Here is a 72,089-nt window from a genome sequence, read left to right on the forward strand (position 1 = left end):
TTTGTATGTTATAATGACTTTGTATGTTATAATGACTTTGTATGTTATAATGACTTTGTATGTTATAATGATTTTGTATGTTATAATGACTTTGTATGTTATAATGACTTTGTATGTTTTAATGATTTTGTATGTTTTAATGACTTTGTATGTTTTAATGACTTTGTATATTTGACTGACCTTGGATATTTTAATCCATAACCAGGATATTTGTCATCCGCCTCAAGACACAAACTTTAAGATTAAAAAGTTAAAACTGAATTATCAAAAGAGAATTAAAAATAAGTATATTAAAATATTTAATGAATTCTATATAAAAAATGAATTATTGACCATATACGGTTACATTCCCTTATACAAAATTATTTACCGTTGTTTTTTATTTGCACTGTTTCTAAAATCACCATATGAATTAAATTAATAAAAATTGATATATGGAAATAAGAAGATGTAGCATGATTGTCAATAAGACAACTCTCTACCAGAGACCACATGACGACGAAGTTAACAGCTACAGGTCACCGCCGTACGCCTTCATCAATGAGCAACGCGCATACTTATAAATAAGGATCTAGATGGGGGTTTACGGAATAGATAATGATAGATAATTGGCAAACATATGTATGTAAAAGAAGAGACCCCCCACCCCACCCCACAAAAAAAAAGAATAGAGAATGAAATGGTTCTAAAATTTAAAGAACAGAGAATAATATGATTCTAAAAGGAGTAGGTCCGGTAAGGGCCGATTTTGGCCTCAAATTTCAGGTTCATCTAACGAAAGATTTTGGACACTTTTTTAAATTTAATATTCCTCGGAGTTCAGTATTTTTGTGTTTTTACTTTTTAAGTGTCTATTTCAATTGATTTGATTAGTTTTTGTGAAAGATTTTAACTGATTTAGGCATTGACAACGCTCTGATTCAAGCTTAAATATAAAAAATCTATCAAATATGGCAAAAAACGTCACTTTTCAGATGGTTTTTGTCAAAAATGAAATCCGTGTTCATCCTCAACCTTTATATATGTTATGTATTATCATCATATACAACTTACATTTCAATATTATGAATGAACACGAATGCGGCCACTTTCATTTAAGACGGAAACCGTCTAAAATTTAACTAAAATGCTTAAATTGTGAAGATTTCAGTTATTTAGCATGACTTAATGCTAGTACTCGATATATGTACATTGTTTTGACAAAAACAGCCTATATGTATGTAGCAGAAGCATTCTACTTTCCAATAAATAGCTAAAAGATTACAATTTCCCAATTTTGTAAAACTGCTATATTTTGGGGCCAAAAAGGGGTCTTACTGAACCTACTCCTTTAAAGAATAGAGAATAATGGACAAAAAGTATAAATAATATAGGTAAATGGCCTAACAGAAATGTTTATCCTCCTATCAAGACCATCATGAAGGAAACAGACAGACCAATATCCTCAATTTATCTTATACACAAACATATCTATCTACCTTAACCTAACTTTCAGGTATAAAGATAAGATTATTTTCTTAGTCTAGCGCCTGTGACTATCCACCAATCATGCGATGATCAGAACTTCAGTACTTTGATTTTTAATGAGTTATAGGACTCAACGAATTAGACCAGTCTTTATCGTGTTGTGTTTCAAATTTTTAACTGAATACACACAATCTTTATATTTCAAGATACAGCGATCAAGCTGCACTTCAAACTTTACAAGCCTCGCAACTACACTAAATCCAATTACTATCCTCATGCATCTATACTATTAAACGAGAAGACCTCATTTTGGGTGTCGCTTCTCTTCCTTCCACAATAAATCAATCATCATGCCTCTGTGTCCTATAGGTAACATGCATAGTCGCATTTGTCATCCATTCTTATGATTATTCAGATTGAGTTATTTTGGGAGAAAAACGACAAAAAAGGAGTCCGGATATGATTCCGTCATCGGACTGACTTTTAGTCATAGATAAAACTTCCGGTTTTAAAGATGCACAAATTCAACCAATCGTATGATAGATAACAAAAATGAAAAATAAATAAGCCAATACGAGCGTTCTCCATATCATGGTGTTTAGATCGCAAGAACCACAACTATTATACCTCCTTATAGAGGACAATTATTTTTCGCGTTTATCTACATGTAAACTACGTTTATACTACTTTAATATATAGAGACTCTCTGTATTCTGTCTACTGTTTTCTTTGAAATGTTTACTATTTAAGGGGTCATACAAGTTGTATATATATATTAAAATAAGTAAAACATTTGACACAAGTACAACCAATCGTATGATGGATAACAAAAATTGAAAAAAAATAAGCCATTCAGAGCGTTCTCAATATCATGGTGTTTAGATCGTAAGAATCACAACTATTATATCTCCTTAGAGAGGACAATTATTTTTCGCGTTTCATATCATGGTGTTTTGATCGCAAGAACCACAACTATTATACCTCCTTAGAGAAGACAATTATTTTTCGCGTTTATCTACATGTAAACTACGATTATACTACTTTAATATATAGAGACTGTTTTGTATTCTGTCAGGGACTTTCTATGTTAGTATGTTAGTATAGAAAGTCGGCCCTGATTCTGTTTTCTTTGAAATTTTTACTATTTAAGGGGTCATACCACTTGCATATGTATCAAAATAAGTAAAACATGCTCAACTTCATCTAAAACTACCTCGACCAAAAACTTTAACCTGAAGCGGGACAGACACGGACGGACGAACGAACGAACGAACGAACGGATGTACAGACTAGAAAACATAATGCCCATAAATGGGGCATAACAATTTACTGTTGAAAGGGAAAATAGTGATTTGGCAAAAATGAAAGTAAGGTAGAGATAAGAAGTAGGCAGGACCTTTTTCGGGGCGTCGGGATCGGGTGTTTTTAAGCTCGGGATTTGGGGATTGATCCTTACGGGATCCGGGAATATATTTTTCGATTTCGGGATATGCAATTCTTTAAATTCTGCATCTCGGGATTTCATGGTTTTAAGCCCGGGATTTCGGGATCAGGACCCGTCCGACCACCCCTCAAATTAGCCTTAAAAGTTAGTCATTTATACATGATTCATATCCTACCATTGGCATGTTAATATGGCTCTCAAACGAAAAAGAAAACACTGATGGATTGTCCTAGAAGCATATTTTATTAGACTAATAATGGTCTATATATAAGCAGTTACATTTATTTCATGTTTGAAACGGTGCAAATTGTTAATTTGATTTGACTTTTACCAAAAGAAGCATTGTAGCAAAGGAGAAGAATAATTGTGGTCTGAGGCCAGACACACGAAAATAATTGAATTTAAAAGAAAGGAAACAAATATCGGACTTTGGAAAAAGGGAGAGGGCTTTTGATACCTTTTATGAAATTCTCCATACATAATATCTTTTACAAAAAATCATCCTACAACAGTCTACAAGCTGTATATGCCCGCGATTTCGCGGGTTTGTTCTAGTTTTATTTATTCATTGTAAACTAATGAGTTACATTGTGTGAGACAGTTCCGGTGACAAAAATACTAAAAATAGGAATGCAACAAAACTTTAGGAACAACTAAAGGAAGGAAATGAGTTTGTGTCATGAATAGATACCCCCATCCTTTGTTTTTCCATTACAAATGGATGTATTATATCATAATACTTCGTCGGCCCCTGTTTAGTTTAAGTGACAATTCTCATCCACAATATGTAGTTACAACTTCGCTAAATGCAAATTATCAATAAAGGCTTAAAAGAGAAGCAAAAGATACAAAAGGGACATTGAAACTCATAAGTCGAAAAAAAACTGACACCGCCTAGGCAAAAAAAAATGGAACAAAAGAATGCCTACAGTACACATAACACATAACACCACTAAGACAACTAAAATCTAAGCAACACAAACGCCACCTAATACCGGAAAGCGGGGACAAATTCACCTCTCAATGTATAAAAATATGTCTCATAAAAGAGGAAATATTCATTTATCATTTCCATAAAAGAAAAAATACAACATTGTTACACATCATTTAATTAAATATTCCAATGTGTCAAATAAAAAGGTGGGGTATTTTTTTTTTATGCAGAACAAATACTAAAATGTTTCAAGGTTAATAATTATAGCCTTTCGTGTAAAAGACGCTATCTTCATTTAAAGTTCAATGTACTTCTATCAAACACACTAAACATGGACTTATCGTATAAACTACTTCAGGAACTAGTAACAGCTCTCGAACACACTGCACATGGAATATCGGCATTATCTGTGAACGTAGAACATGATAATGAACCACATTTAATTTCAGTTAAATAAAGCAGCCCTTGGTTGTTCGAAGTTGCCCCTGCATAACTGGCATCTTTGTCTAGACAAATGTAAGATTTGGATGTCGTACCGGCAGTTGAGTCAGAAGCTAAATAACCAGTGTACTCGGCAGCATAACCTGACGGACATGTGAGCAATCCGGCTACCATAAATACAGATTTACTCGAGATAACTTGGCAGACTGTGCAAGGTATTGTGCTCTCGTCATTACTAAGATCAATAACTGAGGTAGAGTCTGTGGTGTCTAATTTAAGCTCCATGCCGTATATATAGCCTCGTTCTGAGTTTACATTAGCATTTGTAGCGCCATATGTTGGACTTGACGTCAAGCATTGATAGTTACTACCTGATCCGCTGCCATCATGTTTAGCCCCAGCCATCGTACCTATAACAAAATATAATACTTTAACAACTAATTCGGAACTCGTAATTCAGTGTTTGTCGTTTGTTGCTGTGATACATATTTGTTTTTCGTTCAATTTTGAACATTATTAGGCCGTTAGTTTTCTCGTTTGAATTGTTTTACATTTTTGATTTGTGAGTCTTTAATAGCTGCCTATGCGGTATGGGACTTTCCTCATTGTTGAAGGCTGTACGGTGAACTATAGCTGTAAATTTCTGTGTCATTTTGGTCTCTTGTGGAGAGATGTCTCATTGGCAATCATACCACATCTTCTTTTTTGTAAATAAAGTGTGGTAGGATTTCTGTATGCTCATAAATTGGCCGTTTCAAATCCTAACGCTTTCTGTGAATATTTCCAAAGTGTACACCGAAACGTCGTGACTGATTCTTAACGTCAAAACCAAAAGAAATTCGTCCAATGACGTGAAGTTATTTATATTTGGAGGGGTGGTTCACCAACAGCGAACCTACCGAAAGTCATTTAGATTCTGAAACGGCAAATTGCATTATAAATACTTTTGAAAACTAGCAAGGATCAAATTAGAAATCATCGCATGTTAGAGAGATCGATTACGGAAAGGGACTGGATTATTTCGGTTTAGTCACACTGAGATTTATGATTTCGAATCCCGCACGTGTCAGTTTTCCTACTGTGCAGTCCGACTTGCTTTGCCAATAAAAAAAAACTACGCCACGAAGTAGCACAATAGTGTTGAAAGTATCATCAAACACCAATCAATCAATAAAAAAATAAATTTAGATTAAATCAATAATTTTAGATACGAACGTAAATCATAAAAAAGTAAACAAAAATTTGACCTTTGTAAACAACTGCTGCTGTGACCGAACAACCACTGGCTCCATAACGTGTGTAGACTGGTCCGGTTGCTGCAATTAAAAACAATAATTTACTAAAAATGTATAACGTATCGTATTGAGATCTTGTTCAATGAGTTAAACAATTGCTCTAGGACAGTGATGAATTGTAAAATATTATATTTGCTAGATAAAAAGGGTATTGAACACAAACAAAACCTAGCAAACTAACAACAAAATATCCAAATATAAACAATACTATAAACAATACATTATATTCTATATAATTTGAATTTATTTGCAGCATCAGCAAGCAAACACATTATTGAGATTAGTTAATTGGTCGACGAATATGTTACCCAAGATTGACTTTAGACATCATCAATTTGCTGGATTATTTCTATGTTCGCTATTAAAAAACTGAAGTGTTTGGCGTTATACTTCAAAAGCACTGAAATAACAAAACGTTGTAATTGGCTAACAAAATATTAAACTATGGAAATTTAACAAATTATGCGACATTAATTTTATTTTTGAGATACAGACGACAAATTACTTAGCCGTTAGATTCTTAAATGCCAAATAATAACATGCTTTCATAATCAGACCCAGAACAAATCAGTGTTACCCTAATATACGATAAAGTCTCTGACATACAATGAATTTTGACGTAACACATTGCTTTTCAACAAATGTCTCTTACATACAATTTAATTATTTTTTAATTACATTTTTAAGATGTTACTCCGGAACTTAGGTCTGTGTCATTTAATTTAACTTTTATTTCATCAAAAATGCAAACTATAGAATATAGTGACAAAACAACACAATAATTCAAAAAATGCGCGCAGTGTTTTAGTTAATTAACAGTGTTGTTCGGTTACGAGTCGAATATTTTTCGATATCATAATTCTTTGATAAGTTATTCCTTTAATAACATTAAAGTAGAGCTTTTAAACGGAAGAAATGCAGAAAATCAAGGAACTATAATTATCTTTTTCTATGCATTCACAATTTCGTTGTTGCGACGTCATCGACCACGTCACGGTTGACAAACACCTATAACTATAAAGATTATTATAAAGAGGAATAAAAATTTCGAGTTTATTTTACATTTAAAATTATCGGTTTTCATTTAATCACGGTAATTCACAGCAACTAAAGTAATAAAGTAATGTACTTACCAGAAGTGCATTTGTAGGAAATAGTCAATGTTTCTTCTTTGTTAGCTGCACAGTCACTATCAGGAAACACAGTATCAGTAGCTGCAACCGAACAGCTGCTTTCATCATCACACAAACCTTGTACTATTGACAGTGCATTAAGGTCAAGGCATGAACTTCCAGATTTGTATTCAGCATTTATTATTTTGATTTTTTCCCCATTGGAGCAAGATAAAGTTGCAGTATTTCCTTGGTTTTCAGTTTGTGTCAATAGATCTATAAATAAGTATAAGTTTCAACATGCGATAGACAATATAAAACTGAAAAAAAGATCATCTTGGAACACATCACGTCTCTTGTCCCCTGGATTAATGTAGTAGTTCGTTGTTGTTTGCTCAACGTCAATGGCAAAAAATGTCATGTAAGAATCTAAAAAGTTCTTTGTAATATTTTTTTGTAACAACGAACAGCAAAACGTTGTGATTGACAAAACGTTTTTTCACATTGAAAATTCAGCCAATTTCATTTGGAATACGGATAATGAAATTATTCATATTCCTTCGTATTCTGAAACGGTTGTTATGCCAAAGCGTTTTCGTCCTAACGGTAACGATTTGCATTTAAATCTTATAAAACAAATCTTTGTTTCCCCGTAGAAAGAATATTGATAGCACCTCTATTTCGATTAACACAGAAATCATTTCAATAATAAATTGCAGTGAGTTATTTCTAGATGATAATTAAATGACTTAAAATCCAAGAAATCGAAAACCAATTGCGAAACCACCAACCAATATTAGTTTAATTTCAACGTAGCTGATTCGAGGATTTAATACAGTCACTTCAAGCAGACTTTTAAAAAAAATGGACATGTAATTTGAAAATTAACTAAAGCACACAAACCGATACACAATGCAATTATAGTTTGATCATCGATCAAATCCCAACAAATCTGTTTAAAAATCTATTTAAGGATAAAAGCTTCATTTTCATAATTTCATTGCGGTGGGAAAACGTTATCCGAGGCACATTTTGTATGAAGCCCGGAACCATATTAACATTTTGTGCTACAACCATGAAATTAAGAGTCATATCAAGCTTTCCGTTTGTCAAGTTTTCAATGCATTATTTTAGCATTGTCGACGGAAAGCACGTTAAGTCACAGCTGTTGTAATATCAGCCAATCAAAATAATGGATTCAAATGAAATATTAATTATTCATACTTACTGCTAATACAGTTGAATTTTACAGTAAACGTTTGTTCTCTATCTACGCTACAATCTGAACTAAACGTGTCGCTATTCAACGTTACAACGTAAGTTTGTTTGCCACTTGTTAAAGCCTGTAAAGTAGTCAATGCGCTTGCGTCGCCACATGCTGGATCAACGTTATTTCCATAAAACGCAGATTTGATATCGATTGAAGTACCAGGATTACATTCAAGAGTAAGCACATCACCTTCAACTCCGTCAATTTTCGTTGCACCATCTACAATATAATATACCTATTATGACAGATAAGACATTTCCTTTAAAAAATTACTACCATTATGTTACAACAGTTATAATTATATGTCTTTCATTTAATAAATACTAGAACGCACCCGCGAAATCTCGGGCATATACAGCTTGTGAACTGTTGTAGGATGATTTTTTTGTAAAAGATATTATGTATGGAGAATTTCATAAAACGTATCAAAAGCCCTCTCCTTTTTTCCGAAGTCCGATATTTGTTTCCCTTCTGTTAAATTCAATAATTTTCGTGTTTCTGGCCTCAGACCACAATTATTCTTCTCCTTTGCTACAATGCATCTTTTGGTAAAAGTCAAATTAAATTAAAACTTTGCACCGCTTCAAACATGAAATAAATGTAACTGTTTATATATAGACCATTATAAGTCTAATAAAATATGCTTCTAGGACAATCAATCAGTCATTTTTCTTTTGAGAGCCTTATTAACATGCCAATGGTAGGAGATGAATTTTGTACATTAAAATGACTAAGACCGACTAAGGCTAACTTGAGGGTGGTCGGAGGGTTCCTGATCCCGAAATTTCGGGCTTAAAAACATGAAATCCCGAGATGCAGAATTTAAAGAAATTCATTTCCCGAAATACAGGATCCCATAATGATCAATCCCCAAATCCCCAGCTTAAAAACACCCGATCCCGACGTCCCGAAAAATGTCCTGCCTCCCTCTAATCTCCACCCTACTATCATTTTTGCCAAATCACTACTTTCACTTTCAACAATAAATGTGTATGCCCCATTCATTAGCATTATGTAGTCTGTGCATCCGTGCGTTCGTTCGTTCGTCCGACCGTCTGTCCCACTTCAGGTTAAAGTTTTTGGTCGAGGTAGTTTTTGATGAAGTTGAAGTCCAATCTATATACTAGTATCAAAGTAGTATAATCGTAGTTTACATGTAGATAAACGCGTAAAATAATTGTCCTCTCTAAGGAGATATAGTTGTGGTTCTTGCGATCTAAACACCTGATATGGAGAACGCTCTGATTGGCTTATTTATTTTTCATTTTTGTTATCTATCATACGATTGGTTGTACTTGTGCATGTTTCAAACCGGAAGTCTTATCTATGACTAAAAGTAGATCTGATGACGTAATCAATATCCGGACTCCTTTTTTGTCGTTTTTCTCCAAAAATAACTCAATCTGAATAATCATAAGAATGAATGACGAATGCGACTATGCATGTTACCTATAGAACACAGAGGCATGATGATTAATTTATCGTGGAAGGAAGAGAAGCGACATACAAAGTGAGGTCTTCTCGTTTAATAGTATACATACTAGTAATGGAAAAATTTAACAATTACTATCCACACTGATCTGTGTCCACAAAAATAAATATACTTATATACTAGTATAATGTTTAAAGACTAAATCTTTCCATATATTTTATTCAAGTAGTTCACATGAACGTGATGATATTATGTAATAATACTTTATCTATTTGATTGGTTAAAAAAATATTCAACTTCAGCAATTTTCCCGGAGAATTCTGGGGCATTTTTTTTTACAAACAATACTTACAAACTGCTGCTACGAAAATCGAAACTACGAATAAAATCTTGGTTAACATTTTTTTATCCTGCAAAAAAAACACGATTTCATTAAAACATGTATATTCTCAATTTTAAAAATATCAAACTAAATCTTTCATTCAGTGCCTTCAAGAATAAGAGACAAATTGGAATAAGAAAAAGAAAAGAATAAACATCCACAAAACACCAGTCAACATAATGTAACAAAACAACAGAATATAAATGTATAAAGCAGCATTCATCATGGTAAGACATGTATACAGTATACAATATCATGCAATCGCTTTTGAATTTATTGTTCTGATTGAAAAGCAGATTTAACCAGTAATGGCATGTATTCAGTTATGGCCATTTTTGGTATCATAACTTTGTTTCTCTATAATACATGTATTTATAAAGGTTTTGTTCCATAACATTGTGGTGATGTTTTATTAGACGACATTGTAGGCTTTTGAAAATTAATATCCTGGCCTGGTAAGAGCTGAAAATGTATAACCAGTAGGAAAACTCACAGTCCAAATCAATATAGATTGGAGTCGAATTCTCCTGACAGGTGACGGATTCAAACTCAAACCGCAGACAGGCTAAATATAGAGTAGTTCGACTATTTAGACTACTCGGTGTCAACTTCCTCTCCCTCCACAGAATATCAAATGGTCGGCCCTAACACACAAATATCACATCTGATTTTTTTTAAATCTCTTCTTCAAACCATAATTTCCCCTAATATGACTTTGGAAGGCAATTCTCTTATTTTTATTCTATCACTGCATATGTACTATGTTTTAGCACGTACATGTAAGAGACTCTTTACATTGAATTTCTTAACTTTCGATACGTATTGTGATGTGTTTGTAACACACAGTAGCATATGTTTAAATAAGAAGTACATGTATCTTTATCAACTTTAGCACAGATTCTTTCAAACAGCCCCGGTTACAACCAATAACTTGGACCAAATTGACAATTTAATATTTGACTTTTAGTGTTGTATTTTTATGATTATGATGGTGGGTTTTTTATCTTTAATACCTTTTTTAGTTATATCATGTGTATCATTTTTCTATGCTATGAATAAATTCATGTCGCTAAAATGGACATCGATAATATTGATGTTTTGCTAAAATGTGTAAAATAATTATGGCGCTGAAATGGACTTACGCTAAAACGCCCGATTATCTTTACTAAAATGTCCTATCAATGCGCTAAAATATCCTTCGCCGGTCTAAAATTTAGATTGATAAAGAAAAAAATCAAAGTCAAAATAATATACAAAAATGTTCTTTAGTGTAAAAGTAAACAATGTACTTACTCGAATAACAAAAAAAATGACTTACTTATTGTGGCCGGTCTGCGAGAGAGAAAAGCTTCAATAATTTTGAGATATTTATTCAATATAAATATATATCCTTAAGAATTACATAAGCTGATTTAGCTTAAAACTTTTAGTTCCTTTACCTTAGGAAGTATTATAATGCAGACTACGGGATATCTGTTATGGGGGTTGTTTTTAAAGGATGCGTGTTCGAGTCAATTATTTAAGATAATCTTTTAAACCTTTGTATTGAAAGGGCTTTATTTGACACAGACATTTTATATCTTGACTTTTAAATGTAAAAAAAAATAGAAGCAAAGAAAATATAGATTAAAAAAACGAAACAAAACATAATATACAACAAAACAACATCTAGTAATATATTTATCAATTCCTTTTACTATTTTATGACTATTTTATATTAAAGTACATTGATTGATTGATTGATTGATTGATTGTATATAGTGTTAAACACCACTTTCAACACTATTGAGCTATTTGTGACGATCAGTTTTTCATTGGTCATAGCGCTTCGAGAGAACCACGGACTTTCGGAGGAAAACTGACGATCATGATAGTCAATTAAGATTGGAGTCGAGTGTACCTGTCCCGTGTGGGATTCAAACTTACAACTCCGATGCTGACAGGCTATGTAAAAAAGGTTCTAATAAGCAGTTACATATTACAAAAGTTATTGTTTTTGTCTTAACTTAGAGAACCAGTTTATTTAGAATAAATGTTCATAGTCTTTGAACATACTGTATAGCATCACCACAGGATATAGGTACCACTGCAGCGTTGGAAAACAAACACATGTGAAGTCAGGTAAATCAAGACTTTTTGTTCGTTTATTTTCGATCTATGAGTTTGACTGTCCCTCCGGTATCTTTCGCCCATCTTTTAAGGTTAAATTCTTGTTATTTTCATAATATTTTACGTTTTGCTGACAATTAAAGTTTTTGTGAAACTGAAACAAATAATTGCAACGCCCCCATCCCTTCAAGCTAGATAAAGTTTAGAGTGGAATCGATAAAAAAAAAAGCTGGATTTAACTATAATCGTAGCTCCAGAAAGGGGGAACTAGGTACCTTGTCCATCTCTCAATCCGCCTCTGGGCTTTCTTTCTGAAAATTGGCAGATTCGGATAGTGGAGTTCCTGGTCAACGAAGCACGTGACGAGTTCAAACTTGTTTGCATAAACTTTCATACATGTATCTTGCATATACAATAATAATCCAGTTTGCTTCCATCAGAGAGACGAGAATTTTCTTATACTTTGCAAAAAATGAAGAATTTACTATGTTTTTTTCAATGATAACAATTATGGGTCACCATTATTATTTATTAAGGTACAGTAACTAGTCGTTCAAAATTGCAAAAACAACAAAAATTTTAGATTGTTCATGAAAAAAAACACATTTTTGTGCATAAAAAGAAATCTATGAACCAGATATGTCATCGAACTTGTTTTCTTGCTACAAGTAAAAATGAAAATTTCCCTATATGTCCAGTATAAGTTTTGTACTGGAAATTTATCTCCCCTTCAATAGCTGATTTGAAAAATTAATTCTAAAAGCACAAATATTTGGTATTTGTTTAAACATTTTTAATAAAGCAATAAATAACTAAGTCTTCTTTACATAAATAAACAGTGTAACCAATTTATTGCAAATCTGTCTCTAAATTTGCAGATTTTGGCAAAGAACTAGACCGATCATTTACTGTGATTGTACAATTCAAGATGAACTACCTTACAGGAATATCCCCTTTTAAAATAAATAACAGTCAGCAAGAAAGAATGATGATTCGTTTGATCTTGAGATAGTTTTATAAAATAATTGAAGAAATATAAAGAGAGCTGTCTGGTGTTTACATGTTAAACGTATAACCGCTGGGAAAATAGCAATCTCCGTACAGCGCTCGTTTCCTTTCAGTATACTTAGTACACTATAATACAATGTTTAGGGCTGGAATTCTGATTAGTTTTTGGTATATTTGTAGGACTCTAAAGTGCGATGGTACTCTAAAGTATGTTGGTCACGCTAAAGTGCGATGGTCTTCGCTAAAGTACGATGGTGTCTTACCCTAAAGTGCGATGGTTGTTTGTTTGCTAAAGTACGATGGTATATCACGCTAAAGTGCAATAGACCAAAAGGGTTAAGATTTTAGGGCTTAAAACGTGAAAGTACATGGATGTTAAAAAAATCGTCTTTTTGCAAAAGCTGGTATGCTAAGATATAAATATGTGATAGGCTTTATAAATATGTATGGCTTAAGTGATTGTTTCTAAATTTTGAAGACCGGCCACGTTTGTATTGATAAAAAGGTAAGTTAGGTCACAAAATACTATATTTCCTGGAGATGATTTTTTAACTATTCGGTCGTATCAAATATTTGGATCATTGGTGTAGCTTATCGTTCACACTGTCTGTCAATTATTTGAACACCTCCCTTATACATATATAGGCGTCATTGTAAATTACAAATAAAAAAATCGTTCATTGTTGGAATGTTTAACATTTATTTGTATAAGCTTTAATTCAAATGTGAGAGAAAAGAGATGTCCTAGTTTTCACCTTTTTCGTAGCGAGTACAAACACATGTTATATTTTCATACAATATACATTTGTACAAACTAGTGATTTAGATGAAAATCTATAATTTAAATTACGCATGAAAACATGTACCTTTATTTTACAGACGTTACTTCTCCATAAAATTCACAATGTTTTTAAAAACGGGGACTGAGCACCCGAAAAAAAACCAACACATAATTATGCTCCAGCCGACAAAGCACGGTTAGGACATTTGGTTTATAAGTTGTTAATTAAGGAATGACTAATATTTTTTCTGTCTATGAAGAAATGACATAAAAAATTTGGTGCACACAGAATAACGTGCGTAGCGGGTTATTTAACAGTGTGCACCACATTTTTTATGTTATTTCGAATAGACAGAAAAAATATTAGTCATTTCTTATAATTTAATTCTAGTAAATTTCATTTTCAACCGTAGAAAACCATGAAAACCCGTTGATGACGTCACGGTCACATGACTAAATTATGTCTATGGGCTGATAAAAAAATAACGTCAGCCAATCAGAAGACGCGCTACATCCAAAATTAAATTATTGAAATATATCTTCTAGCATGTTCATTTTTGGTTTGTATTTATAAACGACTGTTAACGTCATAATCCAACCACGTTTCATACGTTTATACTTTCGCGGACCATCGCACTTTAGCGTATGAAGGCATCGGACCAAGAGAACATATCTTGGAACCAGTAGGCTGCAAACCAAACTAAAGATCTATGAATATTATTTATCACCCACTAAAAAAGGCGTGGTGAGCCGTATCTACAAAGTGCAACCTTTATGAGGTTTGAGGAACAACCTCTGGGGAAAATCTATGGTTGAGTTGAAAAGTCTTGCTTTTGTAAGCAAACATATATTTATAGAGCGATAAGTTTTTGTCCCAGTTATGTTGCTAGAGTTTATCCCCCTCCCCACCCACAACTTAACCCTCCCAAACGTAGCGAAATGTCACATGTAGTATAATGAGAAACAAGTATGTGTGAGAATGTGTTACTGTGGTACGATAGTAAACACATATCTTAAAACTCCAGACCTGTCAAACGGTCTCGGTAGACTATGCTTTCATAATATGGAATTGTCACAAAACTGAAAATAATTTGTTCAAAGTCCGATAACTCCTGTCACGTAAAAATGCTAAACTATCTCATATATTTGATTAGTGTCTCAGATTCATTGTACAACTATCACCAAGTTTTAAAAAGTTATCATATTTAGGGGTTTTTTTTAATTGTTTTGTCGATTTTTTTTTAAATATCAACATTCTTGATAAGTCTAATTTAAATTTTTATTGACAATTTGAAAATTTCACCATATATTTAAAATTTAGACCATAAAGTACTAAAAAACTGATACGCAATCACGTTCCAAAAGAATAGAAATGTTTATTTATATTTTTTAATGTTGAGAAAAGCTTATTCTATCAACGATAAAAAAAAATCGACCCATCCTTTAAGCCTGTTGCAAGATTAAAATCTCCCAATATCTGTCATACTCTTATTTTCAAATGGCATTCAAAATGTTCAATCCTTTGTCTTTTTCAACTCACATTTTAGGGTTTTTAAAATTTACTATTAAAAACACTTTGTAATTTTCATCCTGAAATGAGTTTAGTATTTGCAACTTATTGTCAAGTTACAATGGTGTACCGATCATACATGAAATATTTGCACTGGACGTTAAGCAAAGAAATCATACAAATTTTGAATTTTCAAACTGCAACAAATTACAAGCTTCTCAGACGAAGGCAACAACGATGGAAGTTTGTAACAACTTTGGCTGGCAATACAGCCCTTGCACGGTTGGTGACAAAGGCATGGAAACAAGTATCAGCTTTATAAAAACCATGATAATTCATAAACAATACTTTTATTTGTTTTAAAGTCAGCCTGAATCAGAGCCTTATAACTAGTATAATTCAATAAGTAATTTGACAACAATAGAAATGTTGCATAGTATCTTAACCAAAGTGTTCAACACTACTGTCCTTTGTCAGCTTTGACTGTTTTGTCAACACTTGGGTCAAGAAAATCTTTCCCCGTGAAATCTATGTAATTTCTACATTCTTTGATTGCTGAGTTTGGCACCTGAAAATATGGAAAAACAATTGTTATTCGTGTAATTTAAATAATGATCATTTGGAGACCAATGTCACATGTAAAACAGGTTCTGCTTACCATATCGGAGCTTCTGAGATCACCTGCAGATTTTGATACTTTAGTTTCAATATTGTGTTTTGTTTACTGCATTTTGTCTTTAGTTTTGTCTTTTTCTTTTTTTGAAAGCTTTTTCTTTTTTTGAAAGGCTTCGACAAAATAATCATTTTCGTCTTATGTTCGCATGATTGAGTTGAAACTCGACATGTGAAGAAGGTTCTGTTCACCCTTTCCGCAGCACATGAGACCAACCCGGTTTCTTTATGGGTCTTGTTGCTGAGTCTTTAGTTTTGTATTCTATATATGTTTTATATACTGAAAAAAGTCTGTTTGTCTTTCGATCGTTTTTCAGTTTTTTCCTACGGCATTGGCAATATAAAAGAGATAATGTGGTATGATTGCTAATGATACAAATCTTCACATGAGACCAATTGACACAGACATTAATTGTCTATACGTCACCGTAAGGTCTTCAATAATTAGCAAAGCCATCAGCTAGTTTTTGTCTTATGAGTTTAAATATCCCTTTGGTATCTTTCACATCAATTTAACTAAAGACTATAATATTATTTATTTTATGAACTGGAATTTAGAAACAAAATGTTTCATTTCTATAATGGCAATATCATAGTACTGGCTACTGGACAACCAGTGCCATCTAGAAGTGGTAATTATTGGCAGGATCCAGTTTATCTATAACCCGGTGACTGAATCGCAATATCGGAAATTACAAACAAGATACACGTAACTTTCGAGGTTATAGTATTGGATACAGATATTTCCGTGTTCTAGAATACAGAATCAGCGAAAGTCAAAACGTAATATAACTTTTATAAAGAAATAAAGACATTCAGAAGTTACCTTTTCTAGTGGTGTATAATTCGGGTGATGGTGTTTAAATACAGGGTCGTTAGACCTCAGGTTATATGAGTATAATAGCGCCCAGCGCCTGTTTGGACTATTGTTCGGAGCACTGGTATGTATAACATTACTGTGGAAAATCAAAGCATCACCTTTAAACAGAATATACTAAATTTGTAAATGGTTATGGATAATCATAGTCTGAATTGAGTTAAAGTTAAACATGGCGCTAAAAATCATAAACTAGAAACGATAGTAAGGTTGCATGACTGCCCATATGTAATTGTGTAACAATTGATTATTACGATTATTTTTTTCGAATATAACTTCATATGTTATAACCCCTTTACATGTATGTTTATAAAATTGAAATAGGAACTAACTGTTTTGTTATAATTTCATAGCACTTCTGTACTTTAAATAGTTTTGTATGAAAAATGTGTTTATAGATACATGTACATATGTATACATTTATTGAGGAAATGAATTTGTAGTCTTGTGGTACATTCTTTGCATCGAGAGTGGGAGGTCGTAGATTCGAACCCCGGACTGGTTAAACCTAAGACTGTTAAATTAGCATGTGTTGCTTCTACACTTAGCACGCAGCATTAAGGAGTAAGAGCAAAACTGGTCTGTTCGGAGTCAGAATAATCTGTTCGGATAGGGTGTCATGTCTTTCTTCGGACTTTTACCTTATAAATTAGCACGTGGAAATTCATTATCATATCATCCTGAATATGTATTTGGGTGTTAAACAACCATCCAAACAATGAATTTCAGAATCTACAATTAACCTAAAGGAGTTGAAAAATTAGGTACCTGGATCCATTTCCACGTGCTTGATTGGATGTCTTTCGATGATCTGTTTGACTCTTTCTATATCGCACTGATTTTGGCCAGCAACAGGGAAGTGATCAATTCTACCGCATTTGTGGCTTCCAGGTAAAATCTTAAATTATAAGAGAATGTAAACCATATTAAATAAGATGTAATAAGATAAGATAAGAATTTTATTAATCTAATCAAGAACCCATAAAGGGCATCATTTTACAACAATATTATGCACAATATGATTGCAAATATTGTGCATAATATTATTTGGACTCTGTTGGATAGTCGTCTCATTTGCAATCATATATATATATATATGATTGCAAATGAGACGACTATCCAACAGAGTCCAAATAAAGTGGATTTGAGTATTATAGGTCACAATACAGACTTTCGCTAATTATTTTTCTATTTTGTATCAATATATGATTTTAATTATTATGTTCGTATTTTCTTCCGCGCTTTTTCAATATATGGTTTCTGTTCCATGATCATACGTGTTTCTTACCATTTCCGGAGCACCTGACATCACCTCCGGTTTTAGGTAGAGTCCTTGTCGCTCAGATATAAGCTTTCTAAGTTTGGTTTGTGTACTGTTGTTTGTCTATTCGTCGGTTTTTTTTTACCTGTTCCACTCGACCAAGTTAACTTCTCTCATCACTTGGCGTCATCGTCCTTTAACTTTTACAAAAACCTTCATATCTATAACTACAAGGCTAAATTCAACCAAACTTGCCAATAATCATCATTGGGGTATTTAGTTTTTACAATGTGTCCGATGACACTGGCCAACCAACCAAGATTGCCGACATGGCTAAAAATAGCGCATAAAAGGAAATGCAAGTTTTTGTCTGTTAGTTTGAAAACCGTTTTAAATAGGGACAGTAATGTTCAGAATGTTGAGCTCTATACGTCAAAACCGTCTGAATCTGACGACTTTTTATAAGAGTTATTGCCCTGAAGTAAAATAACTTTTACCATTTTTTATCATTTTTGCCCTGATAACTATAATAGATAGAAAGAAACTTTGAATGCTAAATTGATCAGCAAGTTCTACAAAGAAGTGTACATGGTCGATAACTCTTTATTAGAGTTTAAACTTATTGCCCTTTCATAACGATGTATACCAATATTTTGCTTTTTAACTGATATCTTAAAATCTATAAAAAATGATCAACAAGACAAGATCTACATTTAAGACCGATGGGGGAAATCGTGCGACACCTTATTGGAGTTATTGCCCTTAAAAATGACGATTTTATCAATTTTTTAATGTTTTGCCTTATATGGCACAAATTATAAAGTCATGATTGATAGACGCTTGAGATCACAAAAATGATTAGCAAAGCAAGATCTACTTAAATGTAAAATTTTGCCAATATTATTAGCAGACGGTCACACTTTATAGGAGTGTTTGCTCTTTTAAAAATGAGGATTTTAGTTACCTTCGTTTATGTTTTGCGCAAAATCTCAAGAAGATATAGAGAGAAACTGAACATGCAAATGGTCAGCAATGAAAGATCCAACAAAACAGATTTGTGTCATGAATTATATGCACGTCATGTCGGAGAGGATCCTGTGTTTAAATAATATGCACGTAGACCAAGGTGAGCGACACAGGCTTATTAGAGCCTCTAGGGTTTTTGGTGTTGTGTATTTTTTGCTATGACATTATTGTTTTTTCCCAACTTTATGTTGGTAATGCCGGCGTCACGCATTGGAGTATAGACCGGCGTGCACCAGACGTACAGAAAAAAGTCCGTATACATTATTTGCAAGCCAGAGGAACGATAAACAATCGTTAAACGCGCGTTGCATAAGTTTGAAGTACGTCGAAATGCAAAGGTATACGCTTGGCGAACGCTATAACTCCAGGAAATTTTTATGCAGTATAAAAATTTTCATCCAGCTCCAGCGTTTGCCAAATGTATACGCTGTGATCACGCACGTAATACATACGCTACGTGTGCGTTGAAAACGCTACAAATAAGTTTCAGATACGTTTAGGTCACGTTGTATACGCTTCAAGCTTGTTCGACTTGAACTAAAACATATGCGGGTCTGTATGTAATTGTACGAATAAATGTACGCCAATCAAAGTATGTCTCTTACAGTTTTAGGTTTTGAAATTCTTTCTGTCGTATTCAACTTTAAGTTTATCCACTTTACAACATCGAATATAAATGGTTGTAAAAAGTTTTAACACGTGTATACTTTTTTCTATTACCTGCAGGCATCCATTAGTTTGGTCGCTTATATCAACAGGAATGAATATGGTTAAGAGATCCGGGAACAGGTTTCCGTTTTTGTACCAGTACCTTTGAAATAAAATAATTCTATTTAAAAAAGATTGTTATAGAATACCAATTTTAATGTTTTAAAACAAACATTTCTTGCATTTTATTTTGCTACTTTCACTGCTTATTTATTCAGATGAATATATATACCGACTAAAAAAAACTGTATGGACCTTCTTTTTTAAAGACCAAAAGTTTCAAAAAGGGGTTATCATTATGATAATATAAGTTTCTTTGATCAACTCGGCAATTGTCTAGAGAGAAGACATTGAGAAAAGTCATACATGCAACAAAATCTCATAAAAAGTTATTCAGTAAGTATTTTTAAATTTATCTCAGCAGAAGAAATAAAAAGAAAGTTTACACTGCCAAACATAGATGGAATCCAGGGTCCCATACCCGAGCGAGTATTTAAATACTTTTATCCTTATTGAGTTTTACCCGTAATCTTGATGCCACAGAAAACTTCCTCCCGTATAAGCATCCTTTCTCACAAATTTTGCATGGTAGTGGTAAATTTCACCACCTCCAAGTAACTAAAAATTAAAACATTCAGTACTATAATTAAATTTACCAACATAAAATCTTTGTTCTTTAATAAAGTGTCATTAATTTAGATCACTAAACAGGTTCTAAAAGTATTTGTTTCGCTCATAGATCTTTAATTCTTGAAGATGAGAACACTATACTCTCTATTTCACTATAGAAAAAAATAAGAATAGAAAGATGTCAATTTGTACCTTTTAACAGTATTGTCTTGATTTCACCACAATTGTGTCTCTATTACGTTTACGGTTTCTGGTGAAGTCTTTATTTTGTAGCATTGTAAATAAACTAGCTGTTATTGAACAAAACTTTTTAGGGTTATCAGGGGTATGAAATTCATTTGTTCGTTCATGCTGTATAGGTATACATATATTTTTGAATATTTTAAATAATGACAAACAGATAAAAAAAATCAAAACGTTTTTAAATAATATTTTTGTTATCACTATTTAATGCATTAATTTTTTTGACATGAAAAACGTATTCTATTTGAATTTGTACTTTTTCTATATCTGTGTCGCTTAGGTAGGACACGCCAAGCTTACAAAATTTACAAAATACTATACATTAGTAAAAAGGTTTGAGCGGACTCGGTGGCCGAAGAAGTTCAACTACTGTATCCTATCCTGACGACACTAAATTGTGAGTTCGAACCCCGGACAAATCAGGTGTGTAGTAGTGCTCGATTCCAATCTTAATTGACTAGTTTTCCTGTCGAGGGTCAGTGGTTCTTACTTGGTACTTTCGGATTCATGAAATGACCGCCAAGAAATACCAATAGCACTGAAAGTAACATTAAGTACCAATCAAAAAATCAATAAGGGTTTGTGTTGACATGGGAACAGTGTATTGCTACTTAAGAGTATATTCCTTTACCATTTTCAAAAAAGTGCTTTCGGAACTTTTTCGAAAATTGGTTTTTGAACAACTGATACGAAAAGAGCGATTAAAACTTAGTAACAAACAAACAAACCTCTTGGCATGTGTCCACAACCTTTTCACTCCTTGAAACGATGCCTGTTACGTCATCTCCTGGGTGACTCCATATAACAAGTCCAGCTTGTTTTCCCTGTCCGTCTGGTAACTACATTATATAAAAACATGACCGTATTCATTTTTTTATGTACAGATGGTCGATTTCAGAATTCGTAAATCTTAAATGAGTTACATGTATGAACACAATTCATATAGTGATTCAAACAAAAATGAAAGAATGTTGAATAAATTAGCAACTAACAATAACTAAAAACAAGAATGTGTCCTCAGTACACGAATGCCCCACTCGCACTATCATTTTCTATGTTCAGTGGACCGTGAAATTGGGGTAAAATCTCTAATTTGGCATTAAAATTAGAAAGATCATATCATAGGGAACATGTGTACCAAGTTTGAAGTCGATTGGACTTCAACTTCATCAAAAACTACCTCGACCAAAAACTTTAACCTGAAGCGGGACAGACGGACGAACGAACGGACGAACGAACGAACGAACGGACGCACAGACCAGAAAACATAATGCCCCTCTACTATCGTAGGTGGGGCATAAAAACATAAATCATATTTATCTAAAACATGCAACTATAATCGTTTGGAACTCATTCACTTTAGAAATTGGCAGACAGATAAAGAAATTGTGCTTTTGATCTGCCAAAAAAAGTGATCTATCATTTAAACTATTGAGAGAAGATGTCGATGATTCGCTATCAATTGTTTTGCTTCCTATGGTTATTGGTGTGAACATTTACCATGGATACAAAGTGACGGAAAATGCTTGAATTTAAATGAACATTGATAACTCTGCATCAATGTATCTTTCATGATTTAAGCAACAGATGTGGAATAATATAAATATAAGCAATAAGAACTCAGTTTTTCACACTGGGTATCCCGACCGGAAATACGTTGAGGAATCCGATTCTGAAAAGCAATTACACAAGACCGGAAACGTCGGAAATTTAAAATAAAACACCAATGCCAACAGAGGGAACCCTATGTTATGAAGTCTCGATGCACCAGAGTTATCGTTCCTACAGCCTACAATAACTACATATGCATATGGAGCGTCTGGATTATCGAGACTATATGTTATGTAGAAGCCGGATTAACTCGAATAATTCAAGCCCTTTCCGTGTCCGATTTTCTCCCACACGAGGGATATTATTCCACTTCTGTTGATTCAATACATTGGGGCAATGTCCGAAACAGTGGTGGGTGGCTTTACCAAGCGTTCACGGTTTCGGAGGTGGCAATGTTGAAGCGTTGTCGACATCTTGCGAAGACTTATAAAAGGCGCTATCGGCTGTCTTGAATTCGCGACCTGGTTAGAGATTTTGATGTGTGTTGCATTTTACTTACACCATATCCATATTTTTGTGCCATGTCACTATCTTCTAGAACTTTCTTCATTTGGCATATTTCTTCTTCATCAAACATTTTTCTAAAATGATAATAATTTTATATGAATTGTCCTTTCTGACAGTAATTTAGTTTGCAGCCTATATATATGTATAAATGATTTTCTTTTTTAATATTTGTGTACGTACGTTTAGCAAAAATTGCATATCGATATAGACCAAGTTATAATGTGAGCTTGTAGCAGTTGCCGTGATATTCAGCCAAAAGCAAGGAATGATACTTGTAAAAAATACGTCCTACGATGTAGCCAAACAATATGGTTAAATACCAGTAAAGAGATATGTATGCTGGTAAATCACAAGATAAGGCGATAGAAAGCAATGTATGTTGATAAAGAATCAGGTAAATCGATAAGTATGCCGTTAAGTACATGGACTGCCGGTCAAAATCGATGATAGAAGAGTAGCATGTCCGTTGATTAAAAAACTTCTTATCAATGAAGACTTAGTACCAAATATAATACAGGGAAACAGACCCAACAACCTACAACAAAATTTGACAGAAAGACTTCACCTTCACTTGGTTGCCGTTTATTTAAGTGCTCCCGCACCAAGATATATCCCATTACCTCTCATCGCTGACCGAGACGTGCTATATCTTCATATTTTATTGTCTCGTCTATCTGAGTGATGTCAAAGTGCAACTATAATAGCTCAGTGCTTATGTGAGCCAAAATTGTTCCTGTGAAAAAAGTTCCAGTGGAACTAATTTCACAGGAAATATGTTCTGAGAGAACTTTTTTTCACAGACAAGTTCTATTTAATTTGTTCCATCTATATGAAATAAGTTCCACGCTTTACCTGGTGAAATACGTTCCGGGTTGGTGAAATTTGTTTCGTACATAGTGCAATAAGTTCCATGTTTGTGAGATTTGTTCCTTACCTGGTAAAATAAGTGATTTGTTCCTCACCTGGTTACATAAGTTCCTTGTCTATGAAATATGTTCCACTGGTTAAACAAGTTATCTTATATACTGAGCACTTGTCATCAGTGAGTTAATTTAAAGTCATTATAAAAACGTGTATTATATTGATAAGGTAAGAAATAAAAAGTGTAAAAATCCAATTTGGATCATGTGGAGTAAAGCAAAAGTTTAATAATATACTCAATTAATAATACTAAAAATGACACTTATGAACCAGGAAAGAGTAGAATAAGAAATAATAATAAGTAATTCCGAAAAAAAGTATTATAATAGTTAAAGATGAACATTTGTACTTTTTGGAAAAGGACAAAGTGACTGATCAATTATATTCAAAGACATAAAGAAACAAAAGACACACTGTGTCTTTAAAAACATGTATGATAAGTTCATCCATGACCATGATGACAGATCAACAGGAAACAAAGAAGTTGAATACCACATAAATGATAAAACATAGATACAAATTAGGAAACATTATCATCGCTTTTATTTCTTATCTTCATCTTACAGTCAGGCCTTCAATCAGGACTAAAATAAGGCGTATAGGTACAGTTTTCAATTTGTTAGCGGGCATGACGTAAAACAGCGAATCAAAGAATTCAACTTTATAACTAATATAGGACAATGCTGTTGATTAAAAAATATTCTATTCCAGGACCTTTTGTTTTCCAACTAATTAATACTACCAATAATTGATAAGTTCCAGTTCGACGGATTCAAACAGAAAGATTTGAAAGCAGAGAAAACTGCGTATCTTATAATCGGCACGACTTTATCAGATGACAATACTAATATTAAAATAAGGCTTGCGCATAGTTATATACTTTAATTCAGTCACGGGCCCGCGATATCACGGGTGTGTTCTAGTCTCTTATAATATTGTCGAGTTTTCATTATGTTTGTTCTGTATATGTATTTGCCATAACCAAAATTGTTTTTTTGTTTGTTTTGCAAATAAAGAATTATTATCAATAATAAAAAAAAATACAATTCCTTGGTTGAACAGATATACTAGAGAGGTTTAGCAAACGTCCGTGTGCGTGAACGCGTACGTGTAGAACAGAAGTACACGTACCCGTAAGTTTTCATTATGCCACGGTGTGTTTAGCAAAGTAGTACGTATACGTGTACGTGTAAAAGACGTAATGCAAAATATTATCTCATTGGTTGAAAGCAAAGAATAGTTGCCAATAAATGTCTTTGTTATATGTTTGATAACTATGGCGGAAAACTTGAAAGTGTTAGCAGCTTTAGAAGACTCCGATGAATTACTGCTTTTGTCATTATGTAAAGAGGAAAAGAGCAATTTTCCAGGTATAGAAGTTGAAAAACTTACAAATGAACAGTGTCGATCTTTTTTTAGATTTGATAAAGATGATATTGAAATTCTTCGTCGCGCCCTGCGTATACCAGAGAAAGTTGTATGTAGTAATCGCACCACGGCAAGGGGTATTGATGGACTTTGCATGGTATTACGACGACTTGCCTACCCTTGTCGCCTTGAAGATCTAGAATATATATTTGGCAGATCAAAAACAGAACTTTCTCTCATTATCAATGAAGTTCTCGATTTCATACATGACAATCATTGTCATCTTCTTTCAGACTTCGACATGAGTTGGCTCTCACAAGAGTGTTTAGAACGTTTTGCAGGTGCGGTTTTCGATCGTGATGGGCCTTTAGATAGCTGCTGGGGTTTTATCGACGGTACTGTTAGACCAATATGCAGACCACAGGAAAACCAAAGACTTGTGTTTAATGGCCACAAAAGGTCACATGCCTTGAAATTTCAAAGCATTGTTACCCCTAATGGGATCATCTCAAACTTGTTTGGTCCCATAGAAGGGCGTCGACATGACGCAGGAATGTTACGTGAAAGTGACATTTTAGCACAAATGAGGGTGCATATGACAACTCCACAGGGGCGAATATTTTGCATCTATGGTGACCCGGCATATCCGGTGACTGATGGATATATAATTGCACCATTCAGAGGCGGAGTCATCTCCAGGAATCAAATGATTTTCAACAAAAGAATGTCAGCAGTACGCATTTGTGTGGAGTGGGCTTTTGGGAAAGTTTTGTCATTATTTGCATTTCTAGACTACAAGAAAAATCTAAAGTTATATCTGCAACCCGTGGGAAAGTATTACAAAGTAGCAGTTCTACTGACAAATTGCCATACCTGTCTTTATGGCAGTGAAACCGGGATATTTTTCGATGTATCACCACCAACATTAGAGGACTACCTATTGGGCTGATAATTTTCCCAATGTTTCCAGATGGCAAATAATTATCGTTATTGCTTTTTAATCATTTTGACGTTTCATTGAAGAGCTGATAAAAATTAAATGTTAAGTTTGTCTTAAATTTGTTAAATAGTTTTAAAAAAAACCCAAACAATTATCATATACTTGTTGTTGCCTTTTGTGTTCTTTGTATATTCCTAAAGATGACATATAGTTTACTTTTGCGGCAACTCTTAAAAATAAGATGTTTCAGCCATATTTAATTGTACCTTGTCTGATCATGACTTTTGTGCTGACCAAGTTTTGTTACTGACAACACTTTTAGGTTAATGACACATTACTGATAATACCCCTAGGCTAGTGCCAAATTAATGACAACACCCCTAGGCTAGTGACATGTTACTGACAACAGCCCATGGCTAGTGAATGACACATTACTGACAACACACCTAGGTTAGTGACACGTTGTGTGAGAAATGTAGAGGGGGTCTTACTTTAGCAAGAAGCAAAACCTCATTACCCTTACAGAACAACAAATATCATTCCTGTTTTTCATGCTCCTTGATTTCCATTTGTTTTTAGTTTAATACGTATTGAATATAAAAAAAATGTACGATTGCCAATGAGACAACTCTCCACAAGAGACCAAAATGACGCAGAAAAAAATTAACAACTATAGGTCACTGTTCGGCCTTCAACAATGTGCAAAGCCCCTATCACATAGTCAGCTGTAAAAGGCCTCGAAATGACACTGTAAAACAATTCCAACGACAAAACTAATGAGTCCTTGTGTGTCTTGTTGAAAGGCTTTTCTTTTTGAGAATTGATTGACCTTGTTTTAATATCATTTCGGTTGTCTACTTCTCTTTTGACATACTCGCATAGTTCGATGATTCATAGTACTACACATATTACAATTCGGAAACCGTGGCGGATCCAGAAATTTTCATAAGTGGAGGCCCACTGACTGACCTAAGAGGGGGCCCGCTCCAGTCACGCTTCAGTGATTCCCTATATAAGCAACCAAATTTTTTCCCAAAAAGGGGGGGGGCCGGGCCCCCTGGCCCCCCTCTAAATCCGCCTCTGGGAAAGAATGTAGATAGGTATCTCTTGGTTTATCATCTTATAAGTAAGCAACATGTAATACCACTATCAAAACTAGAACTGTGATTAAAATATTTCAGGAAACCTCCGGCCCAACCCTTTTCTCAAATTAAAATTACTAGAGTGATTTCTTCTTTATGCATACCAGTCATGGCCACACAGTAAACCACATTAAGACACTTTTAACATATATCATTGCACTATCTTACCAGTAAAATTGATTATCTCCCTTTTAACATTTACAACCGTGGGTAAAACAACAAATATTATAAGATACAAATTTTCATAATAAGTTGTGTTAATATATTTATTATGTTTGATGATTTGAAATATGGCTTCTCTATTAATGTCTGTCACCTAAACATTTTTTCAGCAGCTCAAACATAAGTGTTTTTTCTTGTTTGTCATTTTCCAATTTCTGCATCCTTTCATGTTTCTCTAGTTTGAACTTTTCCTCCTCCAATTGAAGTTGCTGCTTTTTTAACTTCAAGTTCTTGCCTTCTATATATCAACTCGGCATCATTTTTTTCTTTTAGATATCCAACTATATTCCCGGAACTGTGTCTCTTTGATGGGGTGGCATCGTTAGAATCATCATCACCTGAAATATAGACATAATTTGTTAAAACATGTGTAAGGTTTTGGGCTTTCAAATAGTTGGTCCACGAGTATCATTGGAGACAAAAGAGACATTAAATTTTGGACCATTGTTATGATGTTTATAAAATTTAGAATGGTATTGGGGGAATATGTGAAAGAGACAACAACTCTACCAAAGAGCAGATAACAAAGTTTGGAACAAACCAGCTACAGCCTGAGCCTATACTCTCAGTGGTGATTGTTCCTTGACGTTCGAGACTTAATGGCCGTCTTAAACTATAGATATGTTTACTTGCTGACTGTGTCATCTCTGTATATCACATGCTATATATATATAATAAGGAAGATGTGGTATGATTTCAAATGAGACATTAAAATTAACAACTATAGGTCACCGTAGGGCCTTCAACAGAGAGCAAAGCCTATCACAAATAGCCAGTTTTAAAATGCCCTGAAATGAAATATGCTGTTACCCGCCTATGCGCTATGCCATTTGTCCTTGAATTGACGAAATACATAGTTACTTACCACCCCTCCCCTTCCTCAATAAATAAAAGCAACCTGTAAAAGATATAGTAACTATTATTTGAACACTACACAAATAGCTCATGTTATAAGATAAGAAGTATGTACCTTTCTTAGGAGTTAAGTTTTCCATTGCTCTTTTTCTAATTTCTTTTCCCCGATTTTCTTCTGTTTCCTTTTTCTCTTTCTGTTTTTCTTTCTGTTTTTCCTCATCCTCCACCAATGAAAGAATTTCATCCAGTAAAGTTTCTTTCTCTCCATACTCTTCATCAATCCCTGAACTGGAATAATAATATAAAGTTGTTATAAAATTAACAAGAACACTGACGTCACATGCAAATTTTGTAAAAAAGAAATGTTTTTTTTCGAATTCATGTTTTCCAAATAGATTTATAAGTATTTCAAAATTTAGTTATAATATAAACATTGCTATGATTTTTTATATTTAACATTTTATTTTTTTTATTTCACAGTTCATGAAGACTTGATAATACCATAATTAGTATAAACTAACATATTAGAATCTGACAATTGCAAAATCTGTTTGCAACATTTCAAATTGTACCAACTTATTTGTAAAAAAATAACTACACACAAATGGAAGTATGGCTGCATATGATATACATTTTAAAACAGACTTGATTGCACTTAAGATTGCTTTAGTGATTTCTGAGGAATAAGGAGAGGGAAGCAGCAGTCAGGCGGAAGGGATCTCGAGAGAACGGATAAGAAAAAAGGCTGAAACACTTTCTACCTTGACAAATGCTTGAATAAATTATAAAATGGTTATAAACTTAAAAGCATAAATACCTCTTCAACGAGTCAGCATTGCTTTTTTTATGATCTATCAGCAAATGTGTTCTCTCCCGGACGCGTCTTGCATCCACCTGCAGATTAGATATGGTATCTGCTACGGCTGATGCTATCTCGTTCCAGGCAGACTTGTTCTGAAATGGATTTTTAGCCAGGACCTCTCTCAGTAGTACCAGGTCATCTTTTGTCTGGAATTTTTTTCTACTGCCACTAGTGAAAGATGTCATATTTGCAGTTCCTAAAAAGGGAAAAACACATTTCAAGAGTTACAAAAATAGTTGATCAACCCCCCTTTTCACTGAAATAAAAAATATTTAAAGCACCAAAAGCAGGGCTTCTCCTTAATAGTTTAGATCTGCAAGTATTTCAAGACTCTTATGAATTTGCATGTCTCTCATTCAATCGTAAAAGACACAATTTGACAGCATCATTAGTTCACGCACCTGCTCACGCCCCCCATTTTTTTAACAAACTTAAAATCAGTGAATTTGCTTCTTGAAATGATTCCAAACTGCAGAACTATTCGTCGCCGAACATGTTCACTATAGGGTAACTATAAAATAATTTTAGAAGTTATTATAATGTAATTTTTGGATAATTGAAAAACCTTCAATATGCCGCCATTTTCCGTCAAATACGTCCCATATTCACGTTCCATCCTGATGTCATAGAAACGTTTTAATGACTCAAAATACTTTTAATACTTCAAGTATATTCTATTGTTCCTGTACATATTCAATTTTATTCACGAATATATGTGTTTTAAGAAAAATAATCCACAAGTTCTTACCTTCGTGTAGCCGCCGCTTTACAAGTTGTCCCTGACTTGTACGTTTCACCGCCATGCAAAATCGATGACGTAATACGCAGGAAATTGGGTGGTTTCCCTAGCCACACGTACACGCACACGTACAAGTTCCGATGCTAAACCTCTCTAATATCATATATGAAACATAATTTTATATACCATATGTGGCAGAGTCATATTTGATTGATATATCAAATATGATATTGATGATATTAATTTTATTGGAGTGTTTGATAGTTTGGTTACTCATTGTTTCTATTTCTGGCACTATTGTTCTAGTATCATTCTCTTTTCCCTTTGGTGAACCTCTTTTCTTTCATATCATTTTGGAGGGAAAATTCTAACCTTTTGATTGGTCAATCTTTAGGCCAAAGGTCTTACTATATGTTTTCATTGTTTCTGGTAGATTTATACTGCAGACATATTGGAATGTAGTGAAAATTACCTGCTTGTTATATTCAATTCTGACATTGATGATATTTGTATTATAATTCTTGGATTCTCAATATTCTTATATTCAGGTCAGTTGATTAACCTTATTTCTAATTAACAAACTAATAGTATGTCATTTTAATACTTTGTGAAAGGATTGATTGTATGTATTGAATGGAGGAATATTTGGAGTATGAAAGAGTAAAAGATTAAATCATTTTATAAAAACACAGAGTCATATTAAACATTTTAATATAAAACATTCTAGTACTTTAAATATTATAAAGTTACAATAAAAGTGAAAGACAGATAAATTTGGAATTTGAATAATACAGAACTCTGAAACTACATATTTTGGATGTAGTTGTATATTTTATTTAATTGGTGAAATAGTCCTGCCACTGGACTTATGAATGTTATATTTGTATTTATTCAGGATATGGATTGATACCTTATCAAGTTGTCAAATGAGTAGTGCTCAGATTTTAATGTACACAGCACTGTGATATTCCAGCTAGTACACTGACCTTTGTACCATATACATGGTAAGCATTGTGTTCTATGTTGTTTATTTGTAATGTCTGTACTGTCTATGTTTTATTCAAGTAATTGTCTGTTTATGTGAAGTGTAGTTTATGTAATATCTTTATGTTGGTCAGAATTTGTATACTTTGTATACAAATATATTTATTAAATGGACAACTCATTAATAGATTTGAGATGTATATTATTATTAATTATTATGAGATACATATGAATATTGTATTGGAAAGTTAACCAAAGAGTTGGATTTGAGTGCTTTTAGGACTTATTTCAGTATATAGATATCTAAAGGAATAAATATGAATTGTAGTTATTCCCCTTTGCCCATATGTTATATGTACTGTCTTGTCATGTGAATATTTATTATTTGTTATTATATGTTGTAGGGTCTTAAATATTTGTGTATTAAAAGAACAGAACCCTAGAATAGTTTTCGTTGTATTTGACCAGAAAATACCCCGTTACATTTGGCGCCCAACGTGATTTACCATTTGGAGCCTCACAGAAGCTGTGACCTGGAATGAACCGTGAACCGGAAGTGATTGTTTCACACATGGAAAGATGAGAAAAACAAGACAGTTTCATAATATTGTTGTGAACTTTTATGCTTTTGCATTGTGTATTTAGTATTTGTGATTGAAAGACATACTTAATTGGTGAGAATATATATTCCCCTACATATTTGTGTTTACATAGTACACATTGAGTGAAAGTACATGTAGTAAAAACTTGAAACATAATCAGCTGTTGAAATCCAAAATTGAAAACTGCATAGTTTGTAAACATAGCATTTGCTTGTTTACTGTATTACACCAGTATATTTGGTTGACTTGACATTTCATTGAGCAATATATAGTAAGATATAGGACTTATACAGTAAGCTCACAGAATTTCATTTGTTTGTTTGCATGTTTATTGTTCTTTGACTTGTTGATATTCAACATAGTATTAGGCAGTGAAATAGAAAGCTGATACATACTTTGTTGTCGTTTACAGTCAAGCAACGCATTTCATAGTACATTGTGTGTATATCTTGTGTTTGTATTGCATGTTTGTATTTGTGTTTAACATTGTGTTGTCCTTGTGTTGTGTAAATTAATTTTGTGTATCATATTATTCTACTTTTATATTATTGTGTGACCTTGACATTAGTGTACTTTGTGTCTCAGTACAGGTGTACTAGAATATAGGCTGACTGTTTACATAGAAGTTAATATTATTTTTTTTTTAATTTTCTTTTATTTAAACTTAAACTTTGTTTGATAAATAGGGATTTGATTAGGTTAGGCACTTAGTATAATTGTGTGTATGCGTCTGTGATTGGTTTGTTTGTACTTTGAGAATGTGATACCTACCTATTACGTTACTTACAGTTTAGATACTAATCCCTTCTCATACTTTACTGTTTGGTACTACCTGACACTTAGTTGATTTATTGTGATTGGACAGTTGTACTTTTCGTACTTGAGTTGATACTTTACTTGGAACTTTAGTCTTTACTGACTTGTGCTTTTGTAAGCTATTTAAGCAGTTACTTGTTACACTTTACTTGGAGTTGCTTAAAGTTCAGTGTGATTTATTTGAAGTTATAGTATTACATTATATGTGTTGAGTGTTTAATAAAAGTACCGAAGCCCTTTTCAGGTGCATCAGTATTAGTATAGTATTTATTTTATGTGTGTAAACAGGTAAGCGAGACAGATTGTATTGTGAGTCGCACATTATATTTGCGACACATAGGTTATATGTGAGATATAACATTGAGCGATACATACATGGTATATTGAGTGATACATACATGGTATATTGAGTGAGACATATAGGTTAGGTATATATAGAACTTTAGTATACATGCTTTAGTTATATATATTATTTACTACACTACATTATCTATACATTTGTTGATACTTACTGGGTATATATATATTTTTTTTTTCTTCTTATGTTTATTGGGTAAGGGGAGATAATTAATATATTACATTTATATCTTTTGTAGATTGGTTTGATTTGATATCAAGGGAGATAATTCTAATACACTTTATTTTTTTGTAGATTGTTACAGTTAGTTTCATATTCAGGGGAGGTAATTCATTGTATACATTTATTTACTCAGGTATTAGTTTAGTATTTCACCTTACTAAAGGGAAATAACTCATACTATTTTGCTATTTTACATTACATTTACTGATTTATAGTAAGTTTACTTGATAGTTAGTTGTTGACTTCATTTGAGTTTTTTTTTTTCATTTCTCATTTTCTTATTTATACTTTTTCATTTATTTTTTTTGATTCGATATTGATTACATATTAGATTTCATTTGATATTCTGTATTTATAAGCTTATTACTATTCTTTTTGTGTATTTTGTATTTACATTTTCTACTGATTAGTATTTATAATTGTAATTTATTTCAGATTATTTCTTTCATTCTTGAGATTTGATATATTACTTTGAGATATATTCTTTGTACATTACATTAATTTTCATTAGTATATTTTCTCATTTAGTCTATACTTTATATATATTATTTTCTTTTCAGACATTTGATTTTGATTCAGTTTTGACTGATATTTATTTTGCTCTTTATTTTACACCTCTAGGTGTTTGTCTATTTAGTACTTAGTACATTTTTTTTTTTCTCTTCTCTTTATTTCTTTATTTACACCTGTTGGTGTTTTCATATTTATACTTAGTAGTAGGTTACTTGAATTATAGGTATTTGTAGTTTCAACTTACATTTTCTTGAACAACACTAGGAATTATTTATAGAACAGGATATATATACATACACCGTCATCATGAGCGGATTTGAGGACCTTGCTAAGGCATTGCAATCCTTAGGAGAAAAACCTGAAGACATACCACAGAACATAAAGGATTTAATGTCATCATTAGTTAAGGAGGATAAATCTGACGTAAAAGCAGGAATAAAACCAACATCTATCTACGTCAACCCACCAAGATTACCATTCTTTTCGGGAAAGGATAAGTTAGGAGGTGGAGAAGTAACATATGATTTGTGGAGATATGAACTAGTATGTCTTATCAACGACAAAACCCACAGCAAAGAGTTGATAACTCAGTCAGTACGAAGATCATTGAAGGATCCAGCAGGAAAAGTAGTGATGCGTATTGGTCCACATGCAGAATTATCAGCAATATTAAAGAAGTTAGACAGCGTATTTGGTGTAGTAGAGGAGAAGGAATCTGTCATGCGAGAATTCTACAATGCCACTCAACATGAAGATGAAGATATATCTGCATGGAGTTTTATATTAGAAGATATATTGGAGAAAGCTATACAGACGGAGAAAGTTAAAAGATCTGAAGCAGATGAAATGCTACATGACATGTTATGGAAAGGATTACGCCAGAATTTGAAAGCTATCAGCCATTACGAGAAAGAGAAGTATACAACATTTGATTCTTTGCGTGTTGCCTTACGTAGGATAGAGAAGGATAACATTTTAGATATGCCTACATTGAAGACTACAACAAAAGGAACATCAAAGAAGGCAATCACCAAGCTTAAGAATACTGATGATGATGATGATAAGGATGATTATGATGAACAAGAGGAAGGTTTTACAGGATTCATGAATGTAATAACAACTAGATTAGACAGAATTGAAACTGGTATGCAGCAACATCAAAATCAGAACTTGTACCAAGATCAAAGTAGAGGAAACTATAGAGGAAATAATTATAGAGGAAACTATAGAGGCAATAGTTATAGAGGAAACTATAGAGGAAATAGTTATAGAGGAAATCAAAGAGGTAATTACCAAGGTAATTATACAACAGGTAGAGGTTATGGTCAAGGATATGAGAAACAGCAACCCGCATTTGAAGGACAGCAACCCACATATGACAGACAGAGACCTATATACTGTAGGAAATGTGGTCAAGAGGGACATTTTGCGAGAGGATGTGCCAATAAGTCGAATCAGTTCCAGAATTTAAACTCCAGGGAGTCTACGCCACGGGGCGGGATGTAGACAGTTTTGATAGCAGCCCCATACAGCAGATTTGTAGAAGTACAGCAGCTAATAAGATACCACCTGGACTTTGTGGTTCACCGACTGAAACAAAAGTTACTTTGGAAGGAATAGAATCAACCTCTTTATTAGACACTGGATCAACCGTTTCTACAGTAAGTAAGTCATTCTACAACCAGCATCTTCAACATATACCGATACAGACTTTTAGTCAACTACTAAAGATTGAATGTGCAGATGGTGAATCGTTACCTTATATTGGATATATAGAAGTGGATTTATATATTAAACAGCTAGATCAACACCACACTTGTATATTTTTGGTTGTTCCTGACAGTGAATACAACTCAGCTGTACCACTCCTACTGGGTACCAACTTACTAACAAACATCATGGATAGTTGCCGTCAACAACATGGAATTAAATTTTTACAGTCTGCTAAGTTAACCACACCATGGTATACATCATTCCGCTGTATTATTTTGAGAGAGAAAGAGCTACAAAGGAACAAGAATCAATTGGCAGTCATTAAGAATGCAGAACAGAAACCGATAACCATACCACCGAATTCCAACATATGTATAGCTGGTTACATTGATAAAGCGTTACCATATCATTCAACATCAGCCATGGTACATCAAACATTGCAGTCAGTCATACCACATGATTTAGATATTGAACCATCTTTAATTAGTTACAAATATGGAATCAGCCAACGAATAGATGTGAACATCAGCAACATAACAACTAGAACTGTTACTATTCAACCTAAGTCAGTGATTGCTGAATTACAACCAGTAGATATTCAAGACCAGCCTGATTTATCTAATACAGATTTTACCACACCACTTTTGGAACAAGTAAAGATTGATGTAAAGAATTTGTCATCTGATGAACTTGAGAGAGGAAAGAACTTCATAACATCATACAGCGACATCTTTTCGAAGTGCGACATTGATGTTGGACATACACATCTGGTACAACATGAGATTGAACTTGACGATACCCATCCTTTTAAACAGAGATATAGAAGCATACCACCAGCTATGTATGAGGAGGTAAAGGCTCACATTCACCAGTTGTTGAGAGCAGGGATTATAAGGAAGTCTCACAGCCCTTATTCATCAAATGTAGTACTCGTCAAGAAGAAAGATGGCTCTCTTCGCATGTGTGTGGATTTTCGTCAGTTAAACAACCATACGAAAAAAGATTCATTTGCTTTGCCACGTATAGAGGACATTCTAGACCGCTTAGCAGGGAATAAGTACTTTACTGTCATCGATATGAAAAGTGGATACCATCAGGTCGAGATATTGGAAGCACATAAGGAAAGAACAGCATTTACTGTAGGACCACTTGGATTGTATGAATACAACCGCATGCCATTCGGTTTGACGAATTCACCAGCTACTTACCAACGTCTCATGCAAGAATGTCTCAGCGATTACCATATGAACATCTGTTGTATTTTTATTGATGACGTCATTATTTTTGCAGACTCCTATGAAGAACATCTTAAGCGATTGAAGTTAGTATTTGATAGAATCCGAGAAGCAAACCTGAAGTTATCACCTGGGAAATGCTCATTCTTCATGCCACGAGTTAAGTATGTTGGCCACATAGTATCCAAAGATGGTGTAGAAACAGACCCAGAGAAAATAGATAAAGTGATGTCTTGGCCTACTCCAACTACACCAGAGGAAGTTCGACGGTTTATAGGATTCGCTGGTTATTACCGTAAATTCATTATGAACTTCAGCCAGATAGCAAGACCATTGACTGATCTTATGCCAGCACCAAAGCCAAAATCAGGAAAGAAGAAAAAAAGAGAGTTTAGCGACCGCACCTATATTGGCTTATCCAGATTATCACAGACCATTTGAGTTACACACGGATGACAGTGGTTTAGGTTAAGAAGCTGTGCTGTATCAAGAGCAAGAAACCAAACTCAGAGTAGTTGCATATGCCAGCAGAGGATTGACCAAGGCTGAGAAAAACTATCCTGCTCATAAGATGGAATTCCTCGCTCTGAAATGGGCCATTACAGATAAGTTCCACGATTACTTGTATGGAAACCGATTTCATGTGGTAACAGACAACAACCCATTAACTTACGTACTTACATCAGCGAAGTTAGATGCAACAGGTCATAGATGGTTATCAGCACTTGCAGCATATGATTTTGACATAGCATACAGACCAGGAAAGATTAACAACGATGCTGATGCTCTTTCAAGATTACCACCAGCACAGGAAGCTACCTTATCTTCGGACAGTATCAAGGCAATTTGTGGAACCATAGGAACACCATATGTTGACACTTTAGTTGTTGAGCCTGATGTTATCAACACCATGAACATTGATCTACATATGCAAGTGGAGCATAATATTGATTGGGCTACAGTTCAACAGTCAGATACACATCTTAAGCCTTGGATTGACTTTGTGAAGTCAGGATCTAAACCCAAGAAAGGACAGTTACCATCCAGTTCTCTTAATCGACACTTTGATCAGTTGAAGTTGCATGACAACATACTATACAGGGAGATTACTATTGATGGAAGAAATGTTAGACAGTTAGTTCTGCCATCTTCACATGTACCTGTAGTATTGGAAGCATTGCACAATGAGATGGGTCATCCAGGAAGAGATAGGACAAACAGCTTAGTCAGAGATAGATTTTACTGGTCAGCCATGCACAAGGATATTGATGAATGGATTAGTCACTGTGACAGATGTCTCAAGAGAAAGAAAGATCCACACAGAGCTCCATTGATCAACATTTCATCATCACAGCCTATAGAGTTGGTGTGTTTGGACTTTTTAACATTGGAACCATCTAAAGGAGGCATACAGAATATACTTGTAATTACTGACCATTATACACGATATGCTCAAGCTGTACCAACAAGGAACCAGACCGCTCGAAAAACAGCAGAAGCTCTGTTTAACAGTTTTATAGTGCATTATGGAATACCACAGAGATTGCACTCAGACCAAGGAGCCAACTTTGAAAGCAATGTGATTAAGGAACTTTGTCAACTACTTGGAGTACAGAAATCAAGAACAACACCTTATCACCCCATGGGAAATGGCATGACTGAGAGGTTCAACAGGACTCTACTTGGCATGTTGGGAACCTTACAGCCACACCAGAAGGTAAATTGGAAGACTCATGTTGCTCCACTTGTACATGCTTACAACTGTACCCGCCATGAAGCTACCAGCCATTCACCTTATTTTCTGATGTTTGGTCGAGAACCTAATTTGCCTATAGATATAGCCTTTGGACTTACCACAGATACAGTCAGACAGCCACAGTCCAAATACATTATATCTATTTTATTTAGAAAAAAAAGATATTCGAAAGAATATAAAGGGATATTCAAACTTACTCATAAGTCGAAAACAAACTGACAATGCCATGGCAAGAAATAAAGTGACCGAAAGACATATAACAGAATACATTTACACAACATAGAAAACTAAAGACTTATGATAAATGCACTTCATACCTGATCATGACGTATCCATTATCATCAAATGCTTGTTTGATATTGTCTGTAACCTTGAATGAATCTGTGTATGTATACTCTGAAAGAAATAATTTATAATAGTAGTTTCTTGACTATGTCCATAGTCAATTTTTATATTCAAAAGTATAATTATGAAAGAATAATTGTGTACCTTGCAAAGTAAAGATAACTCTACAAGAAAGATACTTAAATAAATACAACTCTACAAGGAAGGCACTAAAGTACATGTAACCCTACAGGCGAGGCACTAAAGTAAATATAACATTCAGGGAAATTACTAATGGACAAATGAAATGTTGATCGTCTGATCTATAAATATTTTCCCATGAACGAAAAATAGTATGATTATACTTCTTATTGTCATATAGTAAAAAAATAACAGGCCGTTAAGGCAATTTTCACTAGTATATGATTACATTGAACTCATGTTTCATAATCCATAAGTTTGATACTCCCTTTGCCTTTTGTGTATGGTGGTCATATTTGCAATAATACCACATTTATTTATGGCTATTAGGAATTCAAAAAGATAAGAATAGAGCTACATTTCTTTGAACAATATTTAATATGTTTACTTTTTATAGCTATTTCCTGCAAATGGCTGCATTTACAAGGTCGTCGGCTATCCTATTTTCCCGCAGTCTTGTCGAGTTAATGAGCTTCGGTCCTTGTCTTTAGCAAGATTATTCATTTTTAGTTTTGATTAGATAAGACCAAGATATTCATGTTTGATCCCCGCCCCGAATATCAAATGATCTTCCCCGAGTCTGAAAAAAAATTAGATTATTAAACCATTAAAGGCTGCCTAAGTTAAGAAATATTGTAAATTTTTATCATTCCATACCTGATTCTGTCATAGTTTGTTAGTACATAGGATCATCAGGTCTTTTGATAAAACTTGCTTTTTCCCTGAAAAAAATGTTAATATAAAAGGGGGTCCTTTTTCATAGAAATAAGATGTGGTATGAGTGCCAATGAGACAACATGGCTTGACAAATGAGAGCATTATGATAAGTAGATACAGATTTCCTGCTTTCAGACCGCCAAGACAGTATCCAGAGTAAATATTGCTTTTTCTTCCTTATACCGTATGCCCCTGCATATAACTGATAACATGGATATACGGTACTAAGTTTTCGGCAGCAAACTTTACACTTTTGCACTCACTTGACAGCAGCAATCGCAAGCATACCGATAATTTGTTCGGACGGTGTAAGATTAAACATTTTGATTTTTACCGTTTATCTAATTTGAACCACAGCAGATACTAGTGATTAAAAGGATAAGTGTGAATATTCAATGAATATTGCAAACAAATTAAGAGATTAAATTAATTTCACAAGAATATTTGAAACATGTGTTGCCTTCAATGTAATATTTCAGTGTGTGTACGCACATGAAGTCATCTCAAACCCTTTAAGGAAAAGAAAACATTTAAAGATTATGAATATGAGAATAGACATTCATAAAAATGAAATTACAAAACAACACATAATCATTAAACAACCATAACAAATAGTTTTAAACTAGAGGTGAAAACTATTGGACAAATAAATGAAGTCCATACCTTATGTGTAATGTGTACAATTATGATAATGAAATACAGGTCATCATTATCTGTGTAGACAGGTCATCACTATCTGTGTAGATAAATAAACTTATCCTTATCTCTTTATCATTTATTAGTTGCATGGTTTCATCTGATGTGCAGGTACATTATATGTGTACGTGTATACCATTATAATCACTTTAATTTGTTTTATTCGTATACATGCATATGAAATAACAAGTAACTCGTGTTCGTCATTTTATTGTTTGCTTTACTGTGGTTTGACAAAAACGAAAAAATACACTTTATAAATGTGCGTGTGAAATGCTTTTCTATATTTACCTTCAACAAGAGTTTAGGGCGTTCAATTTAAACTTTTGAAAAATAGAGGCAACCAAAGGACCGCTTACGGATTTTACAAGGTTATATATTATACTTAACTACAGATAGTGTGACACTCACCCTACTTTAGGCATCGAAATTAAAGTTTATATTCCAACCAGACGTGGATGCATGTTTTTCAAACCTGTTTTTTTTTTACCATACCCATTGTCTAAAGAATTACCTGAATGCTAGGTGACAGCTTTCCTACCAAGATGTATGGTTACATCTTCTGACATCAGACTCGGACTTCTCTTGAACTGAATTTTAATGTGCGTATTGTTATGCGTTTACTTTTCTACATTGGCTAGAGGTATAGGGGGAGGGTTGAGATCTCACAAACATTTTTGCGCCTGTCCCAAGTCAGGAGCCTCTGGCCTTTGTTAGTCTTGTATTATTTTAATTTTAGTTTCTTGTGTACAATTTGGAAATTAGTATGGCGTTCATTATCACTGAACTAGTATATATTTGTTTAGGGGCCAGCTGAAGGACGCCTCCGGGTGCGGGAATTTTTCGCTACATTGAAGACCTGTTGGTGACCTTCTGCTGATGTTTTTTTCTATGGTCGGGTTGTTGTCTCTTTGGCACATTCCCAATTTCCATTCTCAATTTTATTATATCTTGGTATGTCCTTTTGTTGTCTAAACGTTTGTATGGTTTCAGTGAGCTTTTAAAAACATTAATTGTAAGGTTTCTTTGCTACAGTAACATGTAACAATGTTTGTTTTGAGTCTGTACCCTCTCGTGTTTCGAAAGTTATGTACCGAAAAACTGCAAGTAAGTGTCGGACACATTCAAATGGAACTCATGTGTTACAATATCGTCAGGTGATTGGTTAATTATGATATGATATGACTCTGTTCTGTAGATGATGTGACATGAGTGACAAACACATGTTTTCATTCAACTTTACAAACGCGTTTTTAATAGAACTAAGAGAAATATTATGAAAGGATAAAGTCATTCTGTTCAGTTGTTCCTGAAAAAAGAATGACGAGCATAGTTTGTTTGATGAACGGACGGGCAAGGTAATTGGTATAATTGTTACCTGAAGAAGATATCTACACCAAAGAAGATTTCATCATAATTAGGTGCTAGAGATCGTATTAAACTTACAGGGAGGTCTGAGTTTTTTCTCCACACTGAAGACCTCATTGTCGTTTTGCCGGGCCTGGGATGAAAGTGCTGTTCCTTTGGGTTTTTTTTATCAAGTGCGTGTAAGGATTTTGTGATTGTCGCGAGTTGATAAAAATCCTTTCTGTTCCATGATTTGTAAAAAAGGATATTGTGCTATTATAATATTGTAATATATAAACTTTGTTTCACTCGTTCAAGCCAACGGAAGACCGAGTTGTTCAGTATACTAGTCACTAACATATAATATATGTCTTTTGTTGAAAATTGTGTTACATAGACTATACCCTTTTTAGTATTTAAATATTTTTTCCAAATCTTTTTAAGTCCGTTTGATGTACTTCAAAATAGAAATATCCAACCCATTTTATCTCTATTCACCCTCTATTTTTAAAGGCAGTTACCATAAAATACGACCTTCATTAAATTCGGCGCCGAAATAGAATCATATTCAAAACAGTGTGGCTGTGGCCATTGATTGACGACCTAAATTGTTCTATTGACTGGGACAGATTAGGTGAACGTTTGTCTGTAACGACCACTTCTCACTACTTACTTATCATAGAATTTAAACTGAGGGGTAACCAAAGGTTCTTAACGTCTTCAATAATAAAATTATTCGAAAAATTAATCAGGAATAACCTTTATGTTTTGATTTATATTATTGATATAGATCATAACATCGTGTTATTGCTGATTAATTTTTCGTATTAACTTCATTTAGGTGTTGAGAACCTTTGGTGACCCCACAGTTTAAGTGTCTTTAACAAGTACATAGTGAGCAATGGTCGTTTCAGACAAACGTTCACATAATCTGTCCCAGTCAATGGGATAATTTAGGTCGTCAATCAATGGCCACAGCCACACTGTTTTGAATATGATTCTAGTATAGTAAGAGTAATGAATATTTTAAAAAATAAAATTGACTCCGTTGACCACAGTATAATCCAATAAATCTCAATTATTTTTCTAAGAAATACCCCCCAAAAATATCTAATTATATTGATTTTGGTGATATTATATTTTTTAGCTTAAAGTTTACAGTTTTAGGGAGGAGTCTACTGAGCGTGCACACTCTTTGGTATTCGCAAATAGCAACAAAAATGTTGAAGGTCGTACAGTGAACAGTATTGTGTCATGTGGTCTCTGGTGAAGGTGTCTCACTGGAATTCATACCACAGCTTCTGTTTTTCTTTTTCTTTTTTCTTTTTTTTATAGTGTACTATTTTTTTTTGTTTTAGAAAAAGAAATTATTATTAATAATTGTAATAAAAATATTTTATTTAAAGACTTAAAAGAGTAGTGACGGAAAATTTTGTAAAGTCTATGTGCTTGGTCAAAAAGTGAAAGTATTAAGTAGTTGTATAATTTCAGAAGGTAAACTGGAAAATATAATAATTCTTTACTTTGTGGTATACTAACTTGCATATTTTTATTTGAACACAAGATAACAATAATTGCGATCACAAACTTAAAAGGCAAAATAACAATATCACAATACACATTAAACAATACTGCTTCAGTAAATCTATAGTGAAGTGGAAGTAAAATAAATCAAGGGAAAATTTCTTTTAATTTTCCTACATTCCTTTTCACCCATTCTTCAAATGTCTGTGTTTTAGGACAGATTTTTCTTGTTTCTTGGAGGTTATACCGCTGGTCGACGCGTAATATAAAGTCAAACATGTTGGCATAGTCTTGGGACCAAGGTTGTCCAAGTTGTGCATACTGGTAAGCCGTTAGCTAAAAATAAATAGAAAAACCATATAAAGAATATTCATAGACTGCATAGACTACCGATTATATTTTTACCTCAGTAACATCAAATCACAATACTTTTGCAAAGCTCATACTTTTTTTAAACGGTAATTAGCAGTTTCATCAAAATATACTAATTCTGATTGCTTAGTAAAATAATAGCCTGACATTAAATGGCATAATATCGTGCATATTTAGGACTAATACTCAAATCTTATTACCAAAAGTTGAATTTGGTATATAAATGAAAGGGTTTTTCCATTGATTTAACATAATTATTACCATTCCTACCGATTCCGATCGACCGGACATGGTTGTGTATTTATGCATCCCGCATAATAAAACGAACACCCCTCTTTATCATGTTTTCTACGTTCGGACAGAGGTCTATGTGACCAAATGATATTCCTCTCCCCGTCGACTTTTGTAGCATGATGATATGCGAGACCTGTGTGTTTCCTGCCGAGTTATTTCAAGTCGGAGTCCGTCATGACAGATAACTTTTTTATTTATTTTGATATATCATTACATCACTTGCGATTGGCGGATCCAAGAGAGGGTTTCCGTGGGTTAGAACCCTCTTTTTGACAATCAATGTTTTTTGCCATAATTTCGACATATGATTGGAACCCCCTTTTAAAAATAGCCGGATCCGCCCCTGCATGCTGAGATTGAACTCTAAGAAACCAATGCTGTATTTATTCACGTTGTTTCACTCTAGTGTCTTCTAGTCAATTTAAGCAACCAACAATCAATCAATCTAGTCAATTTTGTTTATTTCTCTTTTTTGTTCTCACTTTTTACTATTTTTACAAAGTTTATATGTTTGTAGTTTATTCTAAGTTATCGTTTTCTGCTATCCTTATATATACATATGTGATCTTTCCTTCGGTATCTCCCCCATTTTTAAATAATTATATCAAATAAATGATTGCAATGTTAAAAGATGACATTTAATAAAAAAAAAAAAAAAAACATTCAGCAGGAGTTAGGGTTTTAAATGTAGTTTTCATTTTATATTTAATGTGGAAAAGTTTCAAGAGGAGTGAGTATAACACGTATTTAGAGAAACGAATAAATGCATGAAAATACGAAAAAAGTAACATGTGTAGAATAATAAATCAGTATAAACGGTAAGAAATGGGATAGGAAGGCTTGTAAGACAATATATGATTTAGGTGGTGATGGAAACTACCCTTGTCCATCAGTGAATGCCGTACGATGACATACAGCTTTTAATTTCTCTGTCATTTGGTCTCTTGTGAAAAGATTCTCATTGGTAATCATATCAACTACATCTTCTGTTTTATAATTAGAATCATGTTTGCAATTTGTCTCTACTAGTGTTTAGTATCACGTTGTTTGCAATTAGTATAGTACTTCAATAAAATACCTGTTTTTCTTTGAACTGTGTTGGGGCTAGGTGTCTTGAAAGATATGCTGCCATTTCTCTGACGGTGAGTTTATCGCCACATACACTTAATGTTTTCTCTAGGAATGCAGTTTTATTTGAAAATATAATACCAACAATGTCACCAACATCTTCTACACTCATCATGTTGAAAGGTGTCACACCCATTGGAATTACTGAAAATAATATATGGAAGTGATATAAAATTGAGTAGGGAATTATTGCCAATAAGATTATTATCCATAATATACAAAATGTCGTGGATGTAAACAACTTCAAATGTATGTCAACACATACATGACCTTCAACAATGAGCAAAAAAAATTAAAATAAAACTCAGTAAGTTAGATCTTAATTAGATCAGAAAAATTTCTATGGAAAAAATGAACATATAATGAACACTACAACTTGCACCAATCAATTATGATAACGCAAATATAAGTGATTGTCTGACATTTAGTTACAAAGTGGAAGACATTTTAATTTGAAACTCGGTGACTATAAAAAGCAAAAAGTGCCATAGTGCCATAATAGAGACCTTCTCAGATATATTATGCCTTAATAGCGCTCTAAGTGATGCACCGAGGTGACTGGATTTTTTTAAAATTTTTTTTGTGCTTATAAAATTTACTAGCCTATATTGTACGAATACCAGAAACTCAATAACATAGAACGTTTCAGCAAATTTGGTTTAAAGCCAAAATGGGAAAGATTTATTTTGTCGATGAGCTTGACGAACATAATATTCCTTTTTAAAACATAACAATCAAGTTAGCCAAATTATATAGATATAAGAAGATGTGGTATGATTGCCAATGAGTTAACTCTCCATCCAATACACAATTTGTAAGAGTATAATCATTTATAGGCCAAAGTAGGATCTTCAACACGGAGCATTTACTCAAACCGAACAACAAGCTATACAGGAACCCCAAAATGACAAGTGGAAAACCAATGGTATTGTCTATATACAAACAAGAAACGAGAAAACTAATGAACTACATCACATAAAGACAACCAATTGACCATCAGGTTCCTGATTTAGGGCATATGAAAACGGCGGGTTTAAACTTATAAATAGGTACCAACCTTCACCCTTAACTGAAACTATAGTGTAACATCACAACATAGAAAGACATACTATAAAATATCAATAAAAATGACTTAATTCGATCAAAAGACATATTAACAAAAACAAGTAAACATACACTGAACAAATAAATTTGATCTATGACACAATCTAATTACAAAATCAATGAAATAAGGTGTGAAATGTTAAACAATAGCAGATAGACAACCATAACCTTGGTCAAAATACCGCCAAAATAAAATAACGTATACACAGGTTTTTAAAAATAATTTTGTTGTAACGTATACAGTCATGGAGTACGGATTTTTTTTTTTACAAAATACGCTACGGTATATACATAAGGATGATGTGTTTATGAATATGACTATTCAAAGTTTAAACTTACCGATTTCATGCAATCCACGTCCCATATCAAAAGGTTTCAAAATATTTAAATAATCTTCATATAAGCACGGAACAAGAATAAATGTTACTGGCAATCCTATTTGTCGTATATATCCTTCAATTTCCGCTTTGGCTACCAGATGCCGAGCTGAAATTCCAGTTATTTTAAACGGATGTAACTGTGTATTAAAAACTACATGGGGAACTTTTGCTGCAGCGCATGCGTCGGCAATATTTTGACCTTGTTCGATTTCATCCTCTACGAACTGAGGATTTGTAAAGTCAGATTTTGTAACAATAAAACACCCATCTGTGCCAGATAGTAAGTCTTTTATTGCGTTAACATCTTTAAGACTATTTTGAACAACTTCGACGTTGCATGATTTCATAGATTGGACTTCCGGGGCTGACGTGTCCACAACAATCGCCTTGACCTTCAAGTTAGGATTCTTGGCAAGATTACAAGCTACAGCACCACCTATATCCGTATCTCCACGAACAATTGTTATTGACTTGCTCATCTGTAAAATAAAAATTAAATGTTTTTATTAAACATTTTCGTAAACGCACTCATCATTAGAAGTTGTTTTGTATTACTAGATTATTGTAAGGTTGATTTTTGATATTGGGGAAGACGACATCAAAATGTGTTGCTCTTGAAATATACCATCAATTTGAAACGACTTTAAGCTGTCGACTGGTTATAGTATACATGTTGGTTTTATTTTTATGTTAGGAGTTGCCTTTTCCAGACATTTAAATCACTGTTTGTAGGTTTGTTAAACATGTTGCAACTTAGGATATAACCATTGTTACCGGGATTAAAAACGCGCGTTTCGTCTTCAAAAGACTTATTAGTGACTTTCTAATAATTAAAAAAAAGACCCTAAATTCCGAAAATTTCAGGAAATCACTTTTGGTGTCTTATATAATCTTAAGTTAATGATTTTTTTTAAAGTAAAATTGAGAATGGATGTGGGGAATGTGTCAAAGAGAAAACTACCCAACCAAAGAGCAAAAAACAGTCGAAGGCTACCGCACCCGTTCGCGTGCTTCAGATGCCCCTAAACAAAAATGTGTACAATTTTAGTGAGAATGAACGTCACTAAACTCCGAATTATATAAATGAACTAAAAAATAAAAATTAAAAATCTTACAAGGCCAACAAATGCCAGAGGCTCCTGACTTTGGACAGGTGCATAAATGCGGCGGGGTTAAACATATTTTTTGAGAGCTCAATTCTCCCCCTATACCTCTAGCCAATGTAGATTAGGAAAAAAAAAACCCGCAGCAATACGCATTTATAATCCCCACTCAGGCCAGCCCTTTTTATTACTTTTTGTTGCAACATTGGTATACGTTTTTTTTTAAATTTTATTAAATCGGGAAGTGGTACAACTTACTATTTAAAATACTACTAGTGAAAAAGAAAATACACATTGTATATACGTGACAAATATCTCATGAAAAACTTGAAAATAACGATAAACTAAAAACTAAAATGTATCTAATGAAAAGAAAAGGTTTTGCCTTTTCAGTTCATCTAACATGTTCTAATTCATCCTTTTTTTATTTGACATCTTTATGGTAAGGTTCAATTCTTTTGCTAATATTCACTCGTATGTTTGTTTGGGGTTTTTTTTCGCAGTAAGATATAAGTTTTGTACCCCGTATCTATTGGACTTAGTGTATTCATTAATGCATGTTGCACGATATTTGTCTTTGCATTCCATAACATTGTATGAAGCTGTAACATCTCTCTTAAAATTTTGCTCAAAATGGTCTAAATATAAAAAAGAAGATGTGGTATGATTGCCAATGAGACAACTCTCCACAAGAGACCAAAATGACACAGAAATAAACAACTATAGGTCATCGTACGGCGTTCAACAATGAGCAAAGCCCATACCGCATAGTCAGATATAAAAGGCCCCGAAATGACCATGTAAAACAATTCAAACGAGAAAACTAACGGCCTTATTAATATATATAAAAATGAACGAAAAACAAATATGCAGTACAAAAACAAACGACAACCACTGAATTACAGGCTCCTCACTTGGGACAGGCACATACATACAAAGTGTGGCGGGGTTAAACATGTTAAATGGTCTAAACATGTTAAATGGTCTTAAACATGTAAAACTATTACTCCTTCACCAAAAGATTCATTTCGGCAAATTTGGTGGTAATTTTAAGTATACGATGACACGAAAGGCACTATTCTTTTGTTAGGTAAGGGGTACTTTTGATATGTCCGAAATTGGTGGATGAATTGGTGGTCTGACACCTACATGAAGGACTTGGTAATTGATTTGTTTCTGTGTTACTAAACACATATCTCTTCTTTATAAACCCGCGCGACAGTCACATTGATTTTTCTAATATTAAATACCAATGAGTGACTTTATATATACATAGATATGTTGAGACGGATTTTCTTAAGCATGAGCAAATAATTTCATTTCTAATTTGTTTTCCTACTTGTGTCAGGTGTATTTAAAAGCATTTAAATCCAGTCAACCAATATTTATATTTGTTGAAATCTTATCGATTTAAACACCTGTATAAAAGACAGGAAAGGTAAAATCGTTTACTTATAATTATATACAATATTCAATTTACATACTTGTTATAAATTACCACATTCATATCGTAAAACATGTTTAAAACGAACATTTTCAGTCCTATTGCAGCAGATATTTTACTAGCAGAGACGACTAAGATTGTTCACTTTATTGTAGAGTGCCACTGCGATAAATTGCAGCTGAATCAATGACATAACTCATCATCCAAGGAGAACCATGAAGCTGGATTTTAAATAATTACTTTAATTATTCTGCTCTAGAAGGGAATTATTGTGAAGATAAAATGCGATCCGGAAACGTAAAAATCTGATCAGAAAATTGTAAAATTATTGGATAATTGGGACATGCAATCGTTCTGTGAAAGAAAGAAGGATATGTTAGAAGTTTCGAGCTTTGAAGCTTAGCTTTAAAACAACTTACCTTTTAAATGAGATAACAGGATGTTGGTTTTTTATCACTGTCTGCAGTCAAGTTTTGGCGTCTAGCAACGAGTAAAAGCGCATGCGTCGATTAAACTGAATTTCACCTTTCAAGTCTTTTTCATATATTAATATTGATCTGTTTAAATGACTACTGTAATGTGAACGTGCAATTAAAAAGTATTATTTATTCTGAAAGAACTGTCAACCAAGTTAGAGCATGTAAAACATTAATTAGTTATCGACTGTTTAGTAACGGTACGATAATCCTTTAATCTCATTGGATTTCCGATGTAATTTCTTTGGATGAAATTGATTTTATTTCTTTCACCTTGTTTGTATAGATTTTGAATATGCATGTTAAAACATACATATTTCTTATCAACAGGTTAAATGCTTTGAGCTTGCTTTATGAAGTTGCTTTTATTATTAATACTGTATGATTTCCGGAAGCTTCTTTGAATTTCTGGTATCTGTAATAGAGTTCAGAGCTTTGAGTGCATTTATAGTTAAAGCAACATGTATTCAGATAAATCATCACATAACGATATGATACAATTGAAATATTTATTTTGGATTCTGAAACAAGTAAATTTGCTATTATTGCTATGTCTCCTACTTCACAAATAATACACTTATTGAACAATACATAACTATAAAATCTAGAGCGCTCTGCAATAAATATATCAATATGAAAAAAGGTAAAAATACAATAGAGGGGCAAAAGAATAAACATTTTAAAATTGTTGTAATGTATACAGGGTAAATGCTTTTGTTCTTATAAGAAAATGAAGCAGTAAAATCAAGGGTTAACCGTTTTCTTTTGATCATGTATTTCTGTACCAAACTAACTTGATAAATGAATAGTTTTACTCGTCTGAGAGTACCGTTGCACCCAAGAAGCAAATGTGTGTGTCAACTTGACAGGAAGAACTAAAACAGAATCTAGTAGTGCATGTCTAATATCGCAGTCCCACTACGATCTGTAATAAAAATGAAAATTTTGACGATCGTAGTGATGTCTGAACAGCTGAGTTGTGTTCTAATCTACCTATAGACATATACACCACGTTTTTGTCGCATATATGCAGCATGATCTTCTTAATTATCCTTAAATACCACTTGATATAGCTCAAGTTTTTTGTGGGGTCTTTACTTTTCTATGTTGTGTTTTGTGTACTGTTGTTTGTCTGTATGTGAGTTTGTCTTCTTCTTTTTCAGCCTTTGCGTTGTCAGTTTATTTTCGACTTGTGGTATCTTTTATCTCTCTTATACATAGTACACGTTTGAAATTTGGTTATCTCTCTTTTTACAAGAATACCTTACATTGAGCCAGATTTGTCTATTTTGAAATGTTGATTAACACAGCTAACAAAATGACTACAACATCTAGTTTAGCATTACAAAATAAGGAGATGCGGTATGATTGCCAATGAGAAAACTATCAACCATAGTTCAAATGAAGTAGATGCAAGCAATAATAGGCAACCGTAAGGCCTTCAACAATGAGAAAACAAATACCGTATGGTCGGCTGTAAAAGGCCCTGATATGAAAATATGAAACAATTCAATTGAGAAAACTAGCAGCCTATTTTTAATAATTTGAGGGTTCACATGTTTATTTTCGGGGCGTCTCAATTATTTGCATAGGCAGCATAATAGTACACCCGAGTTTGCTCCCTTACGAATTTGATATACATCAATTGATTCATCAAATACGAGTAAAATCTTGTCATCGTGCGTACGTTTTTAGATGTTTTGAAACTATAATTAAATTTGGAGGAAATAACACGTCATCCTTAGAAAGAGACTGACCAGTAGTTTCGAAATCAATGTTTTTGACTAATTGATTATATTTAATAAGAAAACGCAGTCAATTTATACATTCAACATGCAACATTGAAAGTTGCCTGAAAAAATATAAAACACCCAAAGACAGTTTGAACTTCTAACAAAGAAAGGTTATCTGGATCATGGCTTATTTGTTTTAGATTGTCCTTGTTTGTACGTCACTGAATCTTGTGTTGTTTGTTGTAGTTTATCTTAGTTTGTACGTCATTTTAAAACATCGTTTGATGCATTGATTCATGAATTTTTCATTAGTTCTGTATTTTTTTGTCTCTTTGTGTTCTTATAAGGGGTTTATATATTCTTTGCTACGTCCAGTACGTGTTTGTGTTAGATGTTGTTCAGCTTTGTATCGATCTGAACAGTTGAGACTTTTTAATTGATTTTTATAGTTTGAACTTATGTTGTGCTGTAACAGGTTAAGGGAAGGATTAAGCGCCCACACACATGTTTAACCTCGCCATACTATTTTTAGACTGTCCCAAGGTAGGAGCCTGTTGATAAGTGGTGGTCGAAGGTTCATGTCTGTTATATTTGTTTTTCGTGAACTGTTTTGTTATTTTATTCATTTGAATTGTTTCTTACGCTTTATGTCGGTGCATTCATTGTCGACAATACAGTATATTTTTATCATTGTTAGACGCCGTATGGTTGCCTATGATTTTTTACATAGTTACATTTGAACTTTGGTTGATACTTGTCGCATTGGCAATCATACCACATTTCCCCTATTATATGGATTTAGCTTATTGTCAAAAAATGTCACTTGCATGTAATTTAACACCAATCCAAATTTGTCTAGAGTGAATATAACTGGTCCTATATAATAGAGACACAAAGGATATGTGATATCCATCCATGCCACAAAATCAGTACAGCAAATAAAACACACAAAAAGCAAAGAAACAGCGCTATTATATATGTTATTCATCCTAAGTCACAGTCAGGCCAACAACACGAAGCAAAACAAATATCTCACCTCACTACAAGTTTAAGATGGCCCTTAGCAACCATATATTTGTTTGTATTCAACATCACAAGTAAAACAATTGTTAATTTATGTAGTTTCAATGTTTGATTAATGTTTTTTTTTTTTCATTTACATTAAACTCCATAAAACAACAACTTTTCTCAGTGTACTATATGCAAAACGCTCCATATTACAGAAAGGAATCTCTCTTCAAGTTTTCTTCATTTGTCTAGGAAATCATTATTCTGTTTCGAACTGCAGCAATTAGAAAATAAACAGAAATAACACATAAAAGAGATTAATATAAGTTGCAAAAACTTGTTTCCCAATCCACTATAAATAAATATGTTTAAACTAAACTATAAAAGAAAATCTGTTTATATCTATGAAATTAATTTCCTTATGTAGAAAATGGTAGATTAAACCTGGTTTTATAGCTATCTAATCCTGTCACTTGTACGACAGTCGCATAAAATTCGATTATATTGAAAATGTGTGTGAACAAAACAAACACATAATGGTCAAAAAAGGGGTGCTACAGTCAACATTGTGGTATGATCTTAACCAATACAAAAACAAGCAAATATGTCAACAAAAATAAACAAAAAGGCATATAGACAAAGCGCATAAGCAAAAAACGAAAGACAAGAATACAAAACTTTACCAATAGCACAATAACACAATGACGGTATCTACAAGTACCGAGCCACGACAAGACCATCGTGTATTCAATTTCAGTTGATAGATTCTTGTTTACCAAACCAATGATCGGTGACGAACACGTTTGAAATAAAACAATGATGGATTTATGTATTTTTAGTGTTTAATGCCACTTTAATCAGTATGCAAACAGTGATTTTTATTATGGGGAAATACCAAAAAATCGAGAGAAAAAATAAATAATTGCCGGTAGCATGAGTCAAGTGAATAGTTCATTCATACATATATTTTGTCGCTGGGATGATGTCTCATTGAAGGAAACTCGCATCTCTTTTTAACGTCAAACTTGAACAAGTCTTTTGGTTATTTTTGTCGGTAGGATGCGGCTCATTGACGTTTACACCACACTTGTATTTGATGGACATTGTAAATTTTCAAACATGCAGTTAAGGTGTTATTTCATATCTGATAAACGATGAAGAGGATATAAAAGGACTTAGGCAGCAACCATTTGATTTTCTGGGGGGGGGGGGGGGGGGGGGGCTATGGTTTTTTTTTTCTGGACAAATTATTTTTTTCGCCTGCGGCGAAAAACAATCTATTTTTTTCGCGACAACTCGAAAACAATTTTTTTCTTTCAATTTTAGCATTACATATGGTGGCAGCTGAGGGTGAAACAAACAATTTTTTTTTCTCAGAATCAAAAACAAATTATTTTTTTCTCCAAAAACTGGAAACAAACTTTTTTTTCCAAAAAAAACCATAGCCCCCCCCCAGAAAATCAAATGGTTGCTGCCTTAATAGAAAAGAGAAGAAATGATATTATTTTAAAATAAAAATGACCTGTTTGGTCGCTCGTATTTCGGTTGTCTATTAATATAGTTCCTGTCATTTTTATGAATGTGAACTATAAGTACTGTGTCTTTTAGGGGGACATCAATGGCTTAAAATGATTAGTTATGCTATTTTTTTTATAAGGAAGATTATCATCATTTTTTAAACATTATTTTTTTTCAGATGTAATTGTGGATTACAGTGTCAGATTTGTAAGGATGGCAAATCTGTCTATTTTAACAACTGAAATAGAAAATCGTAGGTTGAAAATGCGACTTTTCCAATGTGTCTATTGACTCCATTTAAATATCTAAGCAGTTCAAATATGTTAACAGTCGAGTATATGTCAAGATGCTCAAGAGATTTTCAACTTTGTATTCATTTAGTAACTTTATACCTCAAATGTGTGAAACCAAAAAATATGTCTTCACTGGGAACTCTGGAGCTGAAACATGAAGACTTCAGTTTAGCAGGGACGTAACTCTAAGGCTAGTTTTTGGTCATTTTTGCACATAGAAAATTTACAGAAACAGTTAGTGTAAAACTGTTGTGCTTCACGACGACGTGTCTTCTTAACTACAGAATGATGCATTGAAATAGAGACTGCGCGATACATTCACAGAATTTTGGAAAATTTTCGACATATAAAACACCCTTTCCTTTTGAAAATAACAATTCTATATATTATGGTGTCGACCTAAAGTTGCAAGACAAGTTTACTTTAACTTTGAAAAGTTTAACTTTAGTATAGACTTATAAACAAAATGTCACCACACTTAAACTGTGATGGACACAAAGACCTTAAAAAGCAGGTCCTACCTATATTAAATTTTGTCCTACCAACCCTTTATACACTTCTTTTCCATTTACTGTTTTTTTTTTTATTTTAATAAAGTTGATTGACATTTTTATCATACTTCGGGTTTATAAGTATCTTTTGTTAGAGGTATTGAAGAAATCATTAATTTCCCTGAAACTGTTTCATGACCAGCGGCAAATATTACAGTCATAATGTAAAAGATACAATAGTAACAAGTTTGTGATGTAAAAGATTGCCCTAGTAAAATAACAATTTCAGTTGATAGATTCTTGTTTACCAAACCAATGATCGGTGACGAACACGTTTGAAATAAAACAATGATGGATTTATGTATTTTTAGTGTTTAATGCCACTTTAATCAGTATGCAAACAGTGATTTTTATTATGGGGAAATACCAAAAAATCGAGAGAAAAAATAAATAATTGCCGGTAGCATGAGTCAAGTGAATAGTTCATTCATACATATATTTTGTCGCTGGGATGATGTCTCATTGAAGGAAACTCGCATCTCTTTTTAACGTCAAACTTGAACAAGTCTTTTGGTTATTTTTGTCGGTAGGATGCGGCTCATTGACGTTTACACCACACTTGTATTTGATGGACATTGTAAATTTTCAAACATGCAGTTAAGGTGTTATTTCATATCTGATAAACGATGAAGAGGATAAAAGGACTTAAACGAAAAGAGAAGAAATGATATTATTTTAAAATAAAAATGACCTGTTTGGTCGCTCGTATTTCGGTTGTCTATTAATATAGTTCCTGTCTTTTTTATGAATGTGAACTATAAGTACTGTGTCTTTTAGGGGGACATCAATGGCTTAAAATGATTAGTTATGCTATTTTTTTTTTAAGGAAGATTATCATCATTTTTTAAACATTATTTTTTTCAGATGTAATTGTGGATTACAGTGTCAGATTTGTAAGGATGGCAAATCTGTCTATTTTAACAACTGAAATAGAAAATCGTAGGTTGAAAATGCGACTTTTCCAATGTGTCTATTGACTCCATTTAAATATCTAAGCAGTTCAAATATGTTAACAGTCGAGTATATGTCAAGATGCTCAAGAGATTTTCAACTTTGTATTCATTTAGTAACTTTATACCTCAAATGTGTGAAACCAAAAAATATGTCTTCACTGGGAACTCTGGAGCTGAAACATGAAGACTTCAGTTTAGCAGGGACGTAACTCTAAGGCTAGTTTTTGATCATTTTTGCACATAGAAAATTTAAAGAAACAGTTAGTGTAAAACTGTTGTGCTTCACGACGACGTGTCTTCTTAACTACAGAATGATGCATTGAAATAGAGACTGCGCGATACATTCACAGAATTTTGGAAAATTTTCGACATATAAAACACCCTTTCCTTTTGAAAATAACAATTCTATATATTATGGTGTCGACCTAAAGTTGTAAGACAAGTTTACTTTACTTTGAAAAGTTTAAATTAGTATAGACTTATAAACAAAAGGTCACCACACTTAAACTGTGATGGACACAAAGACCTTAAAAAGCAGGTCCTACCTATATTATTTTTTGTCCTACCAACCCTTTATACACTTCTTTTCCATTTACTGTTTTTTTTTTCATTTTAATAAAGTTGATGACATTTTTATCATACTTCGGGTTTATAAGTATCTTTTGTTAGAGGTATTGAAGAAATCATTAATTTCCCTGAAACTGTTTCATGACCAGCGGCAAATATTACAGTCATAATGTAAAAGATACAATAGTAACAAGTTTGTGATGTAAAAGATTGCCCTAGTAAAATAACAATTTCAGTTGATAGATTCTTGTTTACCAAACCAATGATCGGTGACGAACACGTTTGAAATAAAACAATGATGGATTTATGTATTTTTAGTGTTTAATGCCACTTTAATCAGTATGCAAACAGTGATTTTTATTATGGGGAAATACCAAAAAATCGAGAGAAAAAATAAATAATTGCCGGTAGCATGAGTCAAGTGAATAGTTCATTCATACATATATTTTGTCGCTGGGATGATGTCTCATTGAAGGAAACTCGCATCTCTTTTTAACGTCAAACTTGAACAAGTCTTTTGGTTATTTTTGTCGGTATAGGATGCGGCTCATTGACGTTTACATCACACTTGTATTTGATGGACATTGTAAACTTTCAAACATGCAGTTAAGGTGTTATTTCATATCTGATAAACGATGAGAGGATATAAAAGGACCTAATAGAAAAGAGAAGAAATGATATTATTTTAAAATAAAAATGACCTGTTTGGTAGCTCGTATTTCGGTTGTCTATAAATATAGTTCCTGTCATTTTTATGAATGTGAACTATAAGTACTGTGTCTTTTAGGGGGACATCAATGGCTTAAAATGATTAGTTATGCTATTTTTTTTATAAGGAAGATTATCATCATTTTTTAAACATTATTTTTTTTCAGATGTAATTGTGGATTACAGTGTCAGATTTGTAAGGATGGCAAATCTGTCTATTTTAACAACTGAAATAGAAAATCGTAGGTTGAAAATGCGACTTTTCCAATGTGTCTATTGACTCCATTTAAATATCTAAGCAGTTCAAATATGTTAACAGTCGAGTATATGTCAAGATGCTCAAGAGATTTTCAACTTTGTATTCATTTAGTAACTTTATACCTCAAATGTGTGAAACCAAAAAATATGTCTTCACTGGGAACTCTGGAGCTGAAACATGAAGACTTCAGTTTAGCAGGGACGTAACTCTAAGGCTAGTTTTTGGTCATTTTTGCACATAGAAAATTTACAGAAACAGTTAGTGTAAAACTGTTGTGCTTCACGACGACGTGTCTTCTTAACTACAGAATGATGCATTGAAATAGAGACTGCGCGACACATTCACAGAATTTTGGAAAATTTTCGACATATAAAACACCCTTTCCTTTTGAAAATAACAATTCTATATATTATGGTGTCGACCTAAAGTTGTAAGACAAGTTTACTTGAACTTTGAAAAGTCTAACTTAGTATAGACTTATAAACAAAAGGTCACCACACTTAAACTGTGATGGACACAAAGACCTTAAAAAGCAGGTCCTACCTATATTATTTTTTGTCCTACCAACCCTTTATACACTTCTTTTCCATTTACTGTTTTTTTTTTTATTTTAATAAAGTTGATTGACATTTTTATCATACTTCGGGTTTATAAGTATCTTTTGTTAGAGGTATTGAAGAAATCATTAATTTCCCTGAAACTGTTTCATGACCAGCGGCAAATATTACAGTCATAATGTAAAAGATGCAATAGTAACAAGTTTGTGATGTAAAAGATTGCCCTAGTAAAATAACAATTTCAGTTGATAGATTCTTGTTTACCAAACCAATGATCGGTGACGAACACGTTTGAAATAAAACAATGATGGATTTATGTATTTTTAGTGTTTAATGCCACTTTAATCAGTATGCAAACAGTGATTTTTATTATGGGGAAATACCAAAAAATCGAGAGAAAAAATAAATAATTGCCGGTAGCATGAGTCAAGTGAATAGTTCATTCATACATATATTTTGTCGCTGGGATGATGTCTCATTGAAGGAAACTCGCATCTCTTTTTAACGTCAAACTTGAACAAGTCTTTTGGTTATTTTTGTCGGTAGGATGCGGCTCATTGACGTTTACACCACACTTGTATTTGATGGACATTGTAAATTTTCAAACATGCAGTTAAGGTGTTATTTCATATCTGATAAACGATGAAGAGGATATAAAAGGACCTAATAGAAAAGAGAAGAAATGATATTATTTTAAAATAAAAATGACCTGTTTGGTCGCTCGTATTTCGGTTGTCTATAAATATAGTTCCTGTCATTTTTATGAATGTGAACTATAAGTACTGTGTCTTTTAGGGGGTCATCAATGGCTTAAAATGATTAGTTATGCTAATTTTTTTTATAAGGAAGATTATCATCATTTTTTAAACATTATTTTTTTTCAGATGTAATTGTGGATTACAGTGTCAGATTTGTAAGGATGGCAAATCTGTCTATTTTAACAACTGAAATAGAAAATCGTAGGTTGAAAATGCGACTTTTCCAATGTGTCTATTGACTCCATTTAAATATCAAGCAGTTCAAATATGTTAACAGTCGAGTATATGTCAAGATGCTCAAGAGATTTTCAACTTTGTATTCATTTAGTAACTTTATACCTCAAATGTGTGAAACCAAAAAATATGTCTTCACTGGGAACTCTGGAGTTGAAACACGAAGACTTCAGTTTAGCAGGGACGTAACTCTAAGGCTAGTTTTTGGTCATTTTTGCACATAGAAAATTTACAGAAACAGTTAGTGTAAAACTGTTGTGCTTCACGACGACGTGTCTTCTTAACTACAGAATGATGCATTGAAAAAGAGACTGCGCGATACATTCACAGAATTTTGGAAAATTTTCGACATATAAAACACCCTTTCCTTTTGAAAATAACAATTCTATATATTATGGTGTCGACCTAAAGTTGTAAGACAAGTTTACTTTAACTTTGAAAAGTTTAACTTAGTATAGACTTATAAACAAAAGGTCACCACACTTAAACTGTGATGGGATTGATTTTCGAACGCACTAATCAATAGGATGTTTACATTGTGAGGTCCGGGAATTTTTTCTATTTTGGTGAGTTAAAAGCCAAATTGTTGATGAAAAACTTGTACAATATCTTTATTTTGTGACATTGATGTGTAAAATATAAGGAATTAGTTGAAATACAGACTTTTTAACCCCTTATTCCTGCTTTTGTTGTGCAGGATAAGGGGGGTGTTTCGGTGCGCCTGACTTTGACATTAGGGTTTAACCTATAACCAATCAGTTGTAAAGGGTGCGTTCTGATAAACACCTATAGTGATAATGCAGAATAATAAATTAAAACAGAGTTCAGAAAGGACAAAAGATGTATCAGGAGGACAAAAAAAGTCGCTACGATATGTTCATAGACTCGATAGACATTATAAGAAAGAATGTACTCTTCATGTACATGACATACCAAACACATCCTTTAATGCTGAAACTGTGATAGAGACAGTGGAAAAGATATGTGGAGAGAACACAGTTTTAGCTGTTGTTCCAGTTGATAACAATAATGGTTATGAAATAACAACAGATTCGGAAGAGAGTGCTTGGCAACTGACAAATGGACTTAAGATTGATAATGAAAATTTTGAATGTACATTGCAATTTAATCAAATTGTAGTTGTGTCATTTATTTACTTACCTGCTTATATTGAAGATCAAGATATCATTGACGCTCTAGAAATTAGAAATTGTGAGATAAAATCGAGTGTTTTCAGGCATGTTCATCCTAAAACACAAGTAGCCGATGGTACGAGGTATGTGCATGTAAAATTTCCACCTACGCTTGTATCTTTACCATGGAGTATGAAATTCAAAACTGTTAGCGGAGATAGATACTTTAGAGTGATGCATGATAAACAAAAGTCACTTTGTAATAAGTGTGGATCGCCTTATCACAAATACAGAAAATGTCCACAGTTAGTGTGTGATGGGTGTGACGAACAAGGTCACAAAATGAGGGAATGCAAGGCGCCCAAATGTGAAACTTGTCGGAGTCTGCCTTCGAAATGTTGGTGTGGAAAAATTGACAAAATTTGTCCATATTGTAGAAAAGAACCGTGCGTTTGTGCTTGTGAAGGATGTAAGTTAGCCTTCAATCTCTGCAAATGCGGCACTGACAACACGGATAGAGATTTGACGAAAGAAACGACAGACACTAATGAAAATGGGACTGATAAAGAAAGTGATATGAATGTGGGTAAAAAGAAGGAAAATGTTGAGCGGAAAAAAAGAAAATCAGAAAATGTCGATGAAAATGTGAAGCAGGCTAAAATTAAAACTGTGGAAGCAGATAACAACGACCATACTAGTAATGAGGATGATGAAATCGTCGAGGTTAATGGAGATGACAATGATCAGATGATGAGTGAAAACAATAAAGATGGTGATACTGACATTTTAAACTTAGAAGCAAACACTTGTGAAGAGGATGATAACGTGGTGAATGGTGACGTGGTGGATGGTGACGCAGTGAATGATGACAAAGCGAATAGTGACGTGGTGAATGGTGAAGTAGTGAATGGAGGAATTGAGAATGGTGAAGTTGTGAATGATGAAGTGGTTAATGGTAAAGTGGTAAATGGTAAAGTGGTGAATGGTGAAGTGGTGAATGGTAAAGTGGTAAATGGTAAAGTGGTAAATGGTAAAGTGGTAAATGGTAAAGCGGTGAATGGTAAATTGGTGAATGGTGAAGTGGTAAATGGTAAATTGGTAAATGGTAAAGTGGTGAATGGTGATGTTTCGAAGGCTGCGGACTCGGATGAAGACATAGTGGTAGATGAAAGAGATGATGAAAAGAAAGAAAACAGTCAAGATACTTCTGATAATATGACAGTTACAAATGAACAAAATGATAAAATTGTTAAACAAACTATTGTACATGAAAATCAAAACAAGCATGATTCTACTCAGATTCAAACTGAAGTTATTATACATGAACATAATGTTGCTGATTCCTCTTCTGGTGGTGATGTCACCAGAACTGGAATCGGAGATTTAGATAATATCTCGCCTGTTGGTGCCTCAGGTACTGATGGACAAGATCACGAGATAGAAGTTTTAATGGATTTGTCTGAGGGGGGCGATGGGCTTTCTCAGACACAATCCCAAAAGTCATCAGTAAAGAGAAGGAATAAAACTAAGCATACTCCTAATGTGAATAGTGCTAAAATGAGAGTAAGATCGACGCCCTATGAAAAAAATGTTAATAATGGATCATCATAAAACATGTATTTTTTTACTTACAATGATGGTTCTACTTGTAAGTCACAACTGTAATGGTATTAGAAATATAGACAAATTTAAAAAGTATGTGTCTATTATGTCTGAAAAAAATGTTGATTTTATGTTATTTCAAGAAACGTTTTGGGATGACCATCTTGTACAAAATGTGAAACATTTATATAATGGTGATATTTATCACAGTGATGGGACAAATAATAGGCAAGGTGTTGCCATATTAGTGAAGTCAAACTTGTGTGCAAATGTTAAACAAATATATAAAGATAACAATGGTAGATTTTTACATTTACAGTTTGAATATGATGATAGTATTTATAATATAATGAATGTCTATGCGCCTAATATTGTAAATGAAAAGGCGGATTTTTTTGATTTTTTAAATGATTATATGAAATTATTTGAAAATACCATTATTGCTGGTGACTGGAATACATCATTGTCTGGCAAAGACAGGTGTAGTAGAACTGTGCACAAAAATGATGTATCGGTCAAAAAGTTAAATGATATTATGTTTAATCATAATGTATACGATATATGGAGATTTAGAAATCCAGATAAACTTGTATTTTCAAGAAAAATGGTTTACAATGGTGAACTCAAACAATCAAGAATAGATTATTTTTTATTGAACAGGAATTTGACATTCTTTGTACAGAGTGTATATCATTTTGATACTACAATTAGTGATCATTGTTTTGTTGAAATGAAAATGAATTTTGAAAAAATTGAAAGAGGTCCAGGTTTATGGATTTTAAACAATACATTTTTGAAAAATGAAGAATATATTTCAAAAATTAGAAATATCATTGAGGAAGAAAAACAAAGCACACTTTTTAATTCAGAGTTTCTCATTTGGTGGGATAATTTGAAATATAAAATCAAGAAATTTAGTCAAGTATTTGGAAAAAGAATTCAAAAAGAAAAGAATGCAGAATATTTTTTACTGCAAAATAAGTTGAAAAGAATATCAGAGAGAATTGCTCTAGGAGAAGTTATAGATGTGGCTCAGTATGAAAATTTGAAATTAGATTTGTCAGTGTATGAAGAACAAAAATGTAAAGGAGCAATCCTGCGTTCTAAGGCTTTTTGGGCTACTGAGAGTGATAAATGCACTAAATATTTTTTACAAATGGAAAAGCAAAAGCAAGAGTCACATTGCATTAAGGAACTATTGAATGAAAACAATGAGAGTGTTACTAATACTGAAGGTATCTTAGATACACAGTATGATTTTTATAATAAATTGTATTCTTCTGTTAAAACAGATGATGAGGTTATGAAAGAATTTTAAAAAAATGTAAATACTAAAATAAATCAGGAGGATGTAGATCTATGTGACAGTAAAAGAAATTGAATTTGCATTACAGAAAATGGCTAGAAATAAAAGTCCTGGCTCTGATGGTCTTACAGTTGAATTCTATTGTACTTTTTTTAGTTCACTGAAAGACATTCTATTGAAATTGTTTGAAGAAATTGAAAAATATTCAAAGCTTTCTCGGTCTATGAGATGTGGAATTATTAGTTTAATATTTAAGAAAAAAGGAGATAAAAGATTTTTGAAAAATTATAGACCTATTTCACTCCTTCAGGTAGATTATAAAATATTAGCCAAAGTGATGGCTAATAGATTTAAACAAGTTTTATGTAAAATTGTATCAAAATGTCAGTCTTGTTGTATACCTGGTAGAGATATTGCTGATACTATTGCTAATATAAGAGATGTACTTGACCTTATAGAAAGTGAAGAATTGGAGGGTTATTTACTTAAAATGGATCAGGAGAAAGCATTCGATAAAGTTGGGCATACTTATTTAAGGGAGGTTCTTAAAAAGTATGGATTTGGTGATAGATTTGTAAATTGGGTAGGGATTTTTTATACAGACATTCAAAGTTCTGTTAAAAGTAATGGGTTTCTTACAAAATATTTTACGTGCTTTCTGCCGAACCTTTGCAGTGTGCAATTAGAAATAATTTAAACATTGAAGGTATTAATATACCTAATTGTGATGAAAAAGCTGTTATTTTTCAACATGCTGATGACACTACTCTCACATTATGTAATAAAGAGTCTATCAATGAAACATTGAATATTTTTGAAATTTATGGAAAAGCATCAGGTTCAAAGATAAATATGTCAAAATCGGAGATTATGTGTATTGGTAAAGGAAAAATTAATGTATCAGAAATACAGCAAATAGGGTTGAAATATTCTGTAGATTGTATACAGATATTAGGTGTGTATGTAGGCAAAAATAAATTATTTTGTGATGATCTTAATTGGAAAGATAAAATTAGTAAAATTAAAATGTTAGTTAATTTATGGAAGCAGAGACGATTGACATTATCTGGTAGAGCTACTGTGATATCCTCACTATTGATGTCTAGGTTATGGTACACAATAGCAGTGTGTTCCATTCCTGATTGGGCTTTACAGTCAATCAAGAAGATATGTTTAGATTTTTTATGGAATAATGGATCGCATTTGATCAAATATAGAACGATAATAGGAGCCAAAACTGATGGAGGGTTAAAATACCCTGATATTTATTTAAAACTATTAGCATTTAGATTAAAATTTTTGACAAGATTTTTAGATAAGGATTTTCATGCTATATGGAAATACACTATGACATATTTTTTGAACAAGATACACAATACAAATCTAGGTGTACATTGTTTATTTTTATTGCTACAAAAGAAAGACTGTACAAACATACCTGTGTTTTATAGGGAAATCATTGATGCATGGCAATATTTTAAACCTTATGTTGATATTGATATACGATCGGTTGATATTTTTAATCAACCAATTTTTTTGAATGAATCCATCAAGGTGAATGGTAAATGCATACTTTGGAAACAGTTTTTATTAGCTGGAATTACCAAATTGAAACATGTAGCATAAGAAGTGGTTCCAGGTTTTTTACCTTTTAATGCTATTTATGAAATGATTGAAAATGTTGATGACAATGTAGATTGTAATAAACTAAGACAGCAATATAATAGTTTGCTAGAATGTATTCCAAATGAATGGAAAAAGGTGATATTAAATGAAACAAAACCAGTTAACTGTGATGAGGTTCCATTGTTTATTGTAAATTATAATAACAAAACAAAAGATTTTGTATGTTGTAAAACAAAAGATTTTTATGGTATATTAGTAGATAAATGTTATATTGAACCTGATGCTCATCAATATTGGTTAGAAAGTTTTAATGTCCAATATGTTCCTTTTAAGTTCGTATTGACAAGTGTTCATTGTTATTGGAAATCGCCAGACTGTGTGCAATTAGATTTTAAAATTGTTCACAATAGAATATTTACAAATTTAAAACTAAAAAGAATAAAACTTTCTGACTCAGACATTTGTGATAGTTGTAAATCTGAAGTAGAAGATTTGTTTCACTTATTTTTGAAATGTCATGATCTAGATGTTTTTCATAGCTATATGTTTAGTTTTTTATGTGAGCTTCTAGAGAAATGTAAAATTGATGTCTTGGTAAATCAAGGATATAGACAGATGTTTTGCTTGGTATGACAAGTACTTATACTGATGTAAATACATATTTTGTTAATTTTGTTCTTTCTGTTGCAAGACTTTGTGTTTTCAAAAGGAGACAAATGATCAAAAATGATGTCAAGAAAATAGATCTTACGAGATTTTTCAGGTATACACTGAAACATTATATTTCTTATTTTCATGTATATTGTAAGATGGTTAACAAGATGAACACTTTTGAAAGGAACTTTCTAAAGAATAATTGTAAAATCATTGAAATAGATGGTGTTTTGATATTTAACTTTTAATGACGTTAGAAATACTGTGATACTCTATTGAATATTTTATTCTTTTATTATCAATGTGAATTGTGATTTTATATGTTTTATTGAATAAAGATAAAAAAAGTTTAACTTAGTATAGACTTATAAACAAAAGGTCACAACACTTAAACTGTGATGGACACAAAGACCTTAAAAAGCAGGTCCTACCTATATTTTTTTTGGTCCTACCAACCCTTTATACACTTCTTTTCCATTTACTGTTTTTTTTTTTATTTTAATAAAGTTGATTGACATTTTTATCATACTTCGGGTTTATAAGTATCTTTTGTTAGAGGTATTGAAGAAATCATTAATTTCCTTGAAACTGTTTCATGACCAGCGGCAAATATTACAGTCATAATGTAAAAGATACAATAGTAACAAGTTTGTGATGTAAAAGATTGCCCTAGTAAAGGTGTCAGACCACCAATTACTCCCTCCAATTTAGAACGTATGTAAAAGTAGTCCTACTTTGACACAAAATAGTGCTTTTGATGTCATTGTTTACTTAAACTATTCAACAAATTTGCAGAAATGAAACTTTTGGTGAAAGGGAAATATATTTAGACCATTTTGAGCCAAAATTCACTTGTCTATGAGTTTGCATTAAAAATTCAGGATTAATGCGCTACATAGTACACTAATTTAAGATTTCCAGAAAACCGTGAGTTATTTTGGTAGTACCTGTCTTTTCAAAATCAGAAATTTGTTACAAGACTTTAAACATTGGTTGAAAATTGGCATGTAGGAAGGTGATACATGTACAATTCAGGATATACCTGGTTTCCTTGAAGTTAAACTTAAGGTAAAATATTTAGAGAGCTGTGAAAATTGCAAAATTTGGTTGAACAGATAGGGATTTTTAATTGGTGGTCTGACACCTAAAATAACAATTTCAGTTGATAGATTCTTGTTTACCAAACCAATGATCGGTGACGAACACGTTTGAAATAAAACAATGATGGATTTATGTATTTTTAGTGTTTAATGCCACTTTAATCAGTATGCAAACAGTGATTTTTATTATGGGGAAATACCAAAAAATCGAGAGAAAAAAGAAATAATTGCCGGTAGCATGAGTCAAGTGAATAGTTCATTCATACATATATTTTGTCGCTGGGATGATGTCTCATTGAAGGAAACTCGCATCTCTTTTTAACGTCAAACTTGAACAAGTCTTTTGGTTATTTTTGTCGGTATAGGATGCGGCTCATTGACGTTTACATCACACTTGTATTTGATGGACATTGTAAACTTTCAAACATGCAGTTAAGGTGTTATTTCATATCTGATAAACGATGAGAGGATATAAAAGGACCTAATAGAAAAGAGAAGAAATGATATTATTTTAAAATAAAAATGACCTGTTTGGTAGCTCGTATTTCGGTTGTCTATAAATATAGTTCCTGTCATTTTTATGAATGTGAACTATAAGTACTGTGTCTTTTAGGGGGACATCAATGGCTTAAAATGATTAGTTATGCTATTTTTTTTATAAGGAAGATTATCATCATTTTTTAAACATTATTTTTTTTCAGATGTAATTGTGGATTACAGTGTCAGATTTGTAAGGATGGCAAATCTGTCTATTTTAACAACTGAAATAGAAAATCGTAGGTTGAAAATGCGACTTTTCCAATGTGTCTATTGACTCCATTTAAATATCTAAGCAGTTCAAATATGTTAACAGTCGAGTATATGTCAAGATGCTCAAGAGATTTTCAACTTTGTATTCATTTAGTAACTTTATACCTCAAATGTGTGAAACCAAAAAATATGTCTTCACTGGGAACTCTGGAGCTGAAACATGAAGACTTCAGTTTAGCAGGGACGTAACTCTAAGGCTAGTTTTTGGTCATTTTTGCACATAGAAAATTTACAGAAACAGTTAGTGTAAAACTGTTGTGCTTCACGACGACGTGTCTTCTTAACTACAGAATGATGCATAGAAATAGAGACTGCGCGATACATCCACAGAATTTTGGAAAATTTTCGACATATAAAACACCCTTTCCTTTTGAAAATAACAATTCTATATATTATGGTGTCGACCTAAAGTTGTAAGACAAGTTTACTTTAACTTTGAAAAGTTTAACTTAGTATAGACTTATAAACAAAAGGTCACCACACTTAAACTGTGATGGACACAAAGACCTTAAAAATCAGGTCCTACCTATATTTTTTTTTGTCCTACCAACCCTTTATACACCTCTTTTCCATTTACTGTTGTTTTTTTTTTTTTAATAAAGTTGATTGACATTTTCATCATACTTCGGGTTTATAAGTATCTTTTGTAAGAGGTATTGAAAAAATCATTAATTTCCCTGAAACTGTTTCATGACCAGCGGCAAATATTACAGTCATAATGTAAAAGATACAATAGTAACAAGTTTGTGTTGTAAAAGTTTGCCATAGTAAAATAACAATTTCAGTTGATAGATTCTTGTTTACCAAACCAATGATCGGTGACGAACACGTTTGAACACGGTGTTTGAAATAAAACAATGATGGATTTATGTATTTTTACTGTTTAATGCCACTTTAATCAGTATGCAAACAGTGATTTTTATTATGGGGAAATACCAAAAAATCGAGAGAAAAAAGAAATAATTGCCGGTAGCATGAGTCAAGTGAATAGTTCATTCATACATATATTTTGTCGCTGGGATGATGTCTCATTAAAGGAAACTTGCATCTCTTTTGAACGTCAAACTTGAACAAGTCTTTTGGTTATTTTTGTCGGTAGGATGCGGCTCATTGACGTTTACACCAAACTTGTATTTGATGGACATTGTAAATTTTCAAACATGCAGTTAAGGTGTTATTTCATATCTGATAAACGATGAAGAGGATATAAAAGGAGCTAATAGAAAAGAGAAGAAATGATATTATTTTAAAATAAAAATGACCTGTTTGGTAGCTCGTATTTCGGTTGTCTATAAATATAGTTCCTGTCATTTTTATGAATGTGAACTATAAGTACTGTGTCTTTTAGGGGGACATCAATGGCTTAAAATGATTAGTTATGCTAATTTTTTTTATAAGGAAGATTATCATCATTTTTTAAACATTATTTTTTTTCAGATGTAATTGTGGATTACAGTGTCAGATTTGTAAGGATGGCAAATCTGTCTATTTTAACAACTGAAATAGAAAATCGTAGGTTGAAAATGCGACTTTTCCAATGTGTCTATTGACTCCATTTAAATATCTAAGCAGTTCAAATATGTTAACAGTCGAGTATATGTCAAGATGCTCAAGAGATTTTCAACTTTGTATTCATTTAGTAACTTTATACCTCAAATGTGTGAAACCAAAAAATATGTCTTCACTGGGAACTCTGGAGCTGAAACATGAAGACTTCAGTTTAGCAGGGACGTAACTCTAAGGCTAGTTTTTGGTCATTTTTGCACATAGAAAATTTACAGAAACAGTTAGTGTAAAACTGTTGTGCTTCACGACGACGTGTCTTCTTAACTACAGAATGATGCATTGAAATAGAGACTGCGCGATACATCCACAGAATTTTGGAAAATTTTCGACATATAAAACACCCTTTCCTTTTGAAAATAACAATTCTATATATTATGGTGTCGACCTAAAGTTGTAAGACAAGTTTACTTTAACTTTGAAAAGTTTAAATTAGTATAGACTTATAAACAAAAGGTCACCACACTTAAACTGTGATGGACACAAAGACCTTAAAAATCAGGTCCTACCTATATTTTTTTTTGTCCTACCAACCCTTTATACACCTCTTTTCCATTTACTGTTGTTTTTTTTTTTTTAATAAAGTTGATTGACATTTTCATCATACTTCGGGTTTATAAGTATCTTTTGTAAGAGGTATTGAAAAAATCATTAATTTCCCTGAAACTGTTTCATGACCAGCGGCAAATATTACAGTCATAATGTAAAAGATACAATAGTAACAAGTTTGTGATGTAAAAGTTTGCCCTAGTAAAATAACAATTTCAGTTGATAGATTCTTGTTTACCAAACCAATGATCGGTGACGAACACGTTTGAAATAAAACAATGATGGATTTATGTATTTTTACTGTTTAATGCCACTTTAATCAGTATGCAAACAGTGATTTTTATTATGGGGAAATACCAAAAAATCGAGAGAAAAAAGAAATAATTGCCGGTAGCATGAGTCAAGTGAATAGTTCATTCATACATATATTTTGTCGCTGGGATGATGTCTCATTGAAGGAAACTTGCATCTCTTTTGAACGTCAAACTTGAACAAGTCTTTTGGTTATTTTTGTCGGTAGGATGCGGCTCATTGACGTTTACACCACACTTGTATTTGATGGACATTGTAAATTTTCAAACATGCAGTTAAGGTGTTATTTCATATCTGATAAACGATGAAGAGGATATAAAAGGAGCTAATAGAAAAGAGAAGAAATGATATTATTTTAAAATAAAAATGACCTGTTTGGTAGCTCGTATTTCGGTTGTCTATAAATATAGTTCCTGTCATTTTTATGAATGTGAACTATAAGTACTGTGTCTTTTAGGGGGACATCAATGGCTTAAAATGATTAGTTATGCTAATTTTTTTTATAAGGAAGATTATCATCATTTTTTAAACATTATTTTTTTTCAGATGTAATTGTGGATTACAGTGTCAGATTTGTAAGGATGGCAAATCTGTCTATTTTAACAACTGAAATAGAAAATCGTAGGTTGAAAATGCGACTTTTCCAATGTGTCTATTGACTCCATTTAAATATCTAAGCAGTTCAAATATGTTAACAGTCGAGTATATGTCAAGATGCTCAAGAGATTTTCAACTTTGTATTCATTTAGTAACTTTATACCTCAAATGTGTGAAACCAAAAAATATGTCTTCACTGGGAACTCTGGAGCTGAAACATGAAGACTTCAGTTTAGCAGGGACGTAACTCTAAGGCTAGTTTTTGGTCATTTTTGCACATAGAAAATTTACAGAAACAGTTAGTGTAAAACTGTTGTGCTTCACGACGACGTGTCTTCTTAACTACAGAATGATGCATTGAAATAGAGACTGCGCGATACATCCACAGAATTTTGGAAAATTTTCGACATATAAAACACCCTTTCCTTTTGAAAATAACAATTCTATATATTATGGTGTCGACCTAAAGTTGTAAGACAAGTTTACTTTAACTTTGAAAAGTTTAAATTAGTATAGACTTATAAACAAAAGGTCACCACACTTAAACTGTGATGGACACAAAGACCTTAAAAATCAGGTCCTACCTATATTTTTTTTTGTCCTACCAACCCTTTATACACCTCTTTTCCATTTACTGTTGTTTTTTTTTTTTTAATAAAGTTGATTGACATTTTCATCATACTTCGGGTTTATAAGTATCTTTTGTAAGAGGTATTGAAAAAATCATTAATTTCCCTGAAACTGTTTCATGACCAGCGGCAAATATTACAGTCATAATGTAAAAGATACAATAGTAACAAGTTTGTGATGTAAAAGTTTGCCCTAGTAAAATAACAATTTCAGTTGATAGATTCTTGTTTACCAAACCAATGATCGGTGACGAACACGTTTGAAATAAAACAATGATGGATTTATGTATTTTTACTGTTTAATGCCACTTTAATCAGTATGCAAACAGTGATTTTTATTATGGGGAAATACCAAAAAATCGAGAGAAAAAAGAAATAATTGCCGGTAGCATGAGTCAAGTGAATAGTTCATTCATACATATATTTTGTCGCTGGGATGATGTCTCATTGAAGGAAACTTGCATCTCTTTTTAACGTCAAACTTGAACAAGTCTTTTGGTTATTTTTGTCGGTAGGATGCGGCTCATTGACGTTTACACCACACTTGTATTTGATGGACATTGTAAATTTTCAAACATGCAGTTAAGGTGTTATTTCATATCTGATAAACGATGAAGAGGATATAAAAGGAGCTAATAGAAAAGAGAAGAAATGATATTATTTTAAAATAAAAATGACCTGTTTGGTAGCTCGTATTTCGGTTGTCTATAAATATAGTTCCTGTCATTTTTATGAATGTGAACTATAAGTACTGTGTCTTTTAGGGGGACATCAATGGCTTAAAATGATTAGTTATGCTAATTTTTTTTATAAGGAAGATTATCATCATTTTTTAAACATTATTTTTTTTCAGATGTAATTGTGGATTACAGTGTCAGATTTGTAAGGATGGCAAATCTGTCTATTTTAACAACTGAAATAGAAAATCGTAGGTTGAAAATGCGACTTTTCCAATGTGTCTATTGACTCCATTTAAATATCTAAGCAGTTCAAATATGTTAACAGTCGAGTATATGTCAAGATGCTCAAGAGATTTTCAACTTTGTATTCATTTAGTAACTTTATACCTCAAATGTGTGAAACCAAAAAATATGTCTTCACTGGGAACTCTGGAGCTGAAACATGAAGACTTCAGTTTAGCAGGGACGTAACTCTAAGGCTAGTTTTTGGTCATTTTTGCACATAGAAAATTTACAGAAACAGTTAGTGTAAAACTGTTGTGCTTCACGACGACGTGTCTTCTTAACTACAGAATGATGCATTGAAATAGAGACTGCGCGATACATCCACAGAATTTTGGAAAATTTTCGACATATAAAACACCCTTTCCTTTTGAAAATAACAATTCTATATATTATGGTGTCGACCTAAAGTTGTAAGACAAGTTTACTTTAACTTTGAAAAGTTTAAATTAGTATAGACTTATAAACAAAAGGTCACCACACTTAAACTGTGATGGACACAAAGACCTTAAAAATCAGGTCCTACCTATATTTTTTTTTGTCCTACCAACCCTTTATACACCTCTTTTCCATTTACTGTTGTTTTTTTTTTTTTAATAAAGTTGATTGACATTTTCATCATACTTCGGGTTTATAAGTATCTTTTGTAAGAGGTATTGAAAAAATCATTAATTTCCCTGAAACTGTTTCATGACCAGCGGCAAATATTACAGTCATAATGTAAAAGATACAATAGTAACAAGTTTGTGATGTAAAAGTTTGCCCTAGTAAAATAACAATTTCAGTTGATAGATTCTTGTTTACCAAACCAATGATCGGTGACGAACACGTTTGAAATAAAACAATGATGGATTTATGTATTTTTACTGTTTAATGCCACTTTAATCAGTATGCAAACAGTGATTTTTATTATGGGGAAATACCAAAAAATCGAGAGAAAAAAGAAATAATTGCCGGTAGCATGAGTCAAGTGAATAGTTCATTCATACATATATTTTGTCGCTGGGATGATGTCTCATTGAAGGAAAC

General features: G+C 32.8%; 5 protein-coding genes and 1 pseudogene across 5 annotated transcripts; 2 read left to right on the plus strand and 4 right to left on the minus strand.

Annotated features, from left to right (window-relative positions):
• Positions 1 to 3,133: 3,133 nt before the first annotated feature.
• On the minus strand, positions 3,134 to 11,162 carry LOC139512112 (protein eva-1 homolog C-like). Its single transcript, XM_071299505.1, has 6 exons — positions 11,096 to 11,162; positions 9,748 to 9,805; positions 7,922 to 8,182; positions 6,715 to 6,969; positions 5,534 to 5,602; positions 3,134 to 4,696 (listed from the first exon to the last, which is right to left on the minus strand). The coding sequence occupies exons 2-6, from the start codon at positions 9,794 to 9,796 to the stop codon at positions 4,200 to 4,202; spliced, it is 1,131 nt and encodes a 376-aa protein (XP_071155606.1). The 5' UTR covers positions 9,797 to 9,805; positions 11,096 to 11,162; the 3' UTR covers positions 3,134 to 4,199.
• Positions 11,163 to 15,519: 4,357 nt separating this feature from the next.
• On the minus strand, positions 15,520 to 39,942 carry LOC139512115 (L-proline trans-4-hydroxylase-like). The gene is made up of 10 exons (XM_071299507.1): positions 39,874 to 39,942; positions 39,151 to 39,215; positions 38,286 to 38,364; positions 22,713 to 22,794; positions 21,331 to 21,441; positions 20,253 to 20,347; positions 19,742 to 19,832; positions 17,503 to 17,632; positions 16,684 to 16,835; positions 15,520 to 15,753 (listed from the first exon to the last, which is right to left on the minus strand). The coding sequence occupies exons 2-10, from the start codon at positions 39,161 to 39,163 to the stop codon at positions 15,646 to 15,648; spliced, it is 861 nt and encodes a 286-aa protein (XP_071155608.1). The 5' UTR covers positions 39,164 to 39,215; positions 39,874 to 39,942; the 3' UTR covers positions 15,520 to 15,645.
• On the plus strand, positions 24,714 to 25,958 carry LOC139510361 (uncharacterized). The gene has a single exon (XM_071296945.1). The coding sequence runs from the start codon at positions 24,918 to 24,920 to the stop codon at positions 25,956 to 25,958; it is 1,041 nt and encodes a 346-aa protein (XP_071153046.1). The 5' UTR covers positions 24,714 to 24,917.
• On the minus strand, positions 27,067 to 29,833 carry LOC139510362 (chemotaxis regulatory protein ChePep-like; annotated as a pseudogene).
• Positions 30,002 to 36,597, plus strand: LOC139512114 (zinc finger CCHC domain-containing protein 18-like). Its single transcript, XM_071299506.1, has 4 exons — positions 30,002 to 30,317; positions 30,665 to 30,773; positions 31,158 to 32,581; positions 33,111 to 36,597. Exon 4 carries the CDS (start codon positions 33,571 to 33,573, stop codon positions 34,768 to 34,770), a length of 1,200 nt encoding a protein of 399 aa, XP_071155607.1. The 5' UTR covers positions 30,002 to 30,317; positions 30,665 to 30,773; positions 31,158 to 32,581; positions 33,111 to 33,570; the 3' UTR covers positions 34,771 to 36,597.
• Positions 39,943 to 42,753: 2,811 nt separating the features above from the next.
• Positions 42,754 to 49,135, minus strand: LOC139512116 (nmrA-like family domain-containing protein 1). Its single transcript, XM_071299508.1, has 4 exons — positions 49,022 to 49,135; positions 46,015 to 46,534; positions 44,522 to 44,715; positions 42,754 to 43,113 (listed from the first exon to the last, which is right to left on the minus strand). The coding sequence occupies exons 2-4, from the start codon at positions 46,532 to 46,534 to the stop codon at positions 42,925 to 42,927; spliced, it is 903 nt and encodes a 300-aa protein (XP_071155609.1). The 5' UTR covers positions 49,022 to 49,135; the 3' UTR covers positions 42,754 to 42,924.
• Between the last annotated feature and the right edge of the window lie 22,954 nt (positions 49,136 to 72,089).

Source organism: Mytilus edulis, chromosome 2, assembly GCF_963676685.1.
Source record: "Mytilus edulis chromosome 2, xbMytEdul2.2, whole genome shotgun sequence".
NCBI classification, from domain to species: domain Eukaryota; kingdom Metazoa; phylum Mollusca; class Bivalvia; order Mytilida; family Mytilidae; genus Mytilus; species Mytilus edulis.

Bases quoted from the DNA above. Each gene is read 5' to 3' on its own strand.
- LOC139512112 (XM_071299505.1), bottom strand. From the start codon at position 9,796: ATGTTAACCAAGATTTTATTCGTAGTTTCGATTTTCGTAGCAGCAGTT. The intron at 8,183-9,747 runs GTAAGTATTGTT...ATTATATTGTAG, and splicing joins GATTTTCGTAGCAGCAGTTT to ATGGTGCAACGAAAATTGAC. The intron at 6,970-7,921 runs GTAAGTATGAAT...ACTTATTTATAG, and splicing joins AAAATTCAACTGTATTAGCA to ATCTATTGACACAAACTGAA.
- LOC139510361 (XM_071296945.1), top strand. From the start codon at position 24,918: ATGGCGGAAAACTTGAAAGTGTTAGCAGCTTTAGAAGACTCCGATGAA.
- LOC139512114 (XM_071299506.1), top strand. From the start codon at position 33,571: ATGAGCGGATTTGAGGACCTTGCTAAGGCATTGCAATCCTTAGGAGAA.
- LOC139512115 (XM_071299507.1), bottom strand. The intron at 19,833-20,252 runs GTAAAACTCAAT...TTTATTTCAAAG, and splicing joins CTGTGGCATCAAGATTACGG to GTACTGGTACAAAAACGGAA. The intron at 16,836-17,502 runs GTACCTAATTTT...TTCTGTTTAAAG, and splicing joins GCACGTGGAAATGGATCCAG to GTGATGCTTTGATTTTCCAC.
- LOC139512116 (XM_071299508.1), bottom strand. From the start codon at position 46,534: ATGAGCAAGTCAATAACAATTGTTCGTGGAGATACGGATATAGGTGGT. The intron at 44,716-46,014 runs GTAAGTTTAAAC...TATTATTTTCAG, and splicing joins ACGTGGATTGCATGAAATCG to TAATTCCAATGGGTGTGACA. The intron at 43,114-44,521 runs GTATTTTATTGA...ATTTATTTTTAG, and splicing joins CACAGTTCAAAGAAAAACAG to CTAACGGCTTACCAGTATGC.